At 41.0% G+C, this 59,732-nt stretch overlaps 2 protein-coding genes across 4 annotated transcripts; one reads left to right on the plus strand and one right to left on the minus strand.

Moving 5' to 3' along the window:
• Positions 1-29,270: 29,270 nt before the first annotated feature.
• On the minus strand, positions 29,271-44,189 carry LOC139571386 (WD repeat domain phosphoinositide-interacting protein 1-like). 2 transcript variants are annotated; one of them, XM_071394201.1, is made up of 13 exons: positions 43,822-44,189; positions 41,815-41,897; positions 40,992-41,161; positions 40,641-40,737; positions 40,436-40,533; positions 40,096-40,188; positions 39,635-39,705; positions 36,656-36,706; positions 34,369-34,476; positions 34,027-34,191; positions 33,835-33,942; positions 32,562-32,710; positions 29,271-32,269 (listed from the first exon to the last, which is right to left on the minus strand). In XM_071394201.1, exons 1-13 carry the CDS (start codon positions 43,896-43,898, stop codon positions 32,148-32,150), a joined length of 1,392 nt encoding a protein of 463 aa, XP_071250302.1. In that variant the 5' UTR covers positions 43,899-44,189; the 3' UTR covers positions 29,271-32,147. The 2 variants fall into 2 exon arrangements, with proteins under 2 accessions (XP_071250302.1, XP_071250303.1); XM_071394202.1 differs by lacking the exon at positions 36,656-36,706 and having other exon boundaries at positions 43,822-44,187.
• A 1,641-nt stretch (positions 44,190-45,830) lies between these two features.
• LOC139571388 (cAMP-dependent protein kinase type I-alpha regulatory subunit) lies at positions 45,831-58,087 on the plus strand. Of its 2 annotated transcripts, none has more exons than XM_071394206.1 (11): positions 45,831-45,983; positions 47,094-47,319; positions 47,495-47,662; positions 49,846-49,937; positions 50,065-50,126; positions 50,233-50,279; positions 50,703-50,861; positions 53,496-53,556; positions 53,788-53,909; positions 54,003-54,084; positions 54,299-58,087. In XM_071394206.1, exons 2-11 carry the CDS (start codon positions 47,146-47,148, stop codon positions 54,469-54,471), a joined length of 1,140 nt encoding a protein of 379 aa, XP_071250307.1. In that variant the 5' UTR covers positions 45,831-45,983; positions 47,094-47,145; the 3' UTR covers positions 54,472-58,087. The 2 variants fall into 2 exon arrangements, with proteins under 2 accessions (XP_071250307.1, XP_071250308.1); XM_071394207.1 differs by having other exon boundaries at positions 45,844-45,983; positions 47,119-47,319.
• Positions 58,088-59,732: the final 1,645 nt, after the last annotated feature.

A 59,732-nucleotide genomic window follows, 5' to 3' on the forward strand; every position in this document is an offset into this window, starting at 1 on the left:
GTGTCTAAATGGTGAGCAGAATGTCTGTCTAAACATAAAATGGTGAGCAGAATGTCTGTCTAAACCTAAAATGGTGAGCAGAATGCGTGTCTAAACATAAAATGGTGAGCAGAATGTGTGTCTAAACATAAAATGGTGAGCAGAATTTGTTTAAGCCTAGAATGGTGAGCAGAATGAGTGTCTAAACCTAGAATGGTGAGCAGAATGAGTGTCTAAACATAAAATGGTGAGCAGAATGTGTGTCTAAACCTAAAATGGTGAGCAGAATGTGTGTCTAAATATAAAATGGTGAGCAGAATGTCTGTCTAAACATAAAATGGTGAGCAGAATGTCTGTCTAAACCTAAAATGGGGAGCAGAATGAGTGACTAAACCTAAAATGGTGAGCAGAATTTGTTTAAACCTAAAATGGTGAGCAGAATGAGTGTCTAAACCTAGAATGGTGAACAGAATGAGTGTCTAAACCTAGAATGGTGAGCAGAATGTGTGTCTAAACCTAAAATGGTGAGCAGAATGTCTGTCTAAATCTAAAATGGTGAGCAGAATGTGTGTCTAAACCTAAAATGGTGAGCAGAATGAGTGTCTAAACCTAGAATGGTGAGCAGAATGAGTGTCTAAACATAAAATGGTGAGCAGAATGTCTGTCTAAACCTAAAATGGTGAGCAGAATGCGTGTCTAAACATAAAATGGTGAGCAGAATGTGTGTCTAAACATAAAATGGTGAGCAGAATTTGTTTAAGCCTAAAATGGTGAGCAGAATGAGTGTCTAAACCTAGAATGGTGAGCAGAATGTGTGTCTAAACCTAAAATGGTGAGCAGAATGTGTGTCTAAACCTAAAATGGTGAGCAGAATGTGTGTCTAAATATAAAATGGTGAGCAGAATGTCTGTCTAAACATAAAATGGTGAGCAGAATGTCTGTCTAAACCTAAAATGGGGAGCAGAATGAGTGACTAAACCTAAAATGGTGAGCAGAATTTGTTTAAACCTAAAATGGTGAGCAGAATGAGTGTCTAAACCTAGAATGGTGAACAGAATGAGTGTCTAAACCTAGAATGGTGAGCAGAATGTGTGTCTAAACCTAAAATGGTGAGCAGAATGAGTGTCTAAACCTAAAATGGTGAGCAGAATGCGTGTATAAACATAAAATGGTGAGCAGAATGTGTGTCTAAACATAAAATGGTGAGCAGAATTTGTTTAAACCTAAAATGGTGAGCAGAATGAGTGTCTAAACCTAGAATGGTGAGCAGAATGAGTGTCTAAACCTAAAATGGTGAGCAGAATGTCTGTCTAAATCTAAAATGGTGAGCAGAATGTGTGTCTAAACCTAAAATGGTGAGCAGAATGAGTGTCTAAACATAAAATGGTGAGCAGAATGTCTGTCTAAATCTAAAATGGTGAGCAGAATGAGTGTCTAAATGGTGAGCAGAATGTCTGTCTAAACATAAAATGGTGAGCAGAATGTCTGTCTAAACCTAAAATGGTGAGCAGAATGCGTGTCTAAACATAAAATGGTGAGCAGAATGTGTGTCTAAACATAAAATGGTGAGCAGAATTAGTTTAAGACTAAAATGGTGAGCAGAATGAGTGTCTAAACCTAGAATGGTGAGCAGAATGAGTGTCTAAACATAAAATGGTGAGCAGAATGTATGTCTAAACCTAAAATGGTGAGCAGAATGTGTGTCTAAACATAAAATGGTGAGCAGAATGTCTGTCTAAACCTAAAATGGGGAGCAGAATGAGTGACTAAACCTAAAATGGTGAGCAGAATTTGTTTAAACCTCAAATGGTGAGCAGAATGAGTGTCTAAACCTAGAATGGTGAGCAGAATGTGTGTCTAAACCTAAAATGGTGAGCAGAATGAGTGTCTAAACCTAGAATGGTGAGCAGAATGTGTGTCTAAACCTAAAATGGTGAGCAGAATGAGTGTCTAAACCTAAAATGGTGAGCAGAATGAGTGTCTAAACCTAAAATGGTGAGCAGAATGCGTGTCTAAACATAAAATGGTGAGCAGAATGAGTGTCTAAACCTAGAATGGTGAGCAGAATGAGTGTCTAAACCTAAAATGGTGAGCAGAATGTCTGTCTAAATCTAAAATGGTGAGCAGAATGTGTGTCTAAACCTAAAATGGTGAGCAGAATGAGTGTCTAAACATAAAATGGTGAGCAGAATGAGTGTCTAAATGTTGAGCAGAATGTCTGTCTAAACATAAAATGGTGAGCAGAATGTCTGTCTAAACCTAAAATGGTGAGCAGAATGCGTGTCTAAACATAAAATGGTGAGCAGAATGTGTGTCTAAACATAAAATGGTGAGCAGAATTTGTTTAAGCCTAGAATGGTGAGCAGAATGAGTGTCTAAACCTAGAATGGTGAGCAGAATGAGTGTCTAAACATAAAATGGTGAGCAGAATGTGTGTCTAAACCTAAAATGGTGAGCAGAATGTGTGTCTAAACCTAAAATGGTGAGCAGAATGTGTGTCTAAATATAAAATGGTGAGCAGAATGTCTGTCTAAACATAAAATGGTGAGCAGAATGTCTGTCTAAACCTAAAATGGGGAGCAGAATGAGTGACTAAACCTAAAATGGTGAGCAGAATTTGTTTAAACCTAAAATGGTGAGCAGAATGAGTGTCTAAACCTAGAATGGTGAACAGAATGAGTGTCTAAACCTAGAATGGTGAGCAGAATGTGTGTCTAAACCTAAAATGGTGAGCAGAATGAGTGTCTAAACATAAAATGGTGAGCAGAATGTGTGTCTAAACATAAAATGGTGAGCAGAATGTGTGTCTAAAACTAAAATGGTGAGCAGAATGTCTGTCTAAACATAAAATGGTGAGCAGAATGTCTGTCTAAACCTAAAATGGTGAGCAGAATGCGTGTCTAAACATAAAATGGTGAGCAGAATGTGTGTCTAAACCTAAAATGGTGAGCAGAATGAGTGTCTAAATGGTGAGCAGAATGTCTGTCTAAACATAAAATGGTGAGCAGAATGTCTGTCTAAACCTAAAATGGTGAGCAGAATGAGTGTCTAAACCTAAAATGGTGAGCAGAATGCGTGTCTAAACATAAAATGGTGAGCAGAATGAGTGTCTAAACCTAGAATGGTGAGCAGAATGAGTGTCTAAACCTAAAATGGTGAGCAGAATGTCTGTCTAAATCTAAAATGGTGAGCAGAATGTGTGTCTAAACCTAAAATGGTGAGCAGAATGAGTGTCTAAACATAAAATGGTGAGCAGAATGTCTGTCTAAATCTAAAATGGTGAGCAGAATGAGTGTCTAAATGGTGAGCAGAATGTCTGTCTAAACATAAAATGGTGAGCAGAATGTCTGTCTAAACCTAAAATGGTGAGCAGAATGCGTGTCTAAACATAAAATGGTGAGCAGAATGTGTGTCTAAACATAAAATGGTGAGCAGAATTTGTTTAAGCCTAGAATGGTGAGCAGAATGAGTGTCTAAACCTAGAATGGTGAGCAGAATGAGTGTCTAAACATAAAATGGTGAGCAGAATGTGTGTCTAAACCTAAAATGGTGAGCAGAATGTGTGTCTAAACCTAAAATGGTGAGCAGAATGTGTGTCTAAATATAAAATGGTGAGCAGAATGTCTGTCTAAACATAAAATGGTGAGCAGAATGTCTGTCTAAACCTAAAATGGGGAGCAGAATGAGTGACTAAACCTAAAATGGTGAGCAGAATTTGTTTAAACCTAAAATGGTGAGCAGAATGAGTGTCTAAACCTAGAATGGTGAACAGAATGAGTGTCTAAACCTAGAATGGTGAGCAGAATGTGTGTCTAAACCTAAAATGGTGAGCAGAATGAGTGTCTAAACATAAAATGGTGAGCAGAATGTGTGTCTAAACATAAAATGGTGAGCAGAATGTGTGTCTAAAACTAAAATGGTGAGCAGAATGTCTGTCTAAACATAAAATGGTGAGCAGAATGTCTGTCTAAACCTAAAATGGTGAGCAGAATGCGTGTCTAAACATAAAATGGTGAGCAGAATGTGTGTCTAAACCTAAAATGGTGAGCAGAATGAGTGTCTAAATGGTGAGCAGAATGTCTGTCTAAACATAAAATGGTGAGCAGAATGTCTGTCTAAACCTAAAATGGTGAGCAGAATGCGTGTCTAAACATAAAATGGTGAGCAAAATGTGTGTCTAAACATAAAATGGTGAGCAGAATTTGTTTAAGCCTAAAATGGTGAGCAGAATGAGTGTCTAAACCTAGAATGGTGAGCAGAATGAGTGTCTAAACATAAAATGGTGAGCAGAATGTGTGTCTAAACATAAAATGGTGAGCAGAATGTCTGTCTAAACCTAAAATGGGGAGCAGAATTTGTTTAAACCTAAAATGGTGAGCAGAATGAGTGTCTAAACCTAGAATGGTGAACAGAATGAGTGTCTAAACCTAGAATGGTGAGCAGAATGTGTGTCTAAACCTAAAATGGTGAGCAGAATGAGTGTCTAAACCTAAAATGGTGAGCAGAATGAGTGTCTAAACCTAAAATGGTGAGCAGAATGCGTGTCTAAACATAAAATGGTGAGCAGAATGTGTGTCTAAACATAAAATGGTGAGCAGAATTTGTTTAAACCTAAAATGGTGAGCAGAATGAGTGTCTAAACCTAGAATGGTGAGCAGAATGAGTGTCTAAACCTAAAATGGTGAGCAGAATGTCTGTCTAAATCTAAAATGGTGAGCAGAATGTGTGTCTAAACCTAAAATGGTGAGCAGAATGAGTGTCTAAACCTAGAATGGTGAGCAGAATGAGTGTCTAAACATAAAATGGTGAGCAGAATGTCTGTCTAAATCTAAAATGGTGAGCAGAATGAGTGTCTAAATGGTGAGCAGAATGTCTGTCTAAACATAAAATGGTGAGCAGAATGTCTGTCTAAACCTAAAATGGTGAGCAGAATGCGTGTCTAAACATAAAATGGTGAGCAGAATGTGTGTCTAAACATAAAATGGTGAGCAGAATTTGTTTAAGCCTAAAATGGTGAGCAGAATGAGTGTCTAAACCTAGAATGGTGAGCAGAATGTGTGTCTAAACCTAAAATGGTGAGCAGAATGTGTGTCTAAACCTAAAATGGTGAGCAGAATGTGTGTCTAAATATAAAATGGTGAGCAGAATGTCTGTCTAAACATAAAATGGTGAGCAGAATGTCTGTCTAAACCTAAAATGGGGAGCAGAATGAGTGACTAAACCTAAAATGGTGAGCAGAATTTGTTTAAACCTAAAATGGTGAGCAGAATGAGTGTCTAAACCTAGAATGGTGAACAGAATGAGTGTCTAAACCTAGAATGGTGAGCAGAATGTGTGTCTAAACCTAAAATGGTGAGCAGAATGAGTGTCTAAACCTAAAATGGTGAGCAGAATGCGTGTATAAACATAAAATGGTGAGCAGAATGTGTGTCTAAACATAAAATGGTGAGCAGAATTTGTTTAAACCTAAAATGGTGAGCAGAATGAGTGTCTAAACCTAGAATGGTGAGCAGAATGAGTGTCTAAACCTAAAATGGTGAGCAGAATGTCTGTCTAAATCTAAAATGGTGAGCAGAATGTGTGTCTAAACCTAAAATGGTGAGCAGAATGAGTGTCTAAACATAAAATGGTGAGCAGAATGTCTGTCTAAACCTAAAATGGTGAGCAGAATGCGTGTCTAAACATAAAATGGTGAGCAGAATGTGTGTCTAAACATAAAATGGTGAGCAGAATTAGTTTAAGACTAAAATGGTGAGCAGAATGAGTGTCTAAACCTAGAATGGTGAGCAGAATGAGTGTCTAAACATAAAATGGTGAGCAGAATGTATGTCTAAACCTAAAATGGTGAGCAGAATGTGTGTCTAAACCTAAAATGGTGAGCAGAATGTGTGTCTAAATATAAAATGGTGAGCAGAATGTCTGTCTAAACATAAAATGGTGAGCAGAATGTCTGTCTAAACCTAAAATGGGGAGCAGAATGAGTGACTAAACCTAAAATGGTGAGCAGAATTTGTTTAAACCTCAAATGGTGAGCAGAATGAGTGTCTAAACCTAGAATGGTGAGCAGAATGTGTGTCTAAACCTAAAATGGTGAGCAGAATGAGTGTCTAAACCTAGAATGGTGAGCAGAATGTGTGTCTAAACCTAAAATGGTGAGCAGAATGAGTGTCTAAACCTAAAATGGTGAGCAGAATGAGTGTCTAAACCTAAAATGGTGAGCAGAATGCGTGTCTAAACATAAAATGGTGAGCAGAATGAGTGTCTAAACCTAGAATGGTGAGCAGAATGAGTGTCTAAACCTAAAATGGTGAGCAGAATGTCTGTCTAAATCTAAAATGGTGAGCAGAATGTGTGTCTAAACCTAAAATGGTGAGCAGAATGAGTGTCTAAACATAAAATGGTGAGCAGAATGTCTGTCTAAATCTAAAATGGTGAGCAGAATGAGTGTCTAAATGGTGAGCAGAATGTCTGTCTAAACATAAAATGGTGAGCAGAATGTCTGTCTAAACCTAAAATGGTGAGCAGAATGCGTGTCTAAACATAAAATGGTGAGCAGAATGTGTGTCTAAACATAAAATGGTGAGCAGAATTTGTTTAAGCCTAGAATGGTGAGCAGAATGAGTGTCTAAACCTAGAATGGTGAGCAGAATGAGTGTCTAAACATAAAATGGTGAGCAGAATGTGTGTCTAAACCTAAAATGGTGAGCAGAATGTGTGTCTAAACCTAAAATGGTGAGCAGAATGTGTGTCTAAATATAAAATGGTGAGCAGAATGTCTGTCTAAACATAAAATGGTGAGCAGAATGTCTGTCTAAACCTAAAATGGGGAGCAGAATGAGTGACTAAACCTAAAATGGTGAGCAGAATTTGTTTAAACCTAAAATGGTGAGCAGAATGAGTGTCTAAACCTAGAATGGTGAACAGAATGAGTGTCTAAACCTAGAATGGTGAGCAGAATGTGTGTCTAAACCTAAAATGGTGAGCAGAATGAGTGTCTAAACATAAAATGGTGAGCAGAATGTGTGTCTAAACATAAAATGGTGAGCAGAATGTGTGTCTAAAACTAAAATGGTGAGCAGAATGTCTGTCTAAACATAAAATGGTGAGCAGAATGTCTGTCTAAACCTAAAATGGTGAGCAGAATGCGTGTCTAAACATAAAATGGTGAGCAGAATGTGTGTCTAAACCTAAAATGGTGAGCAGAATGAGTGTCTAAATGGTGAGCAGAATGTCTGTCTAAACATAAAATGGTGAGCAGAATGTCTGTCTAAACCTAAAATGGTGAGCAGAATGCGTGTCTAAACATAAAATGGTGAGCAAAATGTGTGTCTAAACATAAAATGGTGAGCAGAATTTGTTTAAGCCTAAAATGGTGAGCAGAATGAGTGTCTAAACCTAGAATGGTGAGCAGAATGAGTGTCTAAACATAAAATGGTGAGCAGAATGTGTGTCTAAACATAAAATGGTGAGCAGAATGTCTGTCTAAACCTAAAATGGGGAGCAGAATTTGTTTAAACCTAAAATGGTGAGCAGAATGAGTGTCTAAACCTAGAATGGTGAACAGAATGAGTGTCTAAACCTAGAATGGTGAGCAGAATGTGTGTCTAAACCTAGAATGGTGAGCAGAATGAGTGTCTAAACCTAAAATGGTGAGCAGAATGTCTGTCTAAATCTAAAATGGTGAGCAGAATGTGTGTCTAAACCTAAAATGGTGAGCAGAATGAGTGTCTAAACATAAAATGGTGAGCAGAATGTCTGTCTAAATCTAAAATGGTGAGCAGAATGAGTGTCTAAATGGTGAGCAGAATGTCTGTCTAAACCTAAAATGGTGAGCAGAATGTGTGTCTAAACCTAAAATGGTGAGCAGAATGTGTGTCTAAATATAAAATGGTGCGCAGAATGTCTGTCTAAACATAAAATGGTGAGCAGAATGTGTGTCTAAACCTAAAATGGGGAGCAGAATGAGTGACTAAACCTAAAATGGTGAGCAGAATTTGTTTAAACCTAAAATGGTGAGCAGAATGTCTGTCTAAACCTAAAATGGTGAGCAGAATGCGTGTCTAAACATAAAATGGTGAGCAGAATGAGTGTCTAAACCTAAAATGGTGAGCAGAATGCGTGTCTAAACATAAAATGGTGAGCAGAATGTGTGTCTAAACATAAAATGGTGAGCAGAATTTGTTTAAACCTAAAATGGTGAGCAGAATGAGTGTCTAAACCTAGAATGGTGAGCAGAATGAGTGTCTAAACCTAAAATGGTGAGCAGAATGTCTGTCTAAATCTAAAATGGTGAGCAGAATGTGTGTCTAAACCTAAAATGGTGAGCAGAATGAGTGTCTAAACATAAAATGGTGAGCAGAATGTCTGTCTAAATCTAAAATGGTGAGCAGAATGAGTGTCTAAATGGTGAGCAGAATGTCTGTCTAAACCTAAAATGGTGAGCAGAATGTGTGTCTAAACCTAAAATGGTGAGCAGAATGTGTGTCTAAATATAAAATGGTGAGCAGAATGTCTGTCTAAACATAAAATGGTGAGCAGAATGTGTGTCTAAACCTAAAATGGGGAGCAGAATGAGTGACTAAACCTAAAATGGTGAGCAGAATTTGTTTAAACCTAAAATGGTGAGCAGAATGTGTGTCTAAAACTAAAATGGTGAGCAGAATGAGTGTCTAAATGGTGAGCAGAATGTCTGTCTAAACATAAAATGGTGAGCAGAATGTCTGTCTAAACCTAAAATGGTGAGCAGAATGCGTGTCTAAACATAAAATGGTGAGCAGAATGAGTGTCTAAACATAAAATGGTGAGCAGAATGTCTGTTTAAGCCTAAAATGGTGAGCAGAATGAGTGTCTAAACATAAAATGGTGAGCAGAATGTGTGTCTAAACCTAAAATGGTGAGCAGAATGTGTGTCTAAACCTAAAATGGTGAGCAGAATGTCTGTCTAAATATAAAATGGTGAGCAGAATGTCTGTCTAAACATAAAATGGTGAGCAGAATGTGTGTCTAAACCTAAAATGGGGAGCAGAATGAGTGACTAAACCTAAAATGGTGAGCAGAATTTTTTTAAACCTAAAATGGTGAGCAGAATGTGTGTCTAAAACTAAAATGGTGAGCAGAATGAGTGTCTAAATGGTGAGCAGAATGTCTGTCTAAACATAAAATGGTGAGCAGAATGTCTGTCTAAACCTAAAATGGTGAGCAGAATGCGTGTCTAAACATAAAATGGTGAGCAGAATGAGTGTCTAAACCTAAAATGGTGAGCAGAATGCGTGTCTAAACATAAAATGGTGAGCAGAATGTGTGTCTAAACATAAAATGGTGAGCAGAATTTGTTTAAACCTAAAATGGTGAGCAGAATGAGTGTCTAAACCTAGAATGGTGAGCAGAATGAGTGTCTAAACCTAAAATGGTGAGCAGAATGTCTGTCTAAATCTAAAATGGTGAGCAGAATGTGTGTCTAAACCTAAAATGGTGAGCAGAATGAGTGTCTAAACATAAAATGGTGAGCAGAATGTCTGTCTAAATCTAAAATGGTGAGCAGAATGAGTGTCTAAATGGTGAGCAGAATGTCTGTCTAAACATAAAATGGTGAGCAGAATGTCTGTCTAAACCTAAAATGGTGAGCAGAATGTGTGTCTAAACATAAAATGGTGAGCAGAATGTGTGTCTAAACATAAAATGGTGAGCAGAATTTGTTTAAGCCTAAAATGGTGAGCAGAATGAGTGTCTAAACCTAGAATGGTGAGCAGAATGAGTGTCTAAACATAAAATGGTGAGCAGAATGTGTGTCTAAACCTAAAATGGTGAGCAGAATGTGTGTCTAAACCTAAAATGGTGAGCAGAATGTGTGTCTAAATATAAAATGGTGAGCAGAATGTCTGTCTAAACATAAAATGGTGAGCAGAATGTGTGTCTAAACCTAAAATGGGGAGCAGAATGAGTGACTAAACCTAAAATGGTGAGCAGAATGTTGTTTAAACCTAAAATGGTGAGCAGAATGTGTGTCTAAAACTAAAATGGTGAGCAGAATGAGTGTCTAAATGGTGAGCAGAATGTCTGTCTCAACATAAAATGGTGAGCAGAATGTCTGTCTAAACCTAAAATGGTGAGCAGAATGCGTGTCTAAACATAAAATGGTGAGCAGAATGAGTGTCTAAACATAAAATGGTGAGCAGAATTTGTTTAAGCCTAAAATGGTGAGCAGAATGAGTGTCTAAACATAAAATGGTGAGCAGAATGTCTGTCTAAATCTAAAATGGTGAGCAGAATGTGTGTCTAAACCTAAAATGGTGAGCAGAATGAGTGTCTAAACATAAAATGGTGAGCAGAATGTCTGTCTAAACCTAAAATGGTGAGCAGAATGCGTGTCTAAACATAAAATGGTGAGCAGAATGTGTGTCTAAACATAAAATGGTGAGCAGAATTAGTTTAAGACTAAAATGGTGAGCAGAATGAGTGTCTAAACCTAGAATGGTGAGCAGAATGAGTGTCTAAACATAAAATGGTGAGCAGAATGTATGTCTAAACCTAAAATGGTGAGCAGAATGTGTGTCTAAACCTAAAATGGTGAGCAGAATGTGTGTCTAAATATAAAATGGTGAGCAGAATGTCTGTCTAAACATAAAATGGTGAGCAGAATGTCTGTCTAAACCTAAAATGGGGAGCAGAATGAGTGACTAAACCTAAAATGGTGAGCAGAATTTGTTTAAACCTCAAATGGTGAGCAGAATGAGTGTCTAAACCTAGAATGGTGAGCAGAATGTGTGTCTAAACCTAAAATGGTGAGCAGAATGAGTGTCTAAACCTAGAATGGTGAGCAGAATGTGTGTCTAAACCTAAAATGGTGAGCAGAATGAGTGTCTAAACCTAAAATGGTGAGCAGAATGAGTGTCTAAACCTAAAATGGTGAGCAGAATGCGTGTCTAAACATAAAATGGTGAGCAGAATGAGTGTCTAAACCTAGAATGGTGAGCAGAATGAGTGTCTAAACCTAAAATGGTGAGCAGAATGTCTGTCTAAATCTAAAATGGTGAGCAGAATGTGTGTCTAAACCTAAAATGGTGAGCAGAATGAGTGTCTAAACATAAAATGGTGAGCAGAATGTCTGTCTAAATCTAAAATGGTGAGCAGAATGAGTGTCTAAATGGTGAGCAGAATGTCTGTCTAAACATAAAATGGTGAGCAGAATGTCTGTCTAAACCTAAAATGGTGAGCAGAATGCGTGTCTAAACATAAAATGGTGAGCAGAATGTGTGTCTAAACATAAAATGGTGAGCAGAATTTGTTTAAGCCTAGAATGGTGAGCAGAATGAGTGTCTAAACCTAGAATGGTGAGCAGAATGAGTGTCTAAACATAAAATGGTGAGCAGAATGTGTGTCTAAACCTAAAATGGTGAGCAGAATGTGTGTCTAAACCTAAAATGGTGAGCAGAATGTGTGTCTAAATATAAAATGGTGAGCAGAATGTCTGTCTAAACATAAAATGGTGAGCAGAATGTCTGTCTAAACCTAAAATGGGGAGCAGAATGAGTGACTAAACCTAAAATGGTGAGCAGAATTTGTTTAAACCTAAAATGGTGAGCAGAATGAGTGTCTAAACCTAGAATGGTGAACAGAATGAGTGTCTAAACCTAGAATGGTGAGCAGAATGTGTGTCTAAACCTAAAATGGTGAGCAGAATGAGTGTCTAAACATAAAATGGTGAGCAGAATGTGTGTCTAAACATAAAATGGTGAGCAGAATGTGTGTCTAAAACTAAAATGGTGAGCAGAATGTCTGTCTAAACATAAAATGGTGAGCAGAATGTCTGTCTAAACCTAAAATGGTGAGCAGAATGCGTGTCTAAACATAAAATGGTGAGCAGAATGTGTGTCTAAACCTAAAATGGTGAGAAGAATGAGTGTCTAAATGGTGAGCAGAATGTCTGTCTAAACATAAAATGGTGAGCAGAATGTCTGTCTAAACCTAAAATGGTGAGCAGAATGCGTGTCTAAACATAAAATGGTGAGCAAAATGTGTGTCTAAACATAAAATGGTGAGCAGAATTTGTTTAAGCCTAAAATGGTGAGCAGAATGAGTGTCTAAACCTAGAATGGTGAGCAGAATGAGTGTCTAAACATAAAATGGTGAGCAGAATGTGTGTCTAAACATAAAATGGTGAGCAGAATGTCTGTCTAAACCTAAAATGGGGAGCAGAATTTGTTTAAACCTAAAATGGTGAGCAGAATGAGTGTCTAAACCTAGAATGGTGAACAGAATGAGTGTCTAAACCTAGAATGGTGAGCAGAATGTGTGTCTAAACCTAGAATGGTGAGCAGAATGAGTGTCTAAACCTAAAATGGTGAGCAGAATGTCTGTCTAAATCTAAAATGGTGAGCAGAATGTGTGTCTAAACCTAAAATGGTGAGCAGAATGAGTGTCTAAACATAAAATGGTGAGCAGAATGTCTGTCTAAATCTAAAATGGTGAGCAGAATGAGTGTCTAAATGGTGAGCAGAATGTCTGTCTAAACCTAAAATGGTGAGCAGAATGTGTGTCTAAACCTAAAATGGTGAGCAGAATGTGTGTCTAAATATAAAATGGTGAGCAGAATGTCTGTCTAAACATAAAATGGTGAGCAGAATGTGTGTCTAAACCTAAAATGGGGAGCAGAATGAGTGACTAAACCTAAAATGGTGAGCAGAATTTGTTTAAACCTAAAATGGTGAGCAGAATGTGTGTCTAAAACTAAAATGGTGAGCAGAATGAGTGTCTAAATGGTGAGCAGAATGTCTGTCTAAACATAAAATGGTGAGCAGAATGTCTGTCTAAACCTAAAATGGTGAGCAGAATGCGTGTCTAAACATAAAATGGTGAGCAGAATGAGTGTCTAAACCTAAAATGGTGAGCAGAATGCGTGTCTAAACATAAAATGGTGAGCAGAATGTGTGTCTAAACATAAAATGGTGAGCAGAATTTGTTTAAACCTAAAATGGTGAGCAGAATGAGTGTCTAAACCTAGAATGGTGAGCAGAATGAGTGTCTAAACCTAAAATGGTGAGCAGAATGTCTGTCTAAATCTAAAATGGTGAGCAGAATGTGTGTCTAAACCTAAAATGGTGAGCAGAATGAGTGTCTAAACATAAAATGGTGAGCAGAATGTCTGTCTAAATCTAAAATGGTGAGCAGAATGAGTGTCTAAATGGTGAGCAGAATGTCTGTCTAAACCTAAAATGGTGAGCAGAATGTGTGTCTAAACCTAAAATGGTGAGCAGAATGTGTGTCTAAATATAAAATGGTGAGCAGAATGTCTGTCTAAACATAAAATGGTGAGCAGAATGTGTGTCTAAACCTAAAATGGGGAGCAGAATGAGTGACTAAACCTAAAATGGTGAGCAGAATTTGTTTAAACCTAAAATGGTGAGCAGAATGTGTGTCTAAAACTAAAATGGTGAGCAGAATGAGTGTCTAAATGGTGAGCAGAATGTCTGTCTAAACATAAAATGGTGAGCAGAATGTCTGTCTAAACCTAAAATGGTGAGCAGAATGCGTGTCTAAACATAAAATGGTGAGCAGAATGAGTGTCTAAACATAAAATGGTGAGCAGAATTTGTTTAAGCCTAAAATGGTGAGCAGAATGAGTGTCTAAACATAAAATGGTGAGCAGAATGTGTGTCTAAACCTAAAATGGTGAGCAGAATGTGTGTCTAAACCTAAAATGGTGAGCAGAATGTGTCTAAATATAAAATGGTGAGCAGAATGTCTGTCTAAACATAAAATGGTGAGCAGAATGTGTGTCTAAACCTAAAATGGGGAGCAGAATGAGTGACTAAACCTAAAATGGTGAGCAGAATTTTTTTAAACCTAAAATGGTGAGCAGAATGTGTGTCTAAAACTAAAATGGTGAGCAGAATGAGTGTCTAAATGGTGAGCAGAATGTCTGTCTAAACATAAAATGGTGAGCAGAATGTCTGTCTAAACCTAAAATGGTGAGCAGAATGCGTGTCTAAACATAAAATGGTGAGCAGAATGAGTGTCTAAACCTAAAATGGTGAGCAGAATGCGTGTCTAAACCTAAAATGGTGAGCAGAATGCGTGTCTAAACATAAAATGGTGAGCAGAATGTGTGTCTAAACATAAAATGGTGAGCAGAATTTGTTTAAACCTAAAATGGTGAGCAGAATGAGTGTCTAAACCTAGAATGGTGAGCAGAATGAGTGTCTAAACCTAAAATGGTGAGCAGAATGTCTGTCTAAATCTAAAATGGTGAGCAGAATGTGTGTCTAAACCTAAAATGGTGAGCAGAATGAGTGTCTAAACATAAAATGGTGAGCAGAATGTCTGTCTAAATCTAAAATGGTGAGCAGAATGAGTGTCTAAATGGTGAGCAGAATGTCTGTCTAAACATAAAATGGTGAGCAGAATGTCTGTCTAAACCTAAAATGGTGAGCAGAATGTGTGTCTAAACATAAAATGGTGAGCAGAATGTGTGTCTAAACATAAAATGGTGAGCAGAATTTGTTTAAGCCTAAAATGGTGAGCAGAATGAGTGTCTAAACCTAGAATGGTGAGCAGAATGAGTGTCTAAACATAAAATGGTGAGCAGAATGTGTGTCTAAACCTAAAATGGTGAGCAGAATGTGTGTCTAAACCTAAAATGGTGAGCAGAATGTGTGTCTAAATATAAAATGGTGAGCAGAATGAGTGTCTAAACCTAAAATGGTGAGCAGAATGAGTGTCTAAACCTAAAATGGTGAGCAGAATGAGTGTCTAAACATAAAATGGTGAGCAGAATGTCTGTCTAAATCTAAAATGGTGAGCAGAATGAGTGTCTAAATGGTGAGCAGAATGTCTGTCTAAACATAAAATGGTGAGCAGAATGTCTGTCTAAACCTAAAATGGTGAGCAGAATGCGTGTCTAAACATAAAATGGTGAGCAGAATGTGTGTCTAAACATAAAATGGTGAGCAGAATTTGTTTAAGCCTAGAATGGTGAGCAGAATGAGTGTCTAAACCTAGAATGGTGAGCAGAATGAGTGTCTAAACATAAAATGGTGAGCAGAATGTGTGTCTAAACCTAAAATGGTGAGCAGAATGTGTGTCTAAACCTAAAATGGTGAGCAGAATGTGTGTCTAAATATAAAATGGTGAGCAGAATGTCTGTCTAAACATAAAATGGTGAGCAGAATGTCTGTCTAAACCTAAAATGGGGAGCAGAATGAGTGACTAAACCTAAAATGGTGAGCAGAATTTGTTTAAACCTAAAATGGTGAGCAGAATGAGTGTCTAAACCTAGAATGGTGAACAGAATGAGTGTCTAAACCTAGAATGGTGAGCAGAATGTGTGTCTAAACCTAAAATGGTGAGCAGAATGAGTGTCTAAACATAAAATGGTGAGCAGAATGTGTGTCTAAACATAAAATGGTGAGCAGAATGTGTGTCTAAAACTAAAATGGTGAGCAGAATGTCTGTCTAAACATAAAATGGTGAGCAGAATGTGTGTCCAAACCTAAAATGGTGAGCAGAATGAGTGTCTAAACCTAAAATGGTGAGCAGAATGCGTGTCTAAACATAAAATGGTGAGCAGAATGTGTGTCTAAACATAAAATGGTGAGCAGAATTTGTTTAAACCTAAAATGGTGAGCAGAATGAGTGTCTAAACCTAGAATGGTGAGCAGAATGAGTGTCTAAACCTAAAATGGTGAGCAGAATGTCTGTCTAAATCTAAAATGGTGAGCAGAATGTGTGTCTAAACCTAAAATGGTGAGCAGAATGTCTGTCTAAACATAAAATGGTGAGCAGAATGTGTGTCTAAACCTAAAATGGTGAGCAGAATGAGTGTCTAAACCTAAAATGGTGAGCAGAATGCGTGTCTAAACATAAAATGGTGAGCAGAATGTGTGTCTAAACATAAAATGGTGAGCAGAATTTGTTTAAACCTAAAATGGTGAGCAGAATGAGTGTCTAAACCTAGAATGGTGAGCAGAATGAGTGTCTAAACCTAAAATGGTGAGCAGAATGTCTGTCTAAATCTAAAATGGTGAGCAGAATGTGTGTCTAAACCTAAAATGGTGAGCAGAATGAGTGTCTAAACCTAGAATGGTGAGCAGAATGAGTGTCTAAACATAAAATGGTGAGCAGAATGTCTGTCTAAATCTAAAATGGTGAGCAGAATGAGTGTCTAAATGGTGAGCAGAATGTCTGTCTAAACATAAAATGGTGAGCAGAATGTCTGTCTAAACCTAAAATGGTGAGCAGAATGCGTGTCTAAACATAAAATGGTGAGCAGAATGTGTGTCTAAACATAAAATGGTGAGCAGAATTTGTTTAAGCCTAAAATGGTGAGCAGAATGAGTGTCTAAACCTAGAATGGTGAGCAGAATGTGTGTCTAAACCTAAAATGGTGAGCAGAATGTGTGTCTAAACCTAAAATGGTGAGCAGAATGTGTGTCTAAATATAAAATGGTGAGCAGAATGTCTGTCTAAACATAAAATGGTGAGCAGAATGTCTGTCTAAACCTAAAATGGGGAGCAGAATGAGTGACTAAACCTAAAATGGTGAGCAGAATTTGTTTAAACCTAAAATGGTGAGCAGAATGAGTGTCTAAACCTAGAATGGTGAACAGAATGAGTGTCTAAACCTAGAATGGTGAGCAGAATGTGTGTCTAAACCTAAAATGGTGAGCAGAATGAGTGTCTAAACCTAAAATGGTGAGCAGAATGAGTGTCTAAACATAAAATGGTGAGCAGAATGTCTGTCTAAATCTAAAATGGTGAGCAGAATGTCTGTCTAAACCTAAAATGGTGAGCAGAATGAGTGTCTAAACCTAGAATGGTGAGCAGAATGTGTGTCTAAACCTAAAATGGTGAGCAGAATGAGTGTCTAAACCTAAAATGGTGAGCAGAATGAGTGTCTAAACCTAAAATGGTGAGCAGAATGCGTGTCTAAACATAAAATGGTGAGCAGAATGAGTGTCTAAACCTAGAATGGTGAGCAGAATGAGTGTCTAAACCTAAAATGGTGAGCAGAATGTCTGTCTAAATCTAAAATGGTGAGCAGAATGTGTGTCTAAACCTAAAATGGTGAGCAGAATGAGTGTCTAAACATAAAATGGTGAGCAGAATGTCTGTCTAAATCTAAAATGGTGAGCAGAATGAGTGTCTAAATGGTGAGCAGAATGTCTGTCTAAACATAAAATGGTGAGCAGAATGTCTGTCTAAACCTAAAATGGTGAGCAGAATGCGTGTCTAAACATAAAATGGTGAGCAGAATGTGTGTCTAAACATAAAATGGTGAGCAGAATTTGTTTAAGCCTAGAATGGTGAGCAGAATGAGTGTCTAAACCTAGAATGGTGAGCAGAATGAGTGTCTAAACATAAAATGGTGAGCAGAATGTGTGTCTAAACCTAAAATGGTGAGCAGAATGTGTGTCTAAACCTAAAATGGTGAGCAGAATGTGTGTCTAAATATAAAATGGTGAGCAGAATGTCTGTCTAAACATAAAATGGTGAGCAGAATGTCTGTCTAAACCTAAAATGGGGAGCAGAATGAGTGACTAAACCTAAAATGGTGAGCAGAATTTGTTTAAACCTAAAATGGTGAGCAGAATGAGTGTCTAAACCTAGAATGGTGAACAGAATGAGTGTCTAAACCTAGAATGGTGAGCAGAATGTGTGTCTAAACCTAAAATGGTGAGCAGAATGAGTGTCTAAACATAAAATGGTGAGCAGAATGTGTGTCTAAACATAAAATGGTGAGCAGAATGTGTGTCTAAAACTAAAATGGTGAGCAGAATGTCTGTCTAAACATAAAATGGTGAGCAGAATGTCTGTCTAAACCTAAAATGGTGAGCAGAATGCGTGTCTAAACATAAAATGGTGAGCAGAATGTCTGTCTAAACCTAAAATGGTGAGCAGAATGAGTGTCTAAACCTAAAATGGTGAGCAGAATGCGTGTCTAAACATAAAATGGTGAGCAGAATGAGTGTCTAAACCTAGAATGGTGAGCAGAATGAGTGTCTAAACCTAAAATGGTGAGCAGAATGTCTGTCTAAATCTAAAATGGTGAGCAGAATGTGTGTCTAAACCTAAAATGGTGAGCAGAATGAGTGTCTAAACATAAAATGGTGAGCAGAATGTCTGTCTAAATCTAAAATGGTGAGCAGAATGAGTGTCTAAATGGTGAGCAGAATGTCTGTCTAAACATAAAATGGTGAGCAGAATGTCTGTCTAAACCTAAAATGGTGAGCAGAATGCGTGTCTAAACATAAAATGGTGAGCAGAATGTGTGTCTAAACATAAAATGGTGAGCAGAATTTGTTTAAGCCTAGAATGGTGAGCAGAATGAGTGTCTAAACCTAGAATGGTGAGCAGAATGAGTGTCTAAACATAAAATGGTGAGCAGAATGTGTGTCTAAACCTAAAATGGTGAGCAGAATGTGTGTCTAAACCTAAAATGGTGAGCAGAATGTGTGTCTAAATATAGAATGGTGAGCAGAATGTCTGTCTAAACATAAAATGGTGAGCAGAATGTCTGTCTAAACCTAAAATGGGGAGCAGAATGAGTGACTAAACCTAAAATGGTGAGCAGAATTTGTTTAAACCTAAAATGGTGAGCAGAATGAGTGTCTAAACCTAGAATGGTGAACAGAATGAGTGTCTAAACCTAGAATGGTGAGCAGAATGTGTGTCTAAACCTAAAATGGTGAGCAGAATGAGTGTCTAAACATAAAATGGTGAGCAGAATGTGTGTCTAAACATAAAATGGTGAGCAGAATGTGTGTCTAAAACTAAAATGGTGAGCAGAATGTCTGTCTAAACATAAAATGGTGAGCAGAATGTCTGTCTAAACCTAAAATGGTGAGCAGAATGCGTGTCTAAACATAAAATGGTGAGCAGAATGTGTGTCTAAACCTAAAATGGTGAGCAGAATGAGTGTCTAAATGGTGAGCAGAATGTCTGTCTAAACATAAAATGGTGAGCAGAATGTCTGTCTAAACCTAAAATGGTGAGCAGAATGCGTGTCTAAACATAAAATGGTGAGCAAAATGTGTGTCTAAACATAAAATGGTGAGCAGAATTTGTTTAAGCCTAAAATGGTGAGCAGAATGAGTGTCTAAACCTAGAATGGTGAGCAGAATGAGTGTCTAAACATAAAATGGTGAGCAGAATGTGTGTCTAAACATAAAATGGTGAGCAGAATGTCTGTCTAAACCTAAAATGGGGAGCAGAATTTGTTTAAACCTAAAATGGTGAGCAGAATGAGTGTCTAAACCTAGAATGGTGAACAGAATGAGTGTCTAAACCTAGAATGGTGAGCAGAATGTGTGTCTAAACCTAAAATGGTGAGCAGAATGAGTGTCTAAACCTAAAATGGTGAGCAGAATGAGTGTCTAAACCTAAAATGGTGAGCAGAATGCGTGTCTAAACTTAAAATGGTGAGCAGAATGTGTGTCTAAACATAAAATGGTGAGCAGAATTTGTTTAAACCTAAAATGGTGAGCAGAATGAGTGTCTAAACCTAGAATGGTGAGCAGAATGAGTGTCTAAACCTAAAATGGTGAGCAGAATGTCTGTCTAAATCTAAAATGGTGAGCAGAATGTGTGTCTAAACCTAAAATGGTGAGCAGAATGAGTGTCTAAACCTAGAATGGTGAGCAGAATGAGTGTCTAAACATAAAATGGTGAGCAGAATGTCTGTCTAAATCTAAAATGGTGAGCAGAATGAGTGTCTAAATGGTGAGCAGAATGTCTGTCTAAACATAAAATGGTGAGCAGAATGTCTGTCTAAACCTAAAATGGTGAGCAGAATGCGTGTCTAAACATAAAATGGTGAGCAGAATGTGTGTCTAAACATAAAATGGTGAGCAGAATTTGTTTAAGCCTAAAATGGTGAGCAGAATGAGTGTCTAAACCTAGAATGGTGAGCAGAATGTGTGTCTAAACCTAAAATGGTGAGCAGAATGTGTGTCTAAACCTAAAATGGTGAGCAGAATGTGTGTCTAAATATAAAATGGTGAGCAGAATGTCTGTCTAAACATAAAATGGTGAGCAGAATGTCTGTCTAAACCTAAAATGGGGAGCAGAATGAGTGACTAAACCTAAAATGGTGAGCAGAATTTGTTTAAACCTAAAATGGTGAGCAGAATGAGTGTCTAAACCTAGAATGGTGAACAGAATGAGTGTCTAAACCTAGAATGGTGAGCAGAATGTGTGTCTAAACCTAAAATGGTGAGCAGAATGAGTGTCTAAACCTAAAATGGTGAGCAGAATGCGTGTATAAACATAAAATGGTGAGCAGAATGTGTGTCTAAACATAAAATGGTGAGCAGAATTTGTTTAAACCTAAAATGGTGAGCAGAATGAGTGTCTAAACCTAGAATGGTGAACAGAATGAGTGTCTAAACCTAGAATGGTGAGCAGAATGTGTGTCTAAACCTAAAATGGTGAGCAGAATGAGTGTCTAAACATAAAATGGTGAGCAGAATGTGTGTCTAAACATAAAATGGTGAGCAGAATGTGTGTCTAAAACTAAAATGGTGAGCAGAATGTCTGTCTAAACATAAAATGGTGAGCAGAATGTCTGTCTAAACCTAAAATGGTGAGCAGAATGCGTGTCTAAACATAAAATGGTGAGCAGAATGTGTGTCTAAACCTAAAATGGTGAGCAGAATGAGTGTCTAAATGGTGAGCAGAATGTCTGTCTAAACATAAAATGGTGAGCAGAATGTCTGTCTAAACCTAAAATGGTGAGCAGAATGCGTGTCTAAACATAAAATGGTGAGCAAAATGTGTGTCTAAACATAAAATGGTGAGCAGAATTTGTTTAAGCCTAAAATGGTGAGCAGAATGAGTGTCTAAACCTAGAATGGTGAGCAGAATGAGTGTCTAAACATAAAATGGTGAGCAGAATGTGTGTCTAAACATAAAATGGTGAGCAGAATGTCTGTCTAAACCTAAAATGGGGAGCAGAATTTGTTTAAACCTAAAATGGTGAGCAGAATGAGTGTCTAAACCTAGAATGGTGAACAGAATGAGTGTCTAAACCTAGAATGGTGAGCAGAATGTGTGTCTAAACCTAAAATGGTGAGCAGAATGAGTGTCTAAACCTAAAATGGTGAGCAGAATGAGTGTCTAAACCTAAAATGGTGAGCAGAATGCGTGTCTAAACTTAAAATGGTGAGCAGAATGTGTGTCTAAACATAAAATGGTGAGCAGAATTTGTTTAAACCTAAAATGGTGAGCAGAATGAGTGTCTAAACCTAGAATGGTGAGCAGAATGAGTGTCTAAACCTAAAATGGTGAGCAGAATGTCTGTCTAAATCTAAAATGGTGAGCAGAATGTGTGTCTAAACCTAAAATGGTGAGCAGAATGAGTGTCTAAACCTAGAATGGTGAGCAGAATGAGTGTCTAAACATAAAATGGTGAGCAGAATGTCTGTCTAAATCTAAAATGGTGAGCAGAATGAGTGTCTAAATGGTGAGCAGAATGTCTGTCTAAACATAAAATGGTGAGCAGAATGTCTGTCTAAACCTAAAATGGTGAGCAGAATGCGTGTCTAAACATAAAATGGTGAGCAGAATGTGTGTCTAAACATAAAATGGTGAGCAGAATTTGTTTAAGCCTAAAATGGTGAGCAGAATGAGTGTCTAAACCTAGAATGGTGAGCAGAATGTGTGTCTAAACCTAAAATGGTGAGCAGAATGTGTGTCTAAACCTAAAATGGTGAGCAGAATGTGTGTCTAAATATAAAATGGTGAGCAGAATGTCTGTCTAAACATAAAATGGTGAGCAGAATGTCTGTCTAAACCTAAAATGGGGAGCAGAATGAGTGACTAAACCTAAAATGGTGAGCAGAATTTGTTTAAACCTAAAATGGTGAGCAGAATGAGTGTCTAAACCTAGAATGGTGAACAGAATGAGTGTCTAAACCTAGAATGGTGAGCAGAATGTGTGTCTAAACCTAAAATGGTGAGCAGAATGAGTGTCTAAACCTAAAATGGTGAGCAGAATGCGTGTATAAACATAAAATGGTGAGCAGAATGTGTGTCTAAACATAAAATGGTGAGCAGAATTTGTTTAAACCTAAAATGGTGAGCAGAATGAGTGTCTAAACCTAGAATGGTGAGCAGAATGAGTGTCTAAACCTAAAATGGTGAGCAGAATGTCTGTCTAAATCTAAAATGGTGAGCAGAATGTGTGTCTAAACCTAAAATGGTGAGCAGAATGAGTGTCTAAACATAAAATGGTGAGCAGAATGTCTGTCTAAACCTAAAATGGTGAGCAGAATGCGTGTCTAAACATAAAATGGTGAGCAGAATGTGTGTCTAAACATAAAATGGTGAGCAGAATTAGTTTAAGACTAAAATGGTGAGCAGAATGAGTGTCTAAACCTAGAATGGTGAGCAGAATGAGTGTCTAAACATAAAATGGTGAGCAGAATGTATGTCTAAACCTAAAATGGTGAGCAGAATGTGTGTCTAAACCTAAAATGGTGAGCAGAATGTGTGTCTAAATATAAAATGGTGAGCAGAATGTCTGTCTAAACATAAAATGGTGAGCAGAATGTCTGTCTAAACCTAAAATGGGGAGCAGAATGAGTGACTAAACCTAAAATGGTGAGCAGAATTTGTTTAAACCTCAAATGGTGAGCAGAATGAGTGTCTAAACCTAGAATGGTGAGCAGAATGTGTGTCTAAACCTAAAATGGTGAGCAGAATGAGTGTCTAAACCTAGAATGGTGAGCAGAATGTGTGTCTAAACCTAAAATGGTGAGCAGAATGAGTGTCTAAACCTAAAATGGTGAGCAGAATGAGTGTCTAAACCTAAAATGGTGAGCAGAATGCGTGTCTAAACATAAAATGGTGAGCAGAATGAGTGTCTAAACCTAGAATGGTGAGCAGAATGAGTGTCTAAACCTAAAATGGTGAGCAGAATGTCTGTCTAAATCTAAAATGGTGAGCAGAATGTGTGTCTAAACCTAAAATGGTGAGCAGAATGAGTGTCTAAACATAAAATGGTGAGCAGAATGTCTGTCTAAATCTAAAATGGTGAGCAGAATGAGTGTCTAAATGGTGAGCAGAATGTCTGTCTAAACATAAAATGGTGAGCAGAATGTCTGTCTAAACCTAAAATGGTGAGCAGAATGCGTGTCTAAACATAAAATGGTGAGCAGAATGTGTGTCTAAACATAAAATGGTGAGCAGAATTTGTTTAAGCCTAGAATGGTGAGCAGAATGAGTGTCTAAACCTAGAATGGTGAGCAGAATGAGTGTCTAAACATAAAATGGTGAGCAGAATGTGTGTCTAAACCTAAAATGGTGAGCAGAATGTGTGTCTAAACCTAAAATGGTGAGCAGAATGTGTGTCTAAATATAAAATGGTGAGCAGAATGTCTGTCTAAACATAAAATGGTGAGCAGAATGTCTGTCTAAACCTAAAATGGGGAGCAGAATGAGTGACTAAACCTAAAATGGTGAGCAGAATTTGTTTAAACCTAAAATGGTGAGCAGAATGAGTGTCTAAACCTAGAATGGTGAACAGAATGAGTGTCTAAACCTAGAATGGTGAGCAGAATGTGTGTCTAAACCTAAAATGGTGAGCAGAATGAGTGTCTAAACATAAAATGGTGAGCAGAATGTGTGTCTAAACATAAAATGGTGAGCAGAATGTGTGTCTAAAACTAAAATGGTGAGCAGAATGTCTGTCTAAACATAAAATGGTGAGCAGAATGTCTGTCTAAACCTAAAATGGTGAGCAGAATGCGTGTCTAAACATAAAATGGTGAGCAGAATGTGTGTCTAAACCTAAAATGGTGAGCAGAATGAGTGTCTAAATGGTGAGCAGAATGTCTGTCTAAACATAAAATGGTGAGCAGAATGTCTGTCTAAACCTAAAATGGTGAGCAGAATGCGTGTCTAAACATAAAATGGTGAGCAAAATGTGTGTCTAAACATAAAATGGTGAGCAGAATTTGTTTAAGCCTAAAATGGTGAGCAGAATGAGTGTCTAAACCTAGAATGGTGAGCAGAATGAGTGTCTAAACATAAAATGGTGAGCAGAATGTGTGTCTAAACATAAAATGGTGAGCAGAATGTCTGTCTAAACCTAAAATGGGGAGCAGAATTTGTTTAAACCTAAAATGGTGAGCAGAATGAGTGTCTAAACCTAGAATGGTGAACAGAATGAGTGTCTAAACCTAGAATGGTGAGCAGAATGTGTGTCTAAACCTAGAATGGTGAGCAGAATGAGTGTCTAAACCTAAAATGGTGAGCAGAATGTCTGTCTAAATCTAAAATGGTGAGCAGAATGTGTGTCTAAACCTAAAATGGTGAGCAGAATGAGTGTCTAAACATAAAATGGTGAGCAGAATGTCTGTCTAAATCTAAAATGGTGAGCAGAATGAGTGTCTAAATGGTGAGCAGAATGTCTGTCTAAACCTAAAATGGTGAGCAGAATGTGTGTCTAAACCTAAAATGGTGAGCAGAATGTGTGTCTAAATATAAAATGGTGAGCAGAATGTCTGTCTAAACATAAAATGGTGAGCAGAATGTGTGTCTAAACCTAAAATGGGGAGCAGAATGAGTGACTAAACCTAAAATGGTGAGCAGAATTTGTTTAAACCTAAAATGGTGAGCAGAATGTGTGTCTAAAACTAAAATGGTGAGCAGAATGAGTGTCTAAATGGTGAGCAGAATGTCTGTCTAAACATAAAATGGTGAGCAGAATGTCTGTCTAAACCTAAAATGGTGAGCAGAATGCGTGTCTAAACATAAAATGGTGAGCAGAATGAGTGTCTAAACCTAAAATGGTGAGCAGAATGCGTGTCTAAACATAAAATGGTGAGCAGAATGTGTGTCTAAACATAAAATGGTGAGCAGAATTTGTTTAAACCTAAAATGGTGAGCAGAATGAGTGTCTAAACCTAGAATGGTGAGCAGAATGAGTGTCTAAACCTAAAATGGTGAGCAGAATGTCTGTCTAAATCTAAAATGGTGAGCAGAATGTGTGTCTAAACCTAAAATGGTGAGCAGAATGAGTGTCTAAACCTAAAATGGTGAGCAGAATGTCTGTCTAAATCTAAAATGGTGAGCAGAATGAGTGTCTAAATGGTGAGCAGAATGTCTGTCTAAACCTAAAATGGTGAGCAGAATGTGTGTCTAAACCTAAAATGGTGAGCAGAATGTGTGTCTAAATATAAAATGGTGAGCAGAATGTCTGTCTAAACATAAAATGGTGAGCAGAATGTGTGTCTAAACCTAAAATGGGGAGCAGAATGAGTGACTAAACCTAAAATGGTGAGCAGAATTTGTTTAAACCTAAAATGGTGAGCAGAATGTGTGTCTAAAACTAAAATGGTGAGCAGAATGAGTGTCTAAATGGTGAGCAGAATGTCTGTCTAAACATAAAATGGTGAGCAGAATGTCTGTCTAAACCTAAAATGGTGAGCAGAATGCGTGTCTAAACATAAAATGGTGAGCAGAATGAGTGTCTAAACATAAAATGGTGAGCAGAATTTGTTTAAGCCTAAAATGGTGAGCAGAATGAGTGTCTATACATAAAATGGTGAGCAGAATGTGTGTCTAAACCTAAAATGGTGAGCAGAATGTGTGTCTAAACCTAAAATGGTGAGCAGAATGTGTCTAAATATAAAATGGTGAGCAGAATGTCTGTCTAAACATAAAATGGTGAGCAGAATGTGTGTCTAAACCTAAAATGGGGAGCAGAATGAGTGACTAAACCTAAAATGGTGAGCAGAATTTTTTTAAACCTAAAATGGTGAGCAGAATGTGTGTCTAAAACTAAAATGGTGAGCAGAATGAGTGTCTAAATGGTGAGCAGAATGTCTGTCTAAACATAAAATGGTGAGCAGAATGTCTGTCTAAACCTAAAATGGTGAGCAGAATGCGTGTCTAAACATAAAATGGTGAGCAGAATGAGTGTCTAAACCTAAAATGGTGAGCAGAATGCGTGTCTAAACATAAAATGGTGAGCAGAATGTGTGTCTAAACATAAAATGGTGAGCAGAATTTGTTTAAACCTAAAATGGTGAGCAGAATGAGTGTCTAAACCTAGAATGGTGAGCAGAATGAGTGTCTAAACCTAAAATGGTGAGCAGAATGTCTGTCTAAATCTAAAATGGTGAGCAGAATGTGTGTCTAAACCTAAAATGGTGAGCAGAATGAGTGTCTAAACATAAAATGGTGAGCAGAATGTCTGTCTAAATCTAAAATGGTGAGCAGAATGAGTGTCTAAATGGTGAGCAGAATGTCTGTCTAAACATAAAATGGTGAGCAGAATGTCTGTCTAAACCTAAAATGGTGAGCAGAATGTGTGTCTAAACATAAAATGGTGAGCAGAATGTGTGTCTAAACATAAAATGGTGAGCAGAATTTGTTTAAGCCTAAAATGGTGAGCAGAATGAGTGTCTAAACCTAGAATGGTGAGCAGAATGAGTGTCTAAACATAAAATGGTGAGCAGAATGTGTGTCTAAACCTAAAATGGTGAGCAGAATGTGTGTCTAAACCTAAAATGGTGAGCAGAATGTGTGTCTAAATATAAAATGGTGAGCAGAATGTCTGTCTAAACATAAAATGGTGAGCAGAATGTGTGTCTAAACCTAAAATGGGGAGCAGAATGAGTGACTAAACCTAAAATGGTGAGCAGAATTTGTTTAAACCTAAAATGGTGAGCAGAATGTGTGTCTAAAACTAAAATGGTGAGCAGAATGAGTGTCTAAATGGTGAGCAGAATGTCTGTCTAAACATAAAATGGTGAGCAGAATGTCTGTCTAAACCTAAAATGGTGAGCAGAATGCGTGTCTAAACATAAAATGGTGAGCAGAATGAGTGTCTAAACATAAAATGGTGAGCAGAATGTGTGTCTAAACCTAAAATGGTGAGCAGAATGTGTGTCTAAACCTAAAATGGTGAGCAGAATGTGTCTAAATATAAAATGGTGAGCAGAATGTCTGTCTAAACATAAAATGGTGAGCAGAATGTGTGTCTAAACCTAAAATGGGGAGCAGAATGAGTGACTAAACCTAAAATGGTGAGCAGAATTTGTTTAAACCTAAAATGGTGAGCAGAATGTGTGTCTAAAACTAAAATGGTGAGCAGAATGAGTGTCTAAATGGTGAGCAGAATGTCTGTCTAAACATAAAATGGTGAGCAGAATGTCTGTCTAAACCTAAAATGGTGAGCAGAATGCGTGTCTAAACATAAAATGGTGAGCAGAATGTGTGTCTAAACATAAAATGGTGAGCAGAATTTGTTTAAGCCTAAAATGGTGAGCAGAATGAGTGTCTAAACCTAGAATGGTGAGCAGAATGAGTGTCTAAACCTAAAATGGTAAGCAGAGTGTGTGTCTAAACCTAAAATGGTGAGCAGAATGTGTGTCTAAATATAAAATGGTGAGCAGAATGTCTGTCTAAACATAAAATGGTGAGCAGAATGTCTGTCTAAACCTAAAATGGGGAGCAGAATGAGTGACTAAACCTAAAATGGTGAGCAGAATTTGTTTAAACCTAAAATGGTGAGCAGAATGAGTGTCTAAACCTAGAATGGTGAGCAGAATGAGTGTCTAAACCTAGAATGGTGAACAGAATGAGTGTCTAAACCTAGAATGGTGAGCAGAATGCGTGTCTAAACCTAGAATGGTGAGCAGAAAGAGTGTCTAAACCTAGAATGGTGAGCAGAATGCGTGTCTAAACCTAAAATGGTGAGCAGAATGGTTGTCTAAACATACAATTCTGAGCAGAATGTATATCAACCTAAAACGGTGAGCAGAATGTCTCTAAACCTAAAATGGTGAGCAGAATGTGTGTCTAAACCTAAAATGGTGGCTCAGCCAAGCGGACCACCTGGGATGGGGGGCACAGGGTGCCCACGGTGTCCTACTGGCCTGTCAGGGTACCATCCAACAGCAGCAGCTATGCCCTGCTCAGTATAGTCATTACAGTACAGATATATCTGAAGCTACACCCAGCTCAGATACAAAACACAGGTGTATATTAAAAATAACTGCTAAGGTACATTTACAAAGATAGATGGATGAATAGGTTACACTTTTGAGTTATTTGTGCAGAGTTTACCCTTTCTTTCTCCTCATCTCCCTCTCTCTTCCCTCTCCCTTCTCCCAGGGTACTGGATATTTTCCCCACCCTCCTCTCCCTGGGTGGAGTGAATCCCCATCAGACAGAAGCTATGACGGTATCGATGCCACTGATGACCTTCTACGTGGCAAAGAAATAGGACATGAGGTAAAAACCCACTAAGGAGTGATCAGAGCTAGTCATAAAAGGACATGAGGTACGACCCACTAAGGAGTGATCAGAGCTAGTCATAAAAGGACATGAGGTACGACCCACTAAGGAGTGATCAGAGCTAGGCATAAAAGGACATGAGGTACGACCCACTAAGGAGTGATCAGAGCTAGTCATAAAAGGACATGAGGTACGACCCACTAAGGAGTGATCAGAGCTAGTCATAAAAGGACATGAGGTACGACACACTAAGGAGTGATCAGAGCTAGTCATAAAAGGACATGAGGTACGACCCACTAAGGAGTGATCAGAGCTAGTCATAAAAGGACATGAGGTACGACCCACTAAGGAGTGATCAGAGCTAGTCATAAAAGGACATGAGGTACGACCCACTAAGTAGTGATCAGAGCTAGTCATAAAAGGACATGAGGTACGACCCACTAAGGAGTGATCAGAGCTAGTCATAAAAGGACATGAGGTACGACCCACTAAGGAGTGATCAGAGCTAGTCATAAAAGGACATGAGGTACGACCCACTAAGGATCTCTTTGTTTCTTGGGACCTAGAACAAGCACCTCTGTTTTGTCCGAGTTTAAAAGTAGAACATTTGCAGCCATCCACTTCCTTATGTCTGAAACACAGGCTTCCAGCGAGGGCAATTTTAGGGCTTCACCATGTTTCATCGAAATGTACAGCTGTGTGTCATCCGCATAGCAGTGAAAGTTAACATTATGTTTCGGAATGACATCACCAAGAGGTAAAATATATAGTGAAAACAATATTCACACTATTATTCCCAATATTAACAGTGTTTTCCTGTACACAGACTTCTTGTACAGTAATACCACTGAGGCTTCTGGGTTGCACTAACACTCTGGTGGGGAGTATATGACAACGCAATAAGTAGGATGAAATTGGCAATACACACTGACCTAAAACCAGTGTAGTTTGTCCGACTAATAGCTGGGTTTAATTTGATTTGACAAAGATCTTTCTTCCAAGGTTAATTAACCTAAGACATTTCAATGAAATGAAACACAGGAGACTTGTTTGATTCACATTCCCTTTCATTTGTGGTTTAAAATCTTAAATCAAAACATACATACACATACACATACACACACACATATAATATGTATGTATGTATGTATATATATACATGTGTGTGTGTGTGTGTGTATATATATATATATACATACAGTTGAAGTCGGAAGTTTACATACACCTTAGCCAAATACATTTAAACTCAGTTTTTCACAATTCCTGACATTTAATCCTAGTACAAATTACCTGTCTTAGGTCAGTTAGGATCACCACTTTATTTTAAGAACGTGAAATGTCAGAATAATAGTAGAGAGAATGATTTATTTCAGCTTTAATCATCACATTCCCAGTGGGTCAGAAATGTACATACACTCAATTAGTATTTGGTAGCATTGCCTTTAAATTGTTTAACTTGGGTAAAACGTTTCGGGTAGCCGTCCACAAGCTTCCCACAATAAGTTGGGTGAATTTTGTCCCATTCCTCCTGACAGAGCTGGTGTAACTGAGTCAAGTTTGAAGACCTCCTTGCTTGCACACGCTTTTTCAGTTCTGCCCACACATTTTCTATAGGATTGAGGTCAGGGCTTTGTGATGGCCACTCCAATATCTTGACTTTATTGTCCTTAAGCCATTTTGCCACAACTTTGGAAGTATGCTTGGGGTCATTGTCCATTTGGAAGATCCATTTGTGACCAAGCTTTAACTTCCTGACTATCTTGAGATGTTGCTTCAATAATTCCACATAATTTTCCTACCTCATGATGCCATCTATTTTGTTTAGTGCACCAGTCCCTTCTGCAGCAAAGCACCCCCACAACATGATGCTGCCACCCCCGTGCTTCACGGTTGGGATGGTGTTCTTCGGCTTGCAAGCCTCCCCATTCGTCTTCCAAACATAACAATGGTCATTATGGCCAAACAGTTCTATTTTTGTTGAATCAGACCAGAGGACATCTCTCCAAAAAGTACGATCTTTGTCTCCATGTGCAGTTGCAAACCGTAGTCTGGCTTTTTTATGGCAGGTTTGGAGCAGTGGCTTCTTCCTTGCTGAGTGGCCTTTCAGGTTATGTCGATATAGGACTCGTTTTACTGTGGATATAGATACTTTTCTACATGTTTCCTCCAGCATCTTCACAAGGTCCTTTGCTGTTGTTCTGGGATTGATTTGCACTTTTCGCACCAAAGTACGTTCATCTCTAGGAGACAGAATGCGTCTCCTTCCTGAGCGGTATGACGGCTGCATGGTCCCATGGTGTTTATACTTGCGTACTATTGTTTGTACAGATGAACGTGGTACCTTCAGGCGTTTGGAAATTGCTCCCAAGGATGAACCAGATTTGTGGAGGTTTACAATATTTTTTCTGAGGTCTTAGCTGATTTCTTTTGATTTTCTATGATGTCAAGCAAAGAGGCACAGAGTTTGAAGGTAGGCCTTGAAATACAGCCACAGGTACACCTCCAATTGACTCAAATGATGTCAATTAGCCTATCAGAAGCTTCTAAAGCCATGACATAATTTTCTGGAATTTTCCAAGCTGTTTAAAGGCACAGTCAACTTAGCGTATGTAAACTTCTGACCCACTGGAATTGTGATACAGTGAATTATAAGTTAAATAATCTGTCTGTAAACAATTGTTAGAAAAATTACTTGTGTCATGCACAAAGTAGATGGCCTAACCGACTTGCCAAAACTATAGTTTGTTAACAAGAAATTCGTGGAGTGGTTGAAAAACTTTTAATGACTCCAACCTAAGTGTATGTAAACTTCCAACTTCAACTATATATACACACACACACACACACACACATATATACATACACATTATACACAAACAATAAAAATCCACTTTCCGCCAAAACCTTCACTTAATTACTGTAGGTCTAATGCATTGATGAATAATTCAAATTTCATATTCCAAAATAATATTTAGTACAAGTCAACATAATTTTCTACAAAGTAAAAACATCTATGTCATGTATGAAATTGTACAATATTCAACATTATTTAGTCAATGGTGTTAATAATATTATCACTGAAATAAAAGGACCTGTAAGAATCTACAATACTATAAATCAAGTTTTTCACATTATCAGTATGTGTATATTATTCTTCCCACCTTTTTTCTAGAGATAAGTTCAAAAACATCACCTCAAGACATATGATAGAACGTCCTCTCTCTCCTTCTCTATTCCACCATCCCCTCTCTCTCCTTCTCTATTCCACCATCCTCTCTCTCCCTCCCCCCTCTTCTCTCTCAGGGCGTGGCACAGCTATAGCCCACTGATAAGACGCAGTCTGTCTGTGTCCCTCTCTGCCCTCTTCCACCCTACACTGGGTTCTAGCCAATATGCATCAAGCAGCAGAATAGGACTCGGACCTCACTATCCAGTCAGTGTTATAAATCACTATACTAAACAGGTTATAAAAGTACAACTGAATGGTTAAGCGCTCAGAGCACTTCTCAATAGCGCTATATGATTGCAATTCAATATTAAAGTTCCTTTTTAACCAGGTTAAATATTGGTTAATATTAGACTAGAGGAAGGCTACAAATTCATAGCCCAGACCTGCTTCCCTTCTGATAGTTAGGGAATGGATTTAAATTGTATTCATACTGACCTTTAGGGCCAGGTATGAGACAATGTACATAGACGGGTCTACTATCTAGCCACACTCTACTTCTGAATGGCACATTAGAGTAACCAATCAACACTGTGGCATCTACATTTCTCCCATTTGATTGGCTCGTTGGGGACATGGGGTGGGGGGTTCTCTTCACACTGATATACTTCCTTCTTGCGTGAATGGCTTTAGTTGATTGGTTCCTGGGAAGTGGCGGGTCATAATGGCTCCAGTTGATTGGTTCCAGGGAAGTGGTGGGTCAGTTGGTCTGTTTGCTGACGGGAGGAAACTCGTTCTCGTCATCCAGACAGACGGGTCCCTCGGCAAACTCATGTTCAGGGATCACATCCCCTTTCTCAGCCCCTCCATCCTCTGAGTAGCCTGGGAAGAGGATAGAAGGAGAGGAGAAGAGAGATTACAGGACACATCACCAGACTAAGGGCTGTATTCAGTCTATAAAGCTGAAGATTTACAGATTCCACAATACACATTTAAAGGTAATTTCCAATTGAGCCGACATATGCAGCGTTTACCGTGATGCAGTTTCCGCTAAAGCGGGAACATTTCCTTTAAATTTCAATCACGCTGTAAAGCTGAACTTCTGTGATACGGATTGAAAAAAGTCCTTAATCACACAAGGTAAGACATTCATGAAGCAAACCACACACATTACCTGTGAGAGTGGTAGAAGAAGGTGGGGTCGAGGGGAGGGACACAGTGGCAGCGTATGATGGGCTGGTTGACGGTGGGAGGGACCTTCCATCCTCTGACTCCTCCTCTTCCTGTTGTGCTTCCTGTGGCGCCTCATCTCTTTCAAATAGCCTGGAGAAAACACAAAGAGAGCCTGAGTTCACGCACATATACAAACATGCTTAAGCACACACATATACTCACCAGGGTTGGGGTCAGTTCCATTTCAATTCCAGTCAATTCAGAAAGTAAATCAAATTCCACATTTTCCTCATTGAAAAGCATTGAAATTAATTGGAATTGGAATGTCATTTTGCTTCCTGAATGGACTGGAATTGAAATGGAATTGACCCCAACTCTGAGGCTCACACACACAGAACCCAGTTCCTCACCTGTGTTTCCTGACCAGAACCCAGTCCCCCACCTGTGTTTCCTGACCAGAACCCAGTCCCTCACCTGTGTTTTCTGATCGGAACCCAGTCCCTCACCTGTGTTTTCTGACCAGAACCCAGTCCCTCACCTGTGTTTCCTGACCAGAACCCAGTTCCTCACCTGTGTTTCCTGACCAGAACCCAGTCCCCCACCTGTGTTTCCTGACCAGAACCCAGTCCCTCACCTGTGTTTCCTGACCAGAACCCAGTCCCTCACCTGTGTTTTCTGACCAGAACCCAGTCCCCCACCTGTGATTCCTGACCAGAACCCAGTCCCCCACCTGTGTTTCCTGACCAGAACCCAGTCCCCCACCTGTGTTTCCTGACCAGAACCCAGTCCCCCACCTGTGTTTCCTGACCAGAACCCAGTCCCCCACCTGTGTTTCCTGATCTGAACCCAGTCCCTCACCTGTGTTTACTGACCGGAACCCAGTCCCTCACCTGTGTTTACTGACCGGAACCCAGTCCCTCACCTGTGTTTTCTGACCAGAACCCTGTCGCTCACCTGTGTTTCCTGACCAGAACCCAGTCCCCCACCTGTGTTTCCTGACCAGAACCCAGTCCCTCACCTGTGTTTCCTGACCAGAACCCAGTCCCTCACCTGTGTTTCCTGACCAGAACCCAGTCCCCCATCTGTGTTTCCTGACCAGAACCCAGTCCCTCACCTGTGTTTACTGACCGGAACCCAGTCCCTCACCTGTGTTTACTGACCGGAACCCAGTCCCTCACCTGTGTTTACTGACCGGAACCCAGTCCCTCACCTGTGTTTACTGACCGGAACCCAGTCCCTCACCTGTGTTTACTGACCGGAACCCAGTACCTCACCTGTGTTTCCTGACCAGAACACACTCTCCTCCATCCTGTGGGTCAATGTTATAGATGTAGAGATGTCCATCTGATGATGCCACCAGCAGACGAGGTAGCTTCTGAACCCTGAAAATATAGCAAGTAATAGGACTGTAAAATAAAGTGACACACCATCCCGCCCTGCATCCCCCCGCAAACACACACACTTACGTGGACAAGGCGCATACGTTCTTGAGTCCGAACATGTTGAGTCGTACGGTGGCAAAGGCCCGGTCTTGGTGCATCATGTCAGAGACCTGGGAGGGAAGGTAGGTGCTGGCTGCTGTGAACATCTTCCCCACGTAGGCACCCCACGTAGGAGACTCGCCATCTCGACTAGAGACAGGCAGAGGAGACAGGCAGGAATCAATCGCACTGCTCTTCCTGACTGACTACAGAGACAAAACTAACATAAAACATTGAACACACCTGACAACTAGCCACTGAGGACCAGAAAGGGACAAGTCGTAAGACAATCAACACAACAAAATCTAGAGAGTAAACAGTGAGTACCTGGGGCTGTGCTGTTCCAGTTTGAAGATATGGACCGTCTCTGTGTTGCTGGAGGCACAGAGGAACTGTGCGTCTGAACTAAAGGACAACGAGCTGATACTCACATACCTGAGACACAGACACACATGGTAAGAGTCATCATCCCCCAAGATACCAAACCTACCATTACAATACCTTGGAACCGTTCTGTAGTCTGTCTACACATGTAGTACCTGTTGTGTCTGTTGTATCTGTGTCTGTCATATCTGTATTCTGTCTACACATGTAGTGTTTGCAGTGTCTGTTCTGTATTATCAGTAATATCTGTAATATCTGCAGTGTATGTAATATCTGCACTGTATGTAGTATCTGTAATGTATGTAGTGTCTAATATCTGCAGTGTCTGCAATATCTGTAGTCGGTCTACACAAACTCAGCAAAAAAAGAAACGTCCCTTTTTCAGGACCCTGTCTTTCAAAGATAATTTGTAAAAATCCAAATAACTTCACAGATCTTCATTGTAAAGGGTTTAAACACTGTTTCCCATGCTTGTTCAATGAACCATAAACAATTAATGAACATGCACCTGTGGAACGGTTGTTAAGACACTAACAGCTTACAGACGGTAGGCAATTAAGGTCACAGTTATGAAAACTTAGGACACTAAAGAGGCCTTTCTACTGACTCTGAAAAACACAAAAAAAAAGATGCCAAGGGTCCCTGCTCATCTGCGTGAACATGCCTTAGGCATGCTGCAAGGAGGCATGAGGACTGCAGATGTGGCCAGGGCAATAAATTGCAATGTCCGTACTGTGAGACGCCTAAGACAGCGCTATAGGGAGACAGGACGGACAGCTGATCGTCCTCGCAGTGGCAGACCACGTGTAACAACACCTGCACAGGATTGGTACATCCAAACATAACACCTGTGGGACAGGTACAGGATGGCAACAACAACTGCCCGAGTTACACCAGGAACGCACAATCCCTCCATCAGTAATAGGTTGAGCGAGGCTGGACTAAGGGCTTGTAGGCCTGTTGTAAGGCAGGTCCTCACCAGACATCACCGGCAACAACGTCGCTTATGGGCACAAACCCACTGTCGCTTGACCAGACAGAACTGGCAAAAAGTGCTCTTCACTGACGAGTCGCGGTTTTGTCTCACCAGGGGTGATGGTCGAATTCGCGTTTTTCGTCGAAGGAATGAGCATTACACAGAGGCATGTACTCTGGAGCGGGATCGATTTGGAGGTGGAGGGTCCGTCATGGTCTGGGGCGGTGTGTCACAGCATCATCGGACTAACGCTGTGTGTTACAGGGAAGACATCTTCCTCCCTCATGTGGTACCCTTCCTGCAGCCTCATCCTGACATGACCCTCCAGCATGACAATGCCACCAGCCATACTGCTCGTTATGTGTGAGATTTCCTGCTAGACAGGAATGTCAGTGTTCTGCCATGACCAGCGAAGAGCCCGGATCTCAATCCCATTGAGTACATCTGGGACCTGTTGGATCGGAGGGTGAGGGCTAGGGCCATTCCCCCCAGAAATGTCTGGGAACTTCCAGGTGCCTTGGTGGAAGAGTGGGGTAACATCTTACAGCAAGAACTGGCAAATCTGGTGCAGTCCATGAGGAGGAGATACACTGCAGTACTTAATGCAGCTGGTGGCCACACCAGATACTGACTGTTACTTTTGATTTTGACCCCCTCCTTTGTTCAGGAACACATTATAAAATTTCTGTTAGTCACATGTCTGTGAAGCTTGTTCAGTTTATGTCTCAGTTGTTGAATCTTGTTATGTTCATACAAATATTTACACATGTTAAGTTTGCTGAAAATAAACGCAGTTGACAGTGAGAGGACGTTTCTTTTTGTGCTGAGTTTAGTATCAGTAGTGTCTGCAGTGTCTGTAGTATCTGTAGTCTGTCTACACATGTAGTATCTGTAGTGTCTGTAGTGTCCAAACACACCAAGAAAGTTGTGAAGAGGGCACAACAACGCCTTTTCCCCCTCAGAAGGGGACACTACAGATACAACAGACACAGACACGACAGGCACTACAGATATTACAGACACTACATGTGTAGACAGACAACAGATACCACAGACACCACAGACATTACAGTCCCCACTTGCTTCGAGATGTCCTCCATTGTTCCTGTACCCAAGAAAGCAAAGGTAACAGAACAAAGTGACTATTGCCCCATAGCACCCTCTTCTGTCATCATTAAGTACTTTGAGAGGCTAGTTAAGGATAATTTCACCTCTACCTTACCTGACACCCTAGACTCACTTCAATTTGCTTACCGCCCCAATAGATCCACAGAGGATGCAATCGCCATCGCACTGCACACTGCCCTGGACAAGAGGAATACCTACGTCAGAATGCTGTTCATTAACTACAGCTCAGCCTTCAACACCATAGTACCCTCCAAGCCCATCATTAAGCACGGGGCCCTGGGTCTGAACCCTGCCCTGTGCAACTGGGTCCTGGACTTCCTGACGGGCCGCCCCCAGGTGGTGAAGATAGGAAACATCACCTCCACTTCGCTGATCCTCAACATTGGGGCCACACAAGGGTGTGTGCTCAGCCCCCTCTTGTACTCTCTGTTCACCCATGACGAGACGGCCTACAGGGAGGAGGTGAGGTCCCTGGTGGAGTGTTTCCAGGAAAATAACCTCAACGTCAACAAAACAAAGGAGCTGATCGTGGACTTCAGGAAACAGCAGAGGGAGCACGCCCATATCCACATCGACGGGACCGCAGTGGAGAAGGTGGTGAGCTTCAAGTTCCTCGGTGTTCACATCACTGACCATCTGAAATGGTCCACCCACACAGACAGTGTGGTTAAGAAGGCTGAAGAAATTTGCCTTGGCTCCTAAGACCCTCAAATTTTTACAGATGCACAATTGAGAGCATCCTTTTGGGCTGTATCACTGCCGGGTACGGCAACTGCACCGCCCGCAACCGCAAGTCTCTCCAGAGGGTGGTGCGGTCTGCACAACGCATCACCATGGCCAAACTACCTGCCCTCCAGGACGCCTACAGCACCCGATGTCACAGGAAGACCTAAAAGATCATCAAGGACAACAACCACTCGAGCCACTGCCTGTTCACCCCGCTATCATCCAGAAGACGAGGTCAGTGCAGGTGCATCAAAGCTGTGACCGAGAGACTGAAAAACATATTCTATCTCAAGGCCATCAGACTGTTAAATAGCCTTCACTAGCCGGCTACCATTCAGTACTCAACCTTGCACCTTAGAAGCTGCTGCCCTATATACAGTGCATTCGGAAAGTATCCAGAACCCTTGAATTTTTAAACATTTTGTTACGTTACAGCCTTATTCTATGCTGAGCACTTGTTGGCTGCTTTTCCTTCACTCTGCGGTCCAACTCATCCCAAATCATCTCAATTGGGTTGAGGTCGGGTGATTGTGGAAGCCAGGTCATCTGATGCAGCACTCCATCACTGTCCTTCTTAGTCAAATAGCCCTTACACAGCCTGGAGATGTATTGGGTCATTGTCTTGTTGAAAAACAATTGATAGTCCCACTAAGCGCAAACCAGATGGGATAGCGTATCGCTGCAGAATGCTGTGGTAGCCATGCTGGTTAAGTGTGCCTTGAATTCTAAATAAATCACAGACAGTGTCACCAGCAAAGCACCCCCACACCCTTACACCTCCTCCTCCATGCTTCACGGTGGGAACCACACATGCGGAAATCATCCATTCACCTACTCTGCGTCTCACAAAGACACAGCGGTTGGAACCAAAAATCTCAAATTTGGACTCAGACCAAATTACAGATTTATACCGCTCTAATGTTCATTGCTCGTGTTTCTTGGTCCAAGCAAGTCTCTTCTTCTTACTGGTGTTCTTTAGTAGTGGTTTCTTTGCAGCAATTCGACCATGAAGGCCTGATTTACGCAGTCTCCTCTGAACAGTTGATGTTGAGATGTGTCTGTTACTTGAAATCTGTGATGCATTTATTTGGGATGCAATTTCTGAGGCTGGTAACTCTTACCCCCCCTTGTTTTTACACTGCTGCTACTTGCTGTTTAATATCTATGCATAGTCACTTTACCCCTACCTACATCTACAAATGACCTCGACTAACATGTACCCGCACACACTGACTCGGTATCGGTACCCCCTGTATATAGCCTCCACATTGACTTGGTACCGGTACCCCCTGTATATAGCCTCCACATTGACTCGGTACCGGTACCCCCTGTATATAGCCTCCACATTGACTTGGTACCGGTACCCCCTGTATATAGCCTCCACATTGACTTGGTACCGGTACCCCCTGTATATAGCTTCCACATTGACTTGGTACCGGTACCCCCTGTATATAGCTTCCACATTGACTTGGTACCGGTACCCCCTGTATATAGCCTCCACATTGACCTGGTACCGGTACCCCCTGTATATAGCCTCCACATTGACTTGGTACCGGTACCCCCTGTATATAGCTTCCACATTGACTTGGTACCGGTACCCCCTGTATATAGCTTCCACATTGACTTGGTACCGGTACCCCCTGTATATAGCCTCCACATTGACTTGGTACCGGTACCCCCTGTATATAGCTTCCACATTGACTTGGTACCGGTACCCCCTGTATATAGCTTCCACATTGACTTGGTACCGGTACCCCCTGTATATAGCCTCCACATTGACTTGGTACCGGTACCCCCTGTATATAGCCTCCACATTGACTTGGTACCGGTACCCCCTGTATATAGCTTCCACATTGACTTGGTACCGGTACCCCCTGTATATAGCTTCCACATTGACTTGGTACCGGTACCCCCTGTATATAGCTTCCACATTGACTTGGTACCGGTACCCCCTGTATATAGCCTCCACATTGACTTGGTACCGGTACCCCCTGTATATAGCTTCCACATTGACTTGGTACCGGTACCCCCTGTATATAGCTTCCACATTGACTTGGTACCGGTACCCCCTGTATATAGCCTCCACATTGACTTGGTACCGGTACCCCCTGTATATAGCCCCGCTATTGTTATTTTATTGTGTTACATGTTTTTTGTTTGTTTATTTAGTAAATATTTTCTTAACTCTATTTTCTAAAAACGGCATTGTTGGTTAAGGGCTTATAAGTAAGTGTTTCATGGTAAGGTCTACAACTGTTTGGCGCATGTGACAAATAACAGTTCATTTGATTTGATCTGTAGTGTCTGTTGTGTCTGTAGTAACTGTGGTATCTGTAGTCTGTCCACACATATAGTATCTATAGTCTGGTATAAACTGACCTCTTCATCCCTCTACGGAACTCAAACAGCCTCTGTCCCTCTGGGATGGTGAACACTCTGATCACTGTACCCTGGATTGGAGGAGGAGATGATCAGACAGAACCATAGACAGAGATGTACACTGAGTGCACAAAACATTAGGAACACCTGCTCTTTCCATGACAGACTGACCAGGTGAAAACTATGATCCCTTATTGATGCCACTTGATAAATCCATTTCAACCAGTGTAGATGAAGGGGAGGAGACAGTTTAAAGAAGGATTTTTAAGCCTTGAGACAGTTGAGAAATGGATTGTGTATGTGTGTCATTCAGAGGGTGAATGGACAAGACAAAAGGTGTAAGTGTCCTAATGTTTTGTACACTCAGTGTATATGTGTGTATATATATATATAGTGAGAGGTACAGTTGAAAGACAGGCAGAGACAACCAGAAAGAGAGAGAAAGGAACAGTCAGACTCACCCTCTCGGAGGCACTGGCCAGTTTTGTTCCTGAAGCGTTAAATGTGAGGGCTGCCAGGGGACTGTCATGGGCTGGGATCATCGTCACCTTGCTCTGAGGAAAACACAGGTCACACATTAGTAACATCATCAACATGTGACCACTTCAACAGCCGTGACATGCAATGACTGTACTTCATGTACCCAAAGGTATTAAGGCAACTCAACTACCTCTCCAACTACTCTACTAGCTAACCCACAAGCTGCCATTGGGGTCAACATGAATACCCCATGCGTTGTGCTGCGCAGACAGTGGTTTGAATAGCCGCTGTGGCAGAAGTCATTTGAATATCAGGTCTTACCAGGTTGTTGGTGTCATAGACCATGATCTCTCCGATGGTCTGACTGCCAGGGTACGCCAGGTAGGAGTTACCATGGTTCACAGAGAGGGCACAGAGACCTGACGGGTTGGAGGGTTTGTCTGTGTTTAGAAACTGAGCATAGTTGAGGGTATGGTGAATTGTGTGTGTGTTTGTGCATGTGTGTGTGTGTGTGCGTATTCAGTACCCGAGGGGTTGTGGGGCGTGTTGAGCAGCGTCTTCAGCAGCTTCATGTCTTTGATGTTGTGGATGTACACTGACTCCTCCAGACACACCACCAGCCTCTACAGGGGAAAGAGAGGGAAACGTTGCTGCAGAGCTGGAAGATGGGATAGGTTTGGAATGGGAGTTGATCTCAGGATTGGTGAGAGAGATTGGATTGGAATGGGGCCTCAATCTGACCTAAGTATACAGTCTTAGAAAAAAGGGTTCCAAAAGGGTTCTTCGGCTGTCCTATGGGGAACCCTTTAACATTTTAGATAGCACCTTTTTTCTAGGAGTGTAGCGGTGAGGAATGGGTTTGGAATAGGTCCATTACCTGTCTGTTGAGCCGGACTGAGAGGATGTTGTTAGAGTAGCTATAGTTGCAGATCTCTGTTCCCCTTTTGAAGTGGTAGACGTTCATACGTCGGGGCATGGAGAGACTGACCACCGCCACCAGACTGCTAGAGAACAACCGCTCCACGATGTACACGTCTGGACACTCCGCTGGTAGAGGGAGGGGAAGGAGAGGGAGGGATGGGGAAGGGGGGAAAAGGAGGGAGAGGGAGGGAAGTTGGAAGGGTTAAATCACATACAAGTGCTAATATAAAACACACTGTGCATAGAATACACACACACACACACACACACACACACACACACACACACACACACACACACACACACACACACACACACACACACACACACACACACACACACACACACACACACACACACACACACATACATACATACATACATACATACATACATACATACATACATACATACCACACACACACACACACACACTTTCCATCATTCATTCCATCATTCATTCAAACTAAAACATTCATAGGATCACACACTTTCCTCTCTCTGTGATATGAAACACTGATAAAATACTTGTAGAATGCATTACTGGGAACAGGCTTATGATGTAACACACTGCTCTCTACCATTGTTTACATATGTAGGAGAGGGAGGGCTATGTCAGCTTAGAACAACTTGTTCTCTGGTTACAAGACTACTGTTCAACCATGCTAGTTGACCTGACCACAGCTTATTGGGTGTTTGTTTTGTCCCGGTGCTAGGATACCAGCTTAGTGTTTAACTGTAGCTACCAGTACACACAAGCTATAAGGACACTCACTCACCTCCTTCGTGGATGCAGTCCATCTTGTCCACTGAGGTGACAGAGAAGAGTCTGTAGCCTGACTTAGTGCCCACTGATAGAGAGCTGAAACACAGAGACCCAACTGTTGTTACACATCCAAGATGGCGTCCACTATGTGTGTAGTCTATAATCCACTATAGGGGTGTAGTGTTGTAAACCGCCATAATGGTTTCATCATAATCTTCTCTCAAGGTTTGATTGAAGGTTACAGTTTGTTAATATGTTATAACCAAATAGGCTGGATGTTCACTTGTCGTGCCATAATCTAAATAATCATCTACCTTGTTTTTATTTCACCTTTATATAACCAGGTAGGCTAGTTTAGAACAAGTTCTCATTTGCAACTGCGACCTGGCCAAGATAAAGCAAAGCAGTTCGACACATGCAACAACACAGAGTTACACACGCTATACCTCTTAAACTAAATGAACAAACAATGGAAAAACCATACAATAAAATCGAATGAGTTCAGTGACAAACAATCCGGACAGATGTAAAAACCTCTCCAGCATTTGTCTTTTGTTATCTGAGAGTCCAATATCAAAATCACACAAGTAATTCATGGAAATGAAATGGATCTTTGATTGGAGAAAATAAATGGGAGCTCAAACACTGTAAACTGAACCTCAAGTCTCTCTCCCTATCCTTGTTCTCTAACCGGGACACCTCTATCAACTACTACCTTTACTCAGTGCATTCTTAAATGACGCTACGCTTATGAGCGGAAAGGCTGATTGGACCAAGGCTGATTGGACCACTAAAGGCAGAGGATGTTTTCTAAGGAAAGCCTTTGTACACACTTCGCTTACCAGGAAATGTAGGGGATACATGAAATGGCTCACTACCCACTGAGCTATATATAGCAGTCAGGGGGAAATGAAGGATACACAGTGTGCTGTATGGTCAACACAGCAAGAGTTGACTCAGGTCATGTGATCACCCTAGGCACTTCAAACACCCCTGATAATCAAGCACACTATGGGCATATACAGAGATACTGTGTAGAGAAAAGGAGGGACAGGCATCTGTCAACAGGTGGAATAGGATGGACTAGGAAGATATAGGATCATATTCATTCTAGAGTAGACACTGATCTAATATCAGTTTAACATTTCCCCCCCTTATGGTTTAGGTTACGCTATGTGGAGGGTGAGCTGATCCTAGATCTGTGCCTGAGGGCAACCACTACTCAGAGTTGAACAGGTGCGTGGTTCAGTGGGATATAGGCCTACCCCAGGCAACATATAGCCTAACTGCTGCTTGTCTTATCTTATCATGTCTGAGGATGATTGAAAATGGCAGAGATCTAACATTAACATGTGTGTTTGACCACCTGGCTGTTACTACACCTGTAACCGCCCTGTAGATCAACAGTCTCTGGCTGCTCCTCTATCACTCACACTCAACTTCCAACATTCATAATGTTACCTAGCATGGGATCCCATACCCAAAGACCCTTTGTCATAATGCAATTCCTACAACCGCACCATGCATGCAGTGGTGATAGCCTTAGTGCTTCAAGAAATCATGACAGTTCCACAACTCATTGCATGTGTCATCATCGGAGACAAAAAACTAATTTGCACAATAGTCTGCTGCGCTGACCAGTACCTCTACTGTAGGTCAAATCTTGCCTGGATACTTTTCTCTGGCCATCTATCTATAAGCCTTCGTAGTGTGGTGGCGTACTTCACAAGGTACTAACCTATATTTTAGGAACTGTGTTGATGAGACACCATGGGACAATTGTATTAACATTGATAAACTACATGCACAAGTGGGTTAGGTAGGAAGATAGAATTCATACATTAACATATATCTGCTACAGACCAACAGACAGACCATATTACAGCTAGACAGACCATATTACAGCTAGACAGACGCATACAGATTTACTGCCTAGATTATGCAAGAAGAATCTTCTAACAGTGTGACAAGTTGAATACGCTAGAACTGGCCCGAGTTGGCAGACAGGGCGCTTGCTTACGTGGTGTCCTGGTTGAACGAGGCGCTGATCAAGCCTTGAGGCCCTCCCGGACCGTCGGATGTCTCCCGTTCCTCCATCTCGTCCACAGTGATTATCCTGTCCTGCTCCACTGCCCTAGTTCAGTGGCCTGTGTTCGGATCGATCACCCCGAAACCCAGCTCCTCTACACACGTATGCGCTTGAGATGAGTTATTACAATGTAATACATGCTATACAAATTGGAAATTGATGGCTTGAATCCTGAAAATAAAAGTATTTGTTGTTTCTTCTATTTTAGAACACGGCGCTTGTATTCTGTTTTAACCCTAACTTCTAGAGTTAACAGGAGGCAGACAAAAACAAAAACAGCTGAGGGCTGGATGCGTCACTTTTGTGCCCTTTTCTATTGGCTGGTTGGAACTTGGAGACTACCTCTGCACCACTCAGATTGTCCAACCTTTTCAAAACATGTATCTGATTGGGTGGATTCGATTATGCTGCCGTGCGGCACTGGGTAAAGGCCTGGTACGTCATAGGTCGAAAGCGGGGAGGGAGGAGCAGGAGCGCCCTTCTCAAATCGAACAGTATGTGCTGCTCGGTCATTTTGTCTACAAGGCAGCATGGTGCATCGTCCAGAAACATACAACATATATTTTCAATCAAAATGAATGTTTTCATTTTCTATCTCGTTTTCATTGGTAAAGCAAATCACTTGTGCATGTGAAAACACAGAATCCTACGAACATCGGTTGTGTGAACTGTATGTGTTCAAGCAGAAATTCATTAATTTCATTGGGAGGCAATACACACCACTGCGACTCATCTGCAGGACTAGGTTGCGTAGCATTCATTGTGTGCAGTGTGTCGCGCGTGTTGGATTTTTTCAATTTGTGCTTTGCTTTGACTTGTGTGCGGTACCAGTAGTAAACCACGGAAGACGTTGCTAATGTGTACAATTATACTTTTTGTTGTGATGCGGCATGTATTGTGAAGACTAAGTAAAATGTATACCGTATGGCAAGAAGGCCCTGATCGCACCTACAGCATCATTGCGAAAATAGTACGCAGCAAATGTTCAACATTCACCTTCTGCTACCATTTCGTCAATCTGTCTATGCATACAATTTGATGCATAGAGGTACGATAAATCCAATGCATGTACCACACAGAACCCTCTGCAATGCAATGCTGCAAGGCAAATACAGCGTTCCATTGGAAATTAATGTATTTCTGGTGTACCAAATCTCGATTGCGCTGTCAGTGTGATCAAGGTGTAACACTCAGCGTTACTCCACGTGCTCCACGTCACTTTGTTTTGAGCCGATTTCGTCACACCCGGGAGACAACAACGAATGCAATCAACTTTCACCCGGTGCAAAACACGCATCCTCGGACGCCCGTCCGAGATTAATCGAATCTCCTCATTTACAATAAAACTCCCCGGAAAAAGTACAGAGAGAACCGCCCATTCTAAATGAAACGATTGCGTTTATTTAATTTTACCTTCATTCTGGGCACGAGGAATTGTTTTGATCGGTTGGAGTGTGCTGCATCAAATGGATGGACCCATTGAATGTTTTGCTGACCATCTTTGACACATCTTTCTATGTGAAGCTTTGCAGAGTAAAAAATAAAATAAAAAATTAAAACATTTGCAGTTTGCACAAAAGCTATGCATACCAACAATGTATTTTACAAATTCCTTGGCTGATCAATCATGAAACATAAATATAATCCAATGGCACTGCCATCTATTGTTTATTATAAGCCTGAACTGCTGAGGCATAGCGTGCAGACATTAATCTAAAACAACAATCTCATCCCCAAAAATATTCCTATATTGAGATGTATTTGAATAGAGGATGCTCCACCCACTCACTGTTCATGGGACATTTTGAATAGGAGACTATCCGGTCCTTCTATCCGCTATCATTTTAATAATTTTCCCATTGACGTCATGATTTCCGTGCGTTCCCCTTTAATGTTGCCAAGGGTTACGGCTCACGTGTCAGAACGAGGCGAATTGACGTCAATGACGGCTCGTGATTGGTCCTAAACCCGTATCCGGTGGGGCAGCGGTCCAAGGATTTGGAAAGTCGAAGGGAGAAATTTGGTACGTTTGTGGAAATAACATCCAAAACCGAGTCAGTGACGAAGGGCTCGGTAAGAATTCACGGGTTCTTGTAAGTATTTACATGCTTCGTCGTTGAAAATTGATGTCCTTGCAATTGCGGGATATGTAGCCTCCGCCTCGCATTTGTTTATGATAGAGCTCAAGATGGCGTCATTGGCAAGAGGGCTTTGCAGGCCTAAATGCCAACTAGTTAGCTAGATTTGATATCAATCAATAATTTTTTTGCAAGCTAGCTTCGTCATTAGTATGTTTAAGTTAACTAACTAGCTAACGTACCAGTAATTTGCGACCAAACAGCGATGTGACGCGTACTAACTCTAGTACCTAGTTAACTACGTATTAAAGGCCTAACTTAGCTAACTAGCTAGGTCTTGAATGCTGTCATCGGTTATGCTCCCTGTTTGTATTTGAAGGCAATAGCTAATATAGCTAGCTAACTAGCATCGTAGCCAACCAGCGTTTTTGCTTTATACTTTTACCCTTCCAACTGGTAAACGTTACTGCTCCAATCAACGTTTTTTTTGACATCTCTCATATTATTCCAGGAGAAAGTTCATAAGCAGTAAACGCCAGAACAATAAGCATCACTAGATAACAGGACATTCAAGAACTGTCTGAAATCCTAGTCAACATTAGCTCGGCTAGATATTTAGTTTATTAATGCTTGATATAAATGGTTGTTTCTATCATTTGTATCCTCATGATCTGTCTTAGAGTGATGCGACTGAACAGTACAATGTAACCCTTTGGTGGAGGACTTAACTTTACCAATGCAATAGATCCTGTCTTTAGTAGTAAAGCAGCATGGCGTGCTTGCTATCTGGCTCCGTCTTTGATAATCTACTTTGTTAGATTAGGAATGACATGGTGCTATTTACTGTTTATGATATACAGTAATCCTGACCTCTGCATTATGAAACTGATAAGAAATGTCAGATGACATCAAGCAAGGATACAGTGGGTTTACCACTCAGTAAGATGTAATCACATCATATGACCACATTTCCATCAAGCATCCCTGCAACACCTCTCTTCACTTTATTTCTGTCTCACATGCGCCCTCATTTTAGAAGACAATAACAACCACATTAGAAGAGCATTGTAACTCTTTCAGAAAATGATAGAAGTAACCATCCAAGTTGTCTCTCTCCATCTCTAGTTCAAAGGTCAGATTTGTTTACCAGGTCGTAGCGGAGCAGGAGCACATCGTGATGGCGTCGAGCAGTACGAGCAGTGAGGAGGAGAGGAGTCTGAGGGAGTGTGAGCTCTACGTGCAGAAACACAACATCCAGCAGTTGCTGAAGGACTGCATCGTCCAGCTGTGTACCTCCAGGCCTGACAGACCCATGGCATTCCTCAGAGAGTACTTTGAGAGGCTGGAGAAGGTGGGTAGGGTGGTGTGTATGCGTGCATCTGCGTGCGTGCATGCATGCGTACCGTCTAGCTGTGTACCTCCAGACCTGACAGGCCCTTCCATGAAAGTAGTTTTATCATTGTAGTGCCTTTTATATTGTAAAGCATTCCCCTGCCAGCTGATTGGATGTTTGTGACCTCGTGCAGGAGGAGGCCAAGCAGATCCTAAACCAGCAGAAGGCCAGCAGCCGTTCTGACTCCAGGGATGAGGAGGTGTCTCCTCCCATGAACCCCGTTGTCAAGGGTCGCCGGCGGAGAGGAGCCATCAGCGCTGAGGTCTACACAGAGGAGGACGCTGCATCCTATGTCAGAAAGGTGAGGAAACGCACGCAGGAAAAAAAGGAAATCACCTTCAAACACATGGCTCTACTAAAACAACACAGCATCAACAAAACACAGTCACTCGGACTGGCCCACAGAAGACAGTCACTCGGACTGGCCCACAGAAGACAGTCACTCGGACTGGCCCACAGAAGACAGTCACTCGGACTGGCCCACAGAAGACAGTCACTCGGACTGGCCCACAGAAGACAGTCACTCGGTCTGGCCCACAGAAGACAGTCACTCGGTCTGGCCCACAGAAGACAGTCACTCGGACTGGCCCACAGAACACAGTCACTCGGACTGGCCCACAGAACACAGTCACTCGGACTGGCCCACAGAACACAGTCACTCGGACTGGCCCACAGAACACAGTCACTCGGACTGGCCCACAGAACACAGTCACTCGGACTGGCCCACAGAACACAGTCACTCGGACTGGCCCACAGAACACAGTCACTCGGACTGGCCCACAGAACACAGTCACTCGGACTGGCCCACAGAACACAGTCACTCGGACTGGCCCACAGAACACAGTCACTCGGACTAGTCCCAGGGATGCATGGCTTTGGATCACACTACTGTCTGTAAGCAAACGAGTGATGCGCTTTCGGCGCAATACTGGCTGTATCCAAGGCTGTATCCATCGTTCACATAGCAACAGAATGCAGCATGCTACTGAAGAGAGAAGAGACAACCAATTTGCTAGTTACAGCATCAGCGCCTCATGAGCTGTAACCAAAAAACAACTGGCATTTGAATAGTTTGAGGTGAGGGAGAAAGTGTGGTGGAACAAGAATCGTTAGCATTGAGTAACGTTATCTTGCTAGCTGGATCGAATTCTTCATTAGCTAGCCAGAGAAATATTGAGCAACATTAGCCAGCTTAACTGGTCAAATAATTGAGTTTATGATGTGAAAAGTAGCTGGCTAATAAAGTCAGACAGCTAACGTTACAACATCAGATGAGCTAACATTAGTAACCTAACCAATTCGCTATAGTATTAACTGGTATATGACTCCTTGCCGTTTCTCAAGTTATAACACGTTAGTTGCTTACTGGATCCTGGGAATCTGTGTGAAATGTTGACTAGTTAATTTGCTAACGAACTAACTACGATCTGTGAACTAATGTTTAACCTCTACAGTATGTGGTTAATTTTCAGAAAGAGAGAATTAGGTGAAAATGAGGCGTTGCTTGTTAAACAAGTGGATTCAGGGATCAAGTGTAGCTGGAGTTGGGCCTGGCTTAAACTGGATGCCACTATAGAGGTGAAAGAAACACCACACACTTTCCCTATTTCTCACCTTTTTCAATACAGCGGATAAAAAGGGGTATGCCAGGTGTACTCTCTGCCTGAAAGAGATCAATTATGCCAACAAAGGGTATCTTGCTCTGCTGGCACATTGTAGGACATATGTCCACAGGCAGAAAATGTAATAATGTGCAGTGTAGCCCAAAGATATTGCCTTTGTTGTGTTGTACTTGACAGTAACACTTGTGTGTGAGTGAAGGGGATTATTAAATTTTTTACTCAGTGAACGTTATTTTTGCACACATGTAGCCTTGTGTACTTGATTGATGTCTACTATAAGTGGCCTCTATAATAGAGCAAAAATAGCTGCGTTTTTGTTTCATTGTATTAGTTTTTTTCCCCAATATGTTTTTTCCCCAAGTGCAATATTTATGTGTGTGTGTGGTCACAAGCGTTCTATTATAAAGGCTCTCATGTCTAACTGCAATATAAGTGTATTGTTTTTTCTCAAGACTTGAGGGTAATTTGCAGTAAAGTCTAGGCAACAAATAACATTGAATTGCTTTCTTTATTTTTTTTTACCTATGAGTTAGGTTCACATTAACCACTTATTTTACACACAGAGACTGATCATGTAGATCATATTCTTTGTTGTTTAATTAGTTAAAACCTGCATTTCCTCCTAGCAGGGATACATTTTTTTTTGCACAAACATGCTAAAAAAAGTGTCACCTTTTTGGGCCCTCACCAGTTTGCATCCCTGACTAGTCCACAAAACACAGTCGCTCAGACTAGTCCACAAAACACAGTCGCTCAGACTAGTCCACAAAAGTGTCCTCTACTTAGTCATTTATGGGCTGGCTGGAGATCTTGTGAATAGCTTGGGTGAAATGCCTAATCTTGGATGCGTTTTGTTTTCAAGGTCATTCCTAAAGACTACAAAACAATGGCTGCCCTGGCTAAAGCTATCGAAAAGAATGTGCTTTTCTCTCACTTGGATGACAACGAGAGGAGGTATGTTGTTAACAGGCTTTGATTTGTCTGTAAAGTTTGGTTGTCAATGAGTTTATCAATCCCACTGATCAAGTCACAAACTTTAATATTTTTACAAAAGCTTAACAAATACAATCTTTATTCGCAGTGACATATTTGATGCCATGTTTTCAGTTACCTACATCGCTGGAGAGACTATCATTATGCAAGGTACAGTAGGATCTTATTTTTCTTTAGATTCAGTGGAAATTAAATTAGACCTGAATGTCTTTTTATTCCAGAGAAAATATGAACAATATCCTCTCTTCCCTGTCAGGTGATGAGGGGGATAATTTCTACGTCATCGACCAAGGAGAGACGGATGTACGTCTCTTTGATGTATTTTAGGAACCAACAACACTCTTTTTGCTTTTGCACAATGACTCTCGTGTTAACACACACACAAGCGTTCCATTTAAAAAATAAAAAAAAAGACAGGCCCCCAAGTTGAAAGCTTGTCTTGTTTCCCCCCCCCCCCCCGGAATATGACAGGCTTACTTTTGCAACTCTTTTTATGTTATTTTTTGTCATCTGTTACTTGGTTATTCAGATTCCTGTTATCTAATACCTTAGCATGCCTACTCTCATAGAAATAGGATTCTAATTAGATGGCCAAACCTAATTATTTCTACACAATACAAGAAACGACATAGACATAGGCAGAAACGACAACATCTAATAGAGACAGTATTTTACTAACCTTACCTGGTCTAAATGTCTAAACACCCCCCCACACCTTCCTGCCAGGTGTATGTCAACAATGAGTGGGTGACCAATATCGGGGAGGGGGGCAGCTTTGGAGAGTTGGCCCTGATCTACGGGACCCCCAGGGCTGCCACCGTCCGAGCCAAAACCAACGTCAAACTGTGGGGCATCGACAGAGACAGCTACAGGAGGATACTCATGGTGAGCCTCGCCCTGCTCTGCTATGACACTTCACCTGACTGACCCAATTTGTTGATTTACCTTCAATACTTTTGGAATAATTAACGATGAGTAGGGACAGGTGGAATTGCTATGATTTTTATAACTGCTGGATTTAATGAATTGAATATACAGACAACCAATGTTCCCTCTAAGCTGCATGCGCGCAGTAGCACAGAGACTGTCGGCACAGCTCCCCCGGGACTGCCGTGCAGAAATATCAGCCCACAGAGAGAAGCACTAGATTGAACTTCTCTCAACTTTCTAGAGCAGTGGTCACGTCAATCTCCAAGGCATTCCTAGTTGATCGGCAAACATTTCTATTAAAAACCCAATGATAAAGCCTTATGTTAATATTTTTAAAAATTTGTCTCTGGCTGTTGGCGGTAAGTGCACCTGATTCAGCTGTCCTATGCGCCGGATAGGCCAACTGTTGCCATTTTGAACCATTTCATGTGTCTGAAGATACAAACTCTGCCTTACCAGCGTGCCTTGAGAGCAAATCAAATGCACGAAAGGTCTACCGCTGGCCAATCGGATGGCTCAGATTACAGTGTCTGCAGTAACATAGCGGGCATAAAAGAAAGCTACAGCAAATTTTATTCTGAGATTTCTAAATGTTTAAAACCATGGCTAGAGAGAGACTGTCAACAAGTACAGCAAAGAGATGCTGTTTTTATGAGTGAGTTGATGTTAAATTCTTACTCTGTACTGTCAACACTTTGTATTCAACACTTTTATAAGCCATAAAATGCACGTTCTTCCTATTTCCACTCAGTGCTACAACAGGCACTGCAGCAGTAATGAATGAGTAGGAAAGTAGATAGGCTTACGCTGTTATTATTAGCGTCTTCGGTATTATTTAATATTAAATAATATTTCACTTTTCTCATATGAGTAACAACATGAATTTGTGCATAAGGCAGAAATAATGCGGTGTGACTCAAGTTGTGCCATCAGCTGGAAGACAGTGACCCTTTTTGGTCAGTGTCAGTGGAGGAAAGGGAGAATGGAGGGATGTTGAGATGCTCTGTTCCTCTGCTGAGACTGACCATCAGATGCAGGCACCATCAGCCCAGTAATAAAAAGCAAATCATTTTAAATGTGAAGCACAGCTGAGTGAGCATACAAGTAATACAACAACGGATCTATTACTGGTGTGGTCATATAGCCTACCTCAAATTTTGAAATATAATACCAAAAAATTGCCCAAACAACAATGCATTGGCAATTCAGGCGAAGCTAATATGCGGTTATATTGTATTGGGCCTATAGCATACTGAGCAACCTCATTGCTACAGTACTGTTTATAATTGGTTAATGTTGCATAGGGTTATGTTTTTTTCGTCACGTTAAAAACATCTGAGCGTGCATTTTGACTCAAAGTGATCTTGACTCAGAAAAGGTTGGTTTACCACTGTTCTACAGTTTTCCCTGCTAACACTATCAATGTTTCCCTTTACTGTGGCAATTGTGATTCGAATCAATGCATTGTTAGCCATTTTCAATGCAACATAATAAACTATGCAAGAGATTTAGTTGTAGGCGGAACGCATCTGAGTAGGTTTCTATTGCATTGACACACACGACTCAGCCCGTGCTTTACACAGACCGGTGTGGCATAACCAATCATAGCTGCAGTAGGTCTATATGCAAATAGACCGTTGCAGTATATGGATTTGTGCCATATTTGAACTGGACTGTGTTTACAGCATGAGCGGTCGTGAGTATGTACGCTTGTTTTGAGATCAAAGCGAGAGTTGCATGTAGCCACGTGTGCACATTTTCTTCATATCCGTTGCTAGTTAGTGAGTTATTAGCCCAGTTATAGATCATTTGTAGTCAGTAATAGGGGAGTGATTGCTTCCTACAAGAGCACAAAACGTGTACATTTCTAGACCTCTTTGAAAAGCGAGTCAAGAAAAGAGCTTTATTTTATTTATTTTTTGTAAATGGGCAGTGTTGTATTTTGACACCGGGTTGAATGAGCTAAGTAGCTAATAGGCAGAGGGTAGCATAATTTGTCTGATTCTCTGTAATAATGGTATGGGAATAATAATGCATTTTATTTTGTAAAGTGGTTTCTTTCATCAAGCAAAACAACAGTATTTCAGTCACCTCCATGTCTGAAGGACAAGTGGATAAACAGGTTAATGTCAAGCCCTTTATGTTTTTTTTCTAAAGTCTCATGGAATGTAGGCCTACATTGAACACCACACATTGGCTGCTATTGTATGCAAAATGATAGAACAGCTTTTTCCATGTTGAAATGCTATGGCATGCATTTTCTCTATTGTTTTTGATTGTAGGCCACTCTGGTAGGTCTACTGTACATTATGATCAAATAGCCTACCTGGCCACTTAACTGTAGTTCAAAGGGTGTACAGCCTTAGTGTTCACTGTAAACACGTGCTGGAAGTTGTACAGAATTTTCACTACCGTCAAGTTTTCGCTCAGCAGACCTGAAATTTGCTCAGTGCCGTAAAACATTGGGGGGAACATTGGAGACAACTACAAAAGATTAGCCCTATGAGCAGCAGATACATGATGGCGTTTGAAGGCTTACAACAAACGTCAGAACTCGGGAATAAACATTAGGATTGTTGTTGTTTACAGGGCAGCACTTTGAGGAAGAGGAAGATGTACGAGGAGTTCCTCAGCAAAGTCTCCATCTTAGGTAAGGCTCACTGTTTCTTCTCATCTTTGACTTTTCCCCTGTAATAATTATGATTATAGCATACAGTGGCTTTCAGGATGCTGTTCATTGCCGGAGGGGTTAATAACCCTTCCTCTACCACCTAGCTGTACTGTACAGTTGTTTTCTTTTGGTTCAGTATTGTGATGTTACATACGTAGTATTATGTTACATAGTATTGTGATGCCCCCATCTTGTGACTCCACCCCTCAGAGTCTCTGGACAAATGGGAGCGTCTGACGGTGGCTGACTCTCTGGAGCCGGTGCAGTTTGATGACGGACAGAAGATCGTGGTGCAGGGAGAGCCTGGCGACGAGTTCTTCATCATACTGGAGGTATGCACATCACACTAAAGTACCTCCCCGTTTCACTCTGTTTCAACACCTTTTCTCCCTACTGAACACTACCCTGATGTTGGTGTTCTGTAGGGTTCTGCAGCTGTGTTGCAGCGTCGCTCTGAGAACGAGGAGTTTGTGGAAGTTGGGAGGTTACAACCGTCTGACTACTTTGGTAAGAAGAACCTCCTCAGGCATCAAGTTTCTTTCTAGATTAATTTGTTTATATATGCACTATTTAATCCTGAATCTCACATTTTAAGGTGGTATGATGAATAAGCACAAAGCTCTAACCTGAGTTGTGAAGCCTCTCACATATGGAGGTTATATTTAAATTAACCAGATTTGTGAAGCCTGCTTTGTATTGAACATGTACTCCGTTCCTCCAGGTGAGATTGCCCTGCTGATGAACCGTCCCCGTGCTGCCACTGTGGTCGCCCGCGGTCCTCTGAAGTGTGTGAAGCTGGACCGACCGCGGTTTGAGCGTGTCCTGGGACCCTGCTCGGACATTCTCAAACGCAACATCCAACAGTACAACAGCTTTGTGTCACTGTCTGTCTGAGGGGTTTCCCCACCTCCTGTACCCCTAATCCCCTTTGTAACCCCAGAACACCCCCTGTACCCCCTAATCCCCTTTGTAAACCCATAACACACTTTACCCCACCCCCTAATCCCCGATGTAACCCCATTACACACCCACTCCCTGTACCCTCTAATCCCCACCCCCTAATCCCCAATGTAACCCCATAACACACCTACTCCCTGTACCCTCTAATCCCCATCCCCTTTGTAACACCATAACACATCCCCTACCCCTGTACCCACCCCCTAATCCCCTATGTAACCCAATAACACATCCCCTACCCCTGTACCCACCCCTTAATCCCGGATGTAACCACATAACACATCCCCTACCCCTGTACCCACCCCCTAATCCCGGATGTAACCCCATAACACATCCCCTACCCCTGTACCCACCCCCTAATCCCGGATGTAACCACATAACACATTCCCTACCCCTGTACCCACCCCCTAATCCCGGATGTAACCCCATAACACATCCCCTACCTCTGTACCCACCCCCTAATCCCGGATGTAACCCCATAACACATCCCCTACCCCTGTACCCACCCCTTAATCCCGGATGTAACCACATAACACATCCCCTACCCCTGTACCCACCCCCTAATCCCCTATGTAACCCCATAACACATCCCCTACCCCTGTACCCACCCCTTAATCCCGGATGTAACCCCATAACACATCCCCTACCCCTGTACCCACCCCCTAATCCCGGATGTAACCACATAACGCATCCCCTACCCCTGTACCCACCCCCTAATCCCCTACCCCTGTACCCACCCCCTAATCCCCTATGTAACCCCATAACACATCCCCTACCCCTTTACCCACCCCCTAATCCCCTATGTAACCCCATAACACATCCCCTACCCCTGTACCCACCCCCTAATCCCCTACCCCTGTACCCACCCCCTAATCCCGGATGTAACCACATAACACATCCCCTACCCCTGTACCCACCCCCTAATCCCCTATGTAACCCCATAACACATCCCCTACCCCTGTACCCACCCCCTAATCCCGGATGTAACCCCATAACACATCCCCTACCCCTGTACCCACCTCCTAATCCCGGATGTAACCCCATAACACATCCCCTACCCCTGTACCCACCCCCTAATCCCGGATGTAACCACATAACACATCCCCTACCCCTGTACCCACCCCCTAATCCCCTATGTGACCCCATAACACATCCCCTACCCCTGTACCCACCCCCTAATCCCCTACCCCTGTACCCACCCCCTAATCCCGGATGTAACCACATAACACATCCCCTACCCATGTACCCACCCCCTAATCCCGGATGTAACCACATAACACATCCCCTACCCCTGTACCCACCCCCTAATCCCCTACCCCTGTACCCATCCCCTACCCCTGTACCCACCCCCTAATCCCGGATGTAACCACATAACACATCCTCTTTTAGAACCAGGGTCCACTAATGCAATTTTGCTTCAATGTCACTTAAAATGATCTTCCATTTGCTTTGAATTTTGTTTTACTCATCTAAATGTTATGCTACCCATCACCTAGCTATTATAGTCACCTATAGGAGCACAGTTATGTTACAGTTTAAATGTACCAAATTCATATGGTATGCTTTCACTGCATTCACTGAAATCTAGAATTGTTTTCCTCTAGTTTAAACACGAGCAGTGATTAGTAGGGGATTGCCTGAGGTTAGGACAGGCCATTGATAAGATGGGACAATCAAACGTAACATGGTGAAGTAAGAGTCCATGCTGAATATTGTTCAGATATTTTTAACTAGTTCGATTCCAATAAAAATGTGTCAATGTTGACATCCTTATAAAATAATTCATAAAATTGTACTTTTTAGAATTACAAGAATGCTGGGAGCATAATGATTGCATCTAATTTCTTACGTAGCTTTCATGCAATGATAATCAATGGTTATCCTCCATTGTTACTGTACATTAAATCGCAGACATTTTCACATTTTCTCATTGTTTCCATTGATTGGTCCATCAATCCAATTCACTGTTATTTTATCTAGTTTGAGAGTTTGTACAACTTAATGCAACCAGAAAGTTTTCTGTTGGACAGCTACCAAACTAGTGCTAAATGTTAGTAATTGTTTTGCACTACTCGGAACGCATAGAAGATTCTTATTCTGTCAGAAGCAGTGGAACTCAAAACAGGAAGTATCACCATGTTAACACACCTCTGATTTGTTGGTACATTATTGGCTACAATATGGGGGGAAAAGATTATTAAATGGTTTTCAGTATTCAGCATTTTTCAGTATACACCAAATAACTTAATCGCAATGTTTTTAAACAGAATTATTATTGTAGTTATGACAATTAAAGTTATTGTTATCTTTATTGACTGAACAAACTAATGTTATGGCTATGGTTTGGAATGATGGTAAAGTTAAGTATGTTTAAATGTCTTTTTGTAAATGCTTATTTTTCCATAAATTCTATTTTAGGTGTTCAGTGTAAATAAATGCTTATTCTTGTCAACCGACAAAACAGTATGTGACAGTCATGGGTTAACCTCTTAAAAGTACGCGAAAGGGCTTTTAAAGTAAATAACATAAATCTGAATTGTAGATGGTTTTAAGACTTAATTATTTATGTATTTGAGCGCAAAAGTTAAAAAGCGTAAGAAAGCATCCCAACTGTGGTAATTCAGACATCAGATTAAATTGTCATGAGTTTTACGATTGTCTTTATTTTAAAGCAGCTTCGCTGTTAAAGCATAGTGAAAATTATTTTAATGTGTTTTTGAAACAATCTGTTATCTACTCTATGCCTACCTACAGCATAGTGTAATGAAATGGTATTCTCAAACTGCCCCTGTCATTCAAACAACAGTTGGTCATTCACTACCAGCTTCACCCCTTGAATCTTAAGAACACATGTCATTAGCTATTTTTCTTCTAACTCCTGCAGAAATCTATAGTCTAAGTTGTATTCCTGTTCATTCCTGCCTCACAGCTTGCACCACACCCCTTTCTAACAGAAAGGACCCTTACATACAGTAATGCTTTTACCCCTTTCGGAGTATTGTCTTTGTTTAGGCTCTTTCATGTTTCCAATTTTAATCTTATGTACAAAACAGTATGGCTGACTGGATGGATGGACTTGTGTAACCGTATGTATGTTCAAAACCAATCAACATGATACTGAGTCGATTGCAGTGTTGCCTACTTGGTCCAAAACTTTTGTATTGCTTTCAGATTGTTGATGTTCTGGAATATTGCAGGTGTCTATTTGCTGACAGTTCACAACCCACCAGTGGTTTGCTGGTGTTTCTTCACATAGAAGTACTGATATGGTAAAACACATCACAAGATTAGTGCTCACTAGTAGGCACACTGCAATCCACCCGGTTTGCCTTAGCTTATGTAACCCGGGCGTAGACACTCCTGCTAGCCTGACCTTCAGCAAGTTTGCGGGGCCTGCAGCAGGCTCTGAGAGCTGCAGGTCATCTGAGGACCATTCTTTTTCTATTCTACCCAATGAGTGTACTCTGTTTGACTTCCTGTATGTGCAAAGACGTTTATCCTTTTGGTATAGATTGTTCCAGATGGCAGTTTAAGCAATAAAAAGGTAAAATTACCTGTGAGTCTTGTACGTCTTTACTTTGTCTATATAATAATGGCGAAATAGTCCCAATTGGAAGACAGTGACTGTATCCTGTAGTAAATAAGGTGCAATATCATCTCTGAACTCTGGAGGGCAGTGCAGTGCCTCAAGTCTTCAGTGCTTTCTTTAAGGTTAAGGTCACTTTATTGGTCGATTGCCCACAAGGTCCAACTGAAATTTGAGCTAACCCCTCAAAGACACACACATACAGGTTTTGGAGAGGTGTGGGGGGCTGGCATACTGGATGCCCAGGCAGCTGTTGGGGGTTAAGTGCCTTGCTCAAGGGCACAACAGCAGGTAATGGCATCTAGGATTTAATACCAGCAACCACTTTCTGCCAGATTTTGCCCATTAGTCACTACACCCACATAAACCGACAGGACAGGTGAAGGAAAATCCCCTGAAGGGCCTCACATTCTTTTTTGTTTCAGTGCATATGAAGGAAGGAGATAAAGGAAGCCCCTTCAGACTGTTGGTGGATTATTCAAACTGTTGGTGGATTACTGTTTTGTAAGAATAGTCTTTTGAACAATTACCAAGCATGATGGTGTGAGCAATGACCACAAAAAGGCTTGAAATAGGTTGAATGAAACCGACACACACTTCATCAGAAAGCTTATAAAGTTGGTAAACCCAGAACCCACTCCTGCATGTAATTAAGATCAGTCACTGAGCCTTTGTTGTTTCTGACACCTTATAAAACTGGCAAACATAGGCTCCCTTCAGTAGTGTTGGGCAGAAGCCAAACTTCATTTGGCATGATTTAACATAGGCTCTTTAAAATAGTTGTGGTTGTTCTCCCTCTCATCAAAAACATCAGGATGCATTGGATTTGTAGTCAGGACAGTAATGAGAGCAGCACAGAGCAAAAGGTCCAGACATGTTGTGATGAAATGGCATCCAACAGAACGTTGTTTGAAGACAAAGCTTTGTTTCAGACTAGTTAGAACAAAGTATAGCTGGTGGTGATATGATAAGCTGCATGTCCACATACAGTACTGTAGCTGTGATGAGGAGGTATCTATGTCAGGGTGTGTTATGGTTGGGTTGGTGTTGTGAAACCACTTAAAGGGCTGACAAACAGACAACGAAAGAGACAGACGCATCCTGATGAGACAGACAGACAGATACCTCCTGTTGAGGCAGAAAGACAGAACGTCATATGGACACTCCTGATGAGACAGAAAGACAGACAGACACCTCCTGACGAGACAGACGGACACCTCCTGTTTAGACAGACAAAAAGACATACAGACACCTCCCGATGAGACAGACAGACAGGGATTAGATGCTGTCTGTCTCCCCCACCCCTCACCCCCTCCTCTCAGTCACAACCTCTTTTAAATAGCTTTCTCTCTCTTCCCCCCAAAGATGACGTCTTGTTTGTACTCCAAGGTGCCCGGTGACATACAGGTGACCACATAGCCCAAGGACACAGGAGACATTTTGACAGTGCAGGAAAGCAGTGCTGCTGTCTATTGACAAAACAGTCTGTATCATTTCAAACGTTGGACTTGAAAGACTAGCAGTAGCGCTGTGTGGGTAAAATCACTGTGGAAGCCAAGCCAGTAAAAAAGCTATATTCAAATCAAATCAAATGTTATTTGTCACACTCACC

The sequence above is a fragment of the Salvelinus alpinus genome, chromosome 3 (genome assembly GCF_045679555.1).
Source record: "Salvelinus alpinus chromosome 3, SLU_Salpinus.1, whole genome shotgun sequence".
Classification (NCBI taxonomy): domain Eukaryota; kingdom Metazoa; phylum Chordata; class Actinopteri; order Salmoniformes; family Salmonidae; genus Salvelinus; species Salvelinus alpinus.

Bases quoted from the DNA above. Each gene is read 5' to 3' on its own strand.
- LOC139571386 (XM_071394201.1), bottom strand. From the start codon at position 43,898: ATGGAGGAACGGGAGACATCCGACGGTCCGGGAGGGCCTCAAGGCTTG. The intron at 39,706-40,095 runs GTGAGTCTGACT...CCTCCAATCCAG, and splicing joins TGGCCAGTGCCTCCGAGAGG to GGTACAGTGATCAGAGTGTT. The intron at 36,707-39,634 runs GTCAGTTTATAC...CCTCTTGTCCAG, and splicing joins TTCCGTAGAGGGATGAAGAG to GGCAGTGTGCAGTGCGATGG.
- LOC139571388 (XM_071394206.1), top strand. From the start codon at position 47,146: ATGGCGTCGAGCAGTACGAGCAGTGAGGAGGAGAGGAGTCTGAGGGAG. The intron at 47,320-47,494 runs GTGGGTAGGGTG...GACCTCGTGCAG, and splicing joins ACTTTGAGAGGCTGGAGAAG to GAGGAGGCCAAGCAGATCCT. The intron at 50,127-50,232 runs GTACAGTAGGAT...CTTCCCTGTCAG, and splicing joins AGAGACTATCATTATGCAAG to GTGATGAGGGGGATAATTTC.